Raw genomic sequence first — 60,948 nt, 5'->3', positions numbered from 1 at the left:
ATCTTCCCTATTAAGTTAGGAAATTGCTCTCTCAGTTTAACGTGTCCATCAATCTTGTCTAAAATGGCAGCACTGATTTGGTGGGCTGGAGCTCTGAGGTTATTTTTATTTAATTCAGCAGGAATCACATTAAGGTTTCCCTCACCTCACAGATTCACTCATTTTTCAATCTCGTTTTATTAAACAGCATCCAAAATATCTCATAAATTACTCTCATCAATACTCTTCTGCTAGATCCCTCTGCCTTCACCTAAAGCTGTTGCCAAGAACCATTGCTCTGGGAGCAGGTACAGATGTCTCCTGTTGCGTTGTCTTTAGTATGCCTTGTGTCCCCACTTACAAATCTGTTTATCCTCAACTTCTTTCTGAAAAGGGACTAGGGCAAAATGTGCATATATGTATATAAACCCACACATGGAATGGTATCCACTGTTAAAGTCAGACTCAACTTGGATTGTTTCCTCTACCTTGAGAAACCATCTGTTACCTCAGGGTATTGCTCTGATGTACTAGATTATGCCAAGAGGGGCCCACACACATATGCACCAACACAGTTACATTCAGAGGCTGGATGTCATCTTTAATTAATAATGCCACAGCTTACCATCCTTTCTGTTGCTGCAGCAGATGGTGTGTGTGTGTGTGTGTGTGTGTGTGTGTGTGTGTGTGTGTGCTCGTGCACGCTCCTGAATAGATAAGAGCCAGCAAAATCTCCCAGGCAGGTCTCAGCCAACAACTCTGGTGAGCAGCAACTGGAAGAGCATCTCTATTGAGAAATGGAGGCCAGGCTCTGCCTCCTATGCTCTTAGCTTTCCTTTGAAGGGTTACCTTTCAAGCATTTGGAGAGCAAGGCTAATGTTTGTTCCAGGCCAGATTAAAGGGCTTCTTGGCAAGGATGAGTCCCTTCACCAATTCCCAATACTCATGTCCTCTGACCAGAGGAATATCCTTGGATGAAATACAGACTGCTAGGAAGAGGTGGACAATCTGGACCAGCATCAGTCCCCAGGTCATAGGGCTCAGCACCATAATGGTCCATCCCTGGGCAGAGATCCAGAGCTACTGAGCCATTTATTTACTTCCATCAGACACCAGCAGGATCCATCTGAGGCCTTGGGGTCAGAGAGACAGGGGTGGATTTGGCTGGTGATGCCTCTGGAAGTCATTTCCAACCTCAATCTAAGAGTCTGCCCTCCTGCCAGCTCTATTCTCCAATTCTTCACAGGCCCAGAAAGTCCACAGCTCAGATGTGGCAGGGGAGAGTCAGCCTGATGATGGGTCACAAGGAGGCCATGAGAGACCTGGGCTGAACAAGGTCCACAGCCATGTGCTAGCCTGAAGTCAGCCCTCTCCCCCATGTTCACCACCAGTGCGAGATCTATGAGGCTGATGGGATCTCCACAGCCCAGGCCACAAGTTCTTGGCCTGATACAGAGGGAGCAAACCACTGTCCGATCCCCATCGCTCTGTGCCTTGAGAAGGCAAGGAGCCCGAGTCCCAGGATGGAGAGATCAGCTGTTGGGAAAGCACCGCTGTCCAGGTGAGGCGTCAGGTCGAAAGCTGGGCTTGTTCAGCGGGCTGGGGTAGTAGGTGGTCGTGTATACATTGGTCTGCTGCAATGGGTAGAAGTTGGCTCTGTCGTCAGGAATCAGGTTATTCTTATTCAGGGTCTGTGGAAGATAGAAAGGAATGACGGGAGAGATGGGAAAGGGGGCTAGTCCAGTAGCCAGCTAGTGAGGGGATATTCCAGATCCTATTCCATTACATAACCTTAGGGCCAGGGCAATTACTTATCACCCTGCTCTGTGCTAATGTAAGAGGATTCCCACCTTGAACTCCATGGGTGTGTATTTCTCGTTCTTAGGGGTGCCCCCGCCCTTATAATGCAGGTGGTTGGGGGTGGCAGGATGGACAACTGTGGACTCCTGAGACTGGCGCTGGCAATGCTGGCAAGACAGGTACACCGCCAAGGTCAGAAGCCCAGAGCCGAGGAAACAGGAGACACCTGTGGCCACCAGGTGGATAAGATTGAATCCTGGAAGAGGACAGACAGGTGGTAACAAAGAGCCGCTGTGAGAAAGGTGCAATCTCGACTGCCTCCCTGGAAGGGAAGACAGCAAGAGGAGTGTGGGGCATGAAGAAAAGACAAGGTTTTGAGCCAGCCAAAAGAAACAGGGACATTGGGCCATCTTTCACCAGGGCCTCTCTCACAGGACAACCTGTGGCTTGAGTCAGAGATGGCAATCCAAAGAATGGTTTTCTTAGCTATAGACTGCAGATGGTTCAGCTGGGGGAGCTGGGTGGAATTGCCAAGATCTTCCTGCACACAGTGACAAAGCAGTGAGCCCCCGCCCCCCCCCCCATACACCAGGGTTTGGCTGTCTGAAGTGGAAGTGAGAAGGATCTAGACTTTGGAGTGGGGGTGGAGAAGGGGTAGAAAGACAGCCTCAGCAGAGGCTCTTGTTACCTGCACAGCTGGTAGTTTCCTCCACGCTGGAGGCAGACAGAATGACTGCAGGAAGACAGGTGGAGAGTGTTAGGAGAGGGGGAGAGGGAATGCTCCCTCCTGCTGTGGTCTGCAGGACCCCTGGGTCAGGTGCTGAGTTGCAGATGTGGGCCTGGGGGCCTTTCCTCTCCTAGGCCTATTGGAGACCCCTCTTTTATGAAGGGCCCTTTCTCCATGAAGGACCCAAGCCCAAAGTATGTGTGGGTAAAAGGTGGGACTTTTGTCTGTCATTCTGCACTGGGACCCCAGCCCAGGGACACAAATTTATAAAAGGGAAAGACGTTAGGGGCAGGACGAGTTGGGCGAGAAGCTGCTAACATAAGAACCTACCAGGAATCTCGCTGTATGGGCAGGGGCGGCTCTGGCTGCTGTTGCCAGCACAGTCCCCAGGTCCTGGGAGAAGCTCTTCACAGTGCCGGCTCCGGCTTTGGGTTCCATCCTCAGTACAGACACCCCACTCAGACCACGGTGACCAGCCTTCTGCGGGTGGTAGGGTGAGTGCCTCTGACTCCCTCCCGGGGACCAGAGGCTCCACGATGTTCCCCAGCCCTAGTGGATGCACTCGGTACCTGGGCAGGCTTGTGTGGCACATAATGCCTCCTCCGTGTGGAGCCCCAGACAGATGTCCTCGCCTGGGGAGGGCGCGGGGCTGGTGCAGGAACGCGTGCGTTGATAGTGGCCCCCACCGCACGAGGCAGAGCACTGGGACCACGCCGTCCAGCAGGACCAAGCACCCCGCACTGCAAGTGGACGGCATGAGATCACCCCGTCCCCACTCAACACACCACAATAAGCGGGGCGCCGGGGGAGAGGGGCAGCCTGCAGAGGCCGGGGAAGACCAGTAGGGAGAGGAACGAACTCCTTGGTTTCCAGGAGAAACGCAGGTTCTTTGCCTGGCTAACCCACGAGGGGAGAGAAAACCGTGCGGCAGGCTTAGGAAATGCCCTACCCGACCAGAGTAGCCACCTCCTCCAGGGTCAGGGCAGAGTACTGCGTTGGAGAGCAGGGCTCCGGTGGCCCACGCCTGTAATCCTAGCTGAGATTTGGGGGTTGCGGCCAGAAGGAAAATCCCCGAGACTCTTACCTCCAAGAAACTAAACACTCCCCTCCCCCCCCCAAAACCCCTAGATGTGCAGCTGTGGCTCAGGTGGTAGGTAGGGCACTAGCCTTGAGCTCCAAAGCTCAGGGACATCGCCCGGGCCCTGAGTTCAAGCCTCCAGGATTGGGCAACCCCCTTCCCCCCCCCCAAATAAACCACCCCGGAACCGTTCTGGAGCCCCTGGCAGAGCTGGCAGGCGGATGAGGGGCCGGCTGGGCCCGCGCGCCCGGGCGCAGGGTTACCTGGGCAGGCCTGCGGGTTGCAGTCCTGGTAGTCGGCGGCGTCGCCCACGCAGGGCGAGCCCCCGTTGCGGGGCTCTGGGTTGGTGCACGTTCTCTTGCGGACGCGGAAGCCCAGTTCGCAGTCCCGGGAGCAGGACGACCAGGGACCCCAGGACGCCCAGCCTCCGCTCAGCGAGTGCGGGGAGGCGCTCCCGCTGCGCAGGAGATCCTCCACCAGGCCTGGGGAGGACAGCGCGGAGCTCAGCCAGGCTGTGCGCCAGGAGGCCTGCTCCGCCCGGGATGCCACCTTGGGGATCCCGAACCCCAAGGCCCGCGCAGGGGGGGAGGGGGCGGGTCCCGCGCGGTACCATCGGTGTCGCAGGCTCCCGAGCCATCGGGCGGGCAGGTTCGAGTCTCGGTCCTCCTCTTTCCAAACTGCAGGCCGTGGGGGTCGGGCAGGGGCGCGCGGCAGGTGAAGCGGAAGCGCTGCTCCTGCCGCGCGCCGCCCCGGGTCACGTTCACGGGCAGCCACGGAGTCCACGGCGTGTTGCGCCGCACCTCGGGGCAGCCCTCGGGGTTGCACGTCTTGAACTCCTAGGGGATCGGCGTGGTTTCAGAGCCCCGCGGCCTCCAGGCGGGCCCGCCCGCGCCCCCGCCGCCCAGGCCCCCTCCCCGGACCCTCACCACGCCGCAGCCCGGGCACGAGTCGCCATTCTCACAGGTCCGACGCCTCGACTGCACGCCGCCCCCACAGTTGCTGCTGCACTTGCTCCAGGAGCCCCAGGTGGCCCAGAAGATGGGCACGGGGCATGGCGTGTTTTCATTACAGAACCTGGGCGGGGGCGGGAGGGGATGGCAGGAGAGTCACTCTGGGGAAGGCTGGATCCCCGTCTAGGGGTGCCCGCTCCCCCCAGCCACGCGCTAGCTCACCGCTCCTCCCTGCTCTTGCCCACGCAGATGCGGCCCCCATGGCGGGGCACAGGGTTGCTGCAGCTTCGCTGGCGGACCTGGAAGCCAATCCCACAGGATGTACTGCATGGCGCCCACGGTAACCACGAGGTCCACGCCCCATTCCTGGTGGGGTGGAGGGGACAGAGACAGATGCCCGCTCTGAGCCCTAGCTTCTTCGATCTGCTGTGCATCTGGGCAGGTGGCTTTTGGCATTTTTTCAGGTAGGAGCAGACGGTAACAAACTAGCAGCTCCTAGCCTGGCTATCATCTCAAGCGGACTTGCATATTCATGCTCAAATGAGTACTGAGAGCCTCTTGCATAGGTCAGTCTGTGCCAGGGCGAAGGATGCACTCTTTGCATGAAAAGGGTCCAGGCACCTTGCCAACTTGCCACCTGTCTTTTTCCTTTTCTTTGGTTAACCATTGCTTAACACACAACCTTGTAACCTGCACACGCAAATACTCCTCTCTCTCTTGTGCACTTTGAGTCAAGCATTCAGAATTGAACTCTATAAACTTAGTGGCATAGCTATCTCTAAGATTAATGATTGCATTCCTACCCCTTGAGGTTGTTGTGAGGGTTACATTAGTGAATATAATATGAAACAACAAAAGACGGGTCACAATTATTGCTTGGTATGACCATTGAGCAAGGTGCAAGCACTCTGCACGGCTCTCTCCTTTCATCTTCTCAATCACTCTCACGTCGATACTGTAACCCACAGGTAGAGAAATACAGAATGGTTAGGTGCTCGCCAAGGTCCGGCTTGTAGGCTGTGTAATAGAGGATTGCCCCCATACCATGCTGAAGCTCAGGTCTGGACCACCAGGCTGATTGTAGCCCGTCTTTGGAAGTGATTATCATGCCTGGCTAGGCTTCCTTTCCATTCGTGCATTTCACCAATGCCTTATGAGGCCAAGACTTCTTCCCCAGTGGCATGGAGACTCTCCTAGGGTACATGGTTCCTGCCTCAGTCATTAGCCACTGGTCTAGGCCCCTAGAGGCAGTTTTCCATTTATCTGTTCAACATCTTGGTCATTAGCCACTGGTCTAGGCCCCTAGAAGAGGCAGTTTTCTATTTATCTGTTCAACATCTTGGGGGATGTCCTGTTTCCCCAATTTGCCCCTACATCCTGGGAAGACACCCATCCAAGCCCTGTCCTCACCTACCTGGAGCAGTTGGCTATGTGGATGGCTGGCCCCAGGCACCCCAGGCCCCCACAGCGGGGTCGGGGAGAGTCACAGGATCGGGCTCGGCAGAGGCAAGAGCCTGAGTTGTCTCCATCTAAGTGCTCACACGGTTGCCATGATGACCATGGGCCAAAGCTTCCATCCCGGGTCACATTCCGAACCTGCAGGTCCACATATGGGGCAGGACCCCTGTCATGTGGGGCAGGGACAGTGGTAGAACAAGACTCAGAGGGGGACTTTGGGAGTTTGGATGAGGATTGAAGGGAAGGTTCTGAAGCAGGGAGGGACAAGAAGGGGTCCTCACGGGACAGGCTGTGATGTTCTGCGTCCAAAGGCTCATGTTGGTACTGTCCTTGAGCGTGCTGCAACGCTGCTGCTTCCCATCCCAGCCGCAGTATGGGTCTCGTGCTCCCAGGCATGTCCTGCCAAGATAGAGGTCCAGAGACTTAACCCAGCCCATTGGTTTTCCAGCCTGAGCTTCATCGCAGCAACATACCTGGACATATCCCTCCAAGTATCTCTCCCCATCAAATTGCCCACTCCCATAACTCTCCAGTATCATTTTAAACACTTTACAAGCATGAATAAATGAATGCAGCATCAGGTGGACATGTGCACACCATTATCTCCACATTGTATGGAGGAAACCCAGAGAGCCCAAAGTATCAAACACTCCAGAAACATCACCATAATCAAGAGACTGATCTGCTTTCCCCAAGAATGAGGACTTCATAGTCCTTAATCTGGGGCTACAGGAAATATGAGCTGCAGAAAATTCAAAAAGCTTGTGTTTGTCTGATTCTCTGATTACAGCTGGAGAACACCTTAAAAGTGGGTCTCAGCTGGGCACTGGGGCTCATGCCTATAATCCTAGCTACTTAGTAGGCCGCTATCTGAGGATTGTAGTTTGAAACCAGCCAGGGCTGAAAAGTCTATGAGACTCATATCTCCAATTAACCACACACACACACACACACACACACACACACACACACACACACACACACACACACACACACACACACACACACACCAGAAGTAGAGCTGTAGCTCAAATGATAAAAGTACTAGCCTTGAGCACAAAAGTTTAGGGACAGTGCCTAGACCCTGACCCTAAGTTCAAGAGCTGTGACAGGCACAAAAAAAAAAAAAAAAAAAAGGAGAGGGGGAGATTCTTGACTCTGAGAATTACAAGAAAAGCCTTTAAGAATTCTCTTGCCCCTCCACCCTGAGCAAGAATGGTAGGGTGATTTTTCTTTAAACCTCTCGACAATTCAAAAGGGAGCCAATATGAGTGACTGGTGTTTGTAACCGAGGCTCTTTACTGTATAAAGGAGAAGAGAGGAGAGATTTCTTCTGAGAACACACAAATTATGCTAGGCGGAGCTAGGGCTAGGTTTAGGTTTCTCAACCATGCTTCTCTCACCATCCTGCCTTGCAGCTGGAATCATGTCTGACTTCATACCATAAGTGAATGTGGGTCCATTCTGCAAAACCCAGATCAGATGCGAGGATCCTGGGTACAGTGCAAGGTACACAGTGCAAGCTGTTTGGTAGGGGGAAAAAGCAGAGTCCAGGCTTTCACAGAATAAGGATGCGCTCAGCTGCCAGAAGGAGGTCACGTCCCAGGTCCTTCCTTCCCTGATCTCACAGTTCGTCTCTCTATAGTGGCCAACAAAAGATAATGGTCCACATATCAGTGCATGCTCCGCATGCCCTCACTTCTCATATTCCAGGATTCCTTTCTTCATTTACTTCTTTTGATCTAATCATCTAATGTATCCATTACATTTTGAAATAAGAAATTTTAATTTTCCCTGGCAGGACTTTAAGACAGAAGATTGCAGGATTTGTGTTGCTAAATAAAGAAGAATATCCAAGCCTGGAGCTGGAAGAAGGGACCCTCCAACCCTTTGAGAGCCCCTCTACCCATCCCAGGGGATGCCTGATTGCTTCTACTCTTTCCTCCAGCTTCCACCTCCTTGCTCAGATTTGCTAGAGAGGACATAGAAAGCACAGTGGCACAGGTGTAGAAATATACCTGAGAAAGTGGGGCTGGACTGCCAAGAAGGAGAGCCCATGTCATTATGTGAGCTTGCTGAGAGATTCTCCCCTGGCCAAAAGGGCTTCGGAGGCTGGCAGATAGAGGAACAGACATAACAGTCATGGGGTTTAACTTTGCACCTCTCCAGGATGGAAGTTTTCTTTTCTCTTGAGACTTCAAGATAGTCTCCTGTCAAATGAGATTTTTATTTTCATTGAATTCAACAGGTTGTGGGCTCCAGAGAAAAAAAAATATTTATTTATTTATTTTTGCTGGTTGTGGGACTTGAACTCTGGGCCTGGGCACTGCCCCTGAGCTCTTCAGCTCAAGGCTACCACCCTACCCCTTGAACCACAGGGCTACTTCTGGTTTTCTAGTGATTAATTGAAGAGTGTTTCAGTCTTTAGTGACTTGGCTGGCTTTGAACCGTGATCCTCAGATTTCAGCCTCCTGAGTAGCTAGGATAACAGGCCTGAGCCACCATGCCTGGCTAGAAAAAAAGAATTTCCGTGAGAAGCTTCCCAATCTCTTGAAGTAGCTGAAGAAAACAATGTTGTCCTCTATCCCAGGCTAACTCATGATCTTTTGTCTCTTCCCCAGTACACCTGGACCTGAAGCTTGGCTCTACCTCTTGTTCCCCCACACATTTCTTTTTGCTTTTAGTTTGTTTTTCACTGAGCTAACTTTGCCAAGGTTGGCCTCAAATCATAACCCCTGCCTCTGCCTCCTGCATAGCTGGGACCACATGCATAGCATGTTTTTGAGGAAAAATCTTGCTAATTCCCCACCCCCCCCATGCTTCAACTGAGCAGAAACCAAAGCCCATACCTGCATTTACTTCACCCCAACCTCCAGAAAGGGACATCAAAGTCAAGAGGTAACTCATACAGTATTCATCAACAAATTAACTAGGCAAGAAAGAATTATCTATGACTTCTAACGGATAATAAGAAAAGATACGATTCCATCTATCAGAAACAAGTGTTGGCCAGCAAAGAAAATAGTTAAAGACAGAAAATTTGCATTTGCTTGTAGAAGGAAAGAAGATTCTGGAGGAAGCCAGGATGTTTTGTGCTACTTCCTCCTCATGGCCTCACCAGTTCTAGAGCAGCTGTTCCCAGTCTTCACTGCAAATCAGAATCTCCTGGGCACAAAAAGCTTCCCTATCTCTGGGCCCTTGGAGACTAGAAGAGGCCCAGGTACTAAAATCTTTAAATAGTGCCCACCCTCACCCTTCCATGACTTCAGAGGATCCAAAGCCAAGTGACAAAGTGCCTTGTTTTTCTAATCTGTGAGAGAACAGGAAAAGAAGGAAGAAAATTTCAGAGTGGAGGCTGTCTCCAAACTCCCCTTTCATGCACTCTCATGAGTGTCGTTTAAGTCCCAAAGAAGGAAGGGGAGATCAGATTCTCCTGCCCGGCTCTGTCCCTGTCAGCCTAAGGTGCCTTTGAGACTCCTTATGCTTTCTTGCTGAGACGAACTAAAGAGGGTCACTGTCACCCTAACTCAAGTGCATCACCCCCTAATCTGCCAAAGAGTGAGTCAAAGCTAATGGTACAGGTAGACGAGCTTAAGAAAATGAAAGCCCCAGGTTGAAGAGAGTTACAGTTCACTTTTGATTGCAGAAACCTGAGGCAATTTAGAGTTCTTTTCATAAAAGGAGCCAACAGGCCAATAATATCACCACTTTTTTTTCTTTTCTTTTTTCTGTATTGTCTCACAAAAGTGAGCAGGTTTATTACATGAGCTTGCACGTGGAATGGAGATGCACCGAGAGAAGTGAGTGAGTGGGCAGATTCCAGCTCTCTGAAGCGTCCCTCTCACAATGAGAGCTATTCAGTATGGAAAGGCCATCTTGGGGCTTGAGAGAAAATGGCTGTTACTTAACACTGAGGAAGTACAAGGGTTTGGTTGAGAGGAGACGCCAAATGAGCATGGGCTTTTCTGCTCTTTCAGGGAAGGCAAGAGGATCTGTGAATGAGCTGATGTACAGGACCATCCTGAGGGACAGAGAAAGACGATGATCCATGCACTGAGCATCTGCTTCATGGAACCCAATTCCCTTGGCTCTTCCCTATGTGTGCACTGCTCTTCTCAGGTCAGACTGGAGTCTTGGCTGTGCCCTGTAGTGCTGAGATTTGTCTGAGTGGAAGAAGGCCATTGAAAATAACTCCTTGAAGTCCAGTGGTTCCCCTCTGCTTATCTACTCTCCTTCTCATACAAGCTTTGGAGAGATGGAAGACATAGGTATGAAATGTCTCAGGACACAGTAATACACCAATGGCACACCTCATGCTAGTACAAATTCTTTTTTTTTTTTCTTTTCTGACCAGTCGTGGGGCTTGAACTCAGGGCCTGGGCACTGTCCTTGAACACTTTTTGCTCAAGGCTAGCACTCTGCCATTTGAGCCACAGCACCACTTCTGGCTTTTTCTGTGTATGTGGTTCTGGGGAATTGAATGCAGGGCTTCATACATGCTAGGCAAAAATGCTACCACTAGGCAACACTCCCGGCCAGACAAATTTTTTTTTTTTTTTTGTGGGTCATGGGGCTTGAACTTGGCCTGGGCACTGTCTGAGCTCTTCAGCTCAAGGCTACTGCCCCCCCCTGGGCCTGGGGGGGGGTGTCCCTGAGCTCTTCAGCTCAAGGCTACCACCCTACCTTTGAGCAAAGCCCCACTTCCCATTTTTTCTAGAGGTTCATTGGAGATAAGAGTCTCAGGTCCTTTTGTGCCTGGGCTGGCTTTGATCCTCAAATCTCAGCCTCCTATTCTAGGATTACAGGCGTGAGCCACTGTACCCAGCTCAGACAAATTCTTATATGTTGTGATTGGCAGTCGGCTTCTAGACTTCTGCAATAAATATTGGCTGCACATACCTGCTGTGTCATTTTATTAACCGTGCAGTAATGTGACTTTGCAAGGTTTTCATTGTCCATTCCAAGTTCTTATTCCAAACTCATGAAATAAGAAAGGGTGGAAATATCAGAATACAACCAACTTCATGACACCTTACTCCATGGTAGGAGTGAACTGGACACACCTCTATAGAACTGTGTTGGAAACCATCTGCCCATGTCATGACTGCTAGCCGCTGTCCAACTGGTCCTAGTAAAACACCATTCCATGCAGCCCAAGACTTCATTCTGCAGCTTCACAAGCACTTTAGGACTCAAAGTCATGCAATTAAGGTCAAATTCCTCCTTTGGCCTTCTCAGCAGGTCTCCATCTATTTTTCCAAACCCATTTCCTATGCCATGCCAGGAATGACAATAAACACCTGTAATTCCAGCTGTGAGGAGACTGAGGTAGATGGACTGCATGACAGAAGTCAACCTGGTATATAGCAAGACCTTGTTATGAAAAAAATATCTAGTTATTCTCCAGACCTCTTCTGTACTAACCTCTTCCAAGCCAAATAATTAGTCAACCAAAGGCTCAGTCCTGTGCAACAGGCTACTCTGTACCTCAAGCTGGATAAGGCTCCCTGGTGGAATATGAATAATCCTGGCTACTGGGTTTGCCTTTCAGGATTTATAACATCTTTGAGAATGAAGCATATGTGAAATGTTTAATAACAACACAAATGTTAAAGAAGAACACAAGAGATGAGAGAAAAGCTGTCAGCAGCTACTAGCCCCATGATTCATTGCCAGGCAGTGCTATCTGCATTCAGTGTAACAGATCCTGAGACTCCACAGAACCCAAAAGGCTAGGCTGCTCCTCAGTGTGATTGGAGAGGGTTTTTTTTTTAAGGGAATAAAGGCATCAGCTACTGCTTATGATTTGCTAGACTGGACATGTCACAATACTATCCTCACTCCTTACAAACTCTACATAAATTAAATACCATTTGTTCCACCAGCTTGCCCCTATTTTCCTGTTAAGAGAACTGAAGCTCAAAAAGGTTAAGTAACTTGCTCAAGATAATACAGCTAGGGGATGATGGAATAGAGATGGATCCCAAGGTATGCTTAATTCCATTACAGGAGTCCTTCCATTATATCCTTTGATCTTTCCCCACATGGCAGCTACAGACAGGGTTTCTCTCCTAACCAGACATCCAGAGCTCTGAGTAAGTATCATGGCTTGTTCATCTTGCCTCCTTTTACATCAACAACTCTGCAAAAAGTGTCCTGAATATAGTTGGGTGTGGTAAATATTGGTTCATTGATGGAGCCAGGAGTCCAGGCTGATGGTAGTTTAAGTGCCTGCGCTCTGTCCTGCCCTGCCCCAGCTACCACCGACACATCCATGCAGCCTCCACCCAGCCCGCCTCGCTGCCCAGCTCCCAGCACACTGGCCGAAGAACAGCCCTTTGGCATACTGGATACCATTTGTCTCAGATCTCTCAGACAGATGGCACAGCCAGAAGTCTCTGTGGCGAAGGCTGCAGAAGTCCACATGGCTGTGGCTGTGCCAGCTTTTGATGACTGAGGAGAGGATACAGCCTGGGCAGCGTTTAGGTCTAGGAATCTGGAATACAGTTCCACTTGGCTCTAGTTCCCCTGACTCGTAAATACTGATGCCAAACTGATGATGTCATTTGACACTGTGGCATGGATTCTTGATCTCAGAAGCAATGTGAGGCCAGTGCACCTCCTCCACGTGGCTTCACCACCTGGATTTCTTTGCTTCTAAAAGAGACAAGTTTAGAGCTGTCTCAACGCACACCTGGACAACAAGGAAGGGCTACTGTTTCAAAGAGAATAACTTCTCCTGGAACCGAAGGAGCAGAGTAAATCAAAGAAGCTAGAACGCGCTGAACCATGTGGGGTTGCCATCAACCAACCAGACGCCTCAATGAAGCTAAAGTGATTCTTCCCCCCCACCCCGTGCCCCCGCCGCCTCAGGCAATGCAAGTGCTGCGGGTAAGATCGACTATGAAGAGGAACCCATGGTTCTGAGAGGTTAAATGACTTGTCCAAAGACACACAACTGGAGTCTGTGGCAGGGATGCCACCGTGATTGGCCCTGACAGGACCCACCTGCCAATCGGGCTGGGCGCCGCCCCTGGGGAGGGGGACCTTACCCCTGGCTGCGGTAGGCGGAGCACCTCTCCAGCGGGACGCGCAGGACGCCGTCGCTCAGCCCCACGAAGAGCGCACGCGCGCTGTGCAGGATGCGCAGGCTGCGCAGGGGCTCACGGCGCGCGGGCGGCAGCACGTGCAGCTCCTCCAGGTAGCAGCCGCGGAGGTGACGGCTGGTGGTGGACAGCGCCTTGAGGATAGTGCCGGACTCTAGGGGGCGGGGGAGGGTGGGGGGGCGGACAGAAGGTGGTCTTGAAGCCCCGGAACCTCGAAGCCCCACCCTGCCCCACCCGGCAATCGCCTCCCCACCTGCAGCCCAGGTCGGGCCGGGCCGGCTCACCCGTGCCGATGTAGAGCACGTGGTAGAGCGTGTCCTTGGCCTGCACCAGGTCCACGACCAGGTGTGAGAAGCGCACGCTGTCCTGCGTGACGCAGGGCTCGGGGGTCACCGGCTGCACGGCCTCGCTCATCAGGAACAGGCGCTGCGCGTCCTGCAGGCTGCGCTCCGTGAGGTTCTCGTTGGGGCCGGTCTCGGGCAGGGTGCCGCACTGCGGGGAAGGGGAGCTGGGTCACCCAGCGCCGACCCACCCGCTTGCTCACGGTGACCCAGGTGGCCTGGAGGGGGGCTGCTGACTCTCCAACACCCGCCCCAACATCCCTGCCTGGTCCCCTTCCGTGGAAGGATGCCCCTTCTTTGCAAGTGGCACATAGGCGAGGGACCTAGGGGAACCTGCCAAGGCTGGGGAAAAAAGCAGCAGAAGACAAGAGGTCTGGACTATTTCCAGTAATTCCTCCCTCCCTCCCTCCTTCCTTCCCTCCTCCTTTCAACCTCCCTTTCCCTCCCTCCCTCCCTCCCTCGCTCCCCCGCTCTCTATGTCTGTCTCTCTTTGTGTCTGTTTCTCTCTCTTTCTGTGTGTCTCCTGTCCCCCCCCTCTCCTGTCTTGTGCTGATACTGGAGCTTGAATTTGGGGTCTCCAGCTTTCACTTGACTTTTTCACCCAACATTGGCACTCTACCACTTGAGCCATACCTCCAATTCCAGCATTTTTGCTGGTTAATTGGAGATAAGAGTCCCATGAATTTTCCTGCCCAGGCTGGCTTTGAATTTCAGTTCTCAGATATCAGCCTCCTGGATAGCTAGAATTATAGGTGTGAGCTACCAATACCTAGATTTTATGTGTTTCTTAAGTGCCTTTCTTCACATTGGGCCAACCTGTTTTCTTTCTCCTTATCCCAACCAGCTCGAAGTTCTTATGTCTCCTAATCCAAAACTGTAAGGTAATTATTCACTTATTACTGGGTACTATGATGTTCTAGGCATGTCATCTTCACACATGTATATGAGGTATTACCATATAGTATTATTCTTCGTTGCAGATAAGGAAAAAGAGACTCAAGGAGATTGGGTCACCTGCCACATTCACACAGAGGCAGGCTGGATGTAAGTCAGGACTCTGGACTGTAAAGCCAAGATCTTTCACAGCTCCGGATTACAAGTGCACCTGGAGACCTTCTAGGCATCAGTGCCCTTGCTGGACATGCTGTGAGAAAACTCTGGGCTAAATTCTGGCCAAACGTGCCGTGTCGTGCTCTCCTGGTTCCCTATACTGCATAGAACTGAGGTTTGAACTCTCCACCCTTCCAGAGTGTGGGGTCATATTCATCGATAGGTCAGAGCTGGCATATTAGCTCTCTCACCTACTCTCTTCTTCTCACCCATAGTCTGAGAGATTATCACACTCTCAAGGACCCAAAAAATAGGCCTAGCACAGCAGGCCAGGCCTGGTATTCATGTGTCAAGCAGTAGGGACTCAGCTTGTGGGTGGTAGTCTGGGGGTGGGAGCAGAGGAGGAGAAGCTATACCTGGAAATTGGGGATGGGGTTGGCGATGGGGAGCCAGGTGGCCCTGGGATTCTCCTGGTAACGAAATGGGCCGTTGAAAGCCTGGGAGATGGCACTGAGGTTGAAGGCGCAGACAGCTGAAGCAGCAATGCTGTTTCTGAAAGGCAAGAAGTGGTGGTATGCTGCTCTTCCCTGCTCTGAAACCCACTAACAGGCCTACCCTTCAACTTCAGATCTCCACGAAGGAGATCCCAGCCTCTGTTTTCCGTGGCAGTCAACTGGGATGAGGTGGCAGGATTGCCAAAACATCCTGCTGGCTTCATTCAGGAGTCGTGAAGTTCTGAGTTTGGGCAGGACCACACAGAATCCCTGAGCCTCTCAGAGGGGCTGCTGTGAAAGGGATGCCACCCTTTCATCCAAGGCAGGCTGTTTTACTGTCATTACATTTCCTGTTAATAGAGCCATAATCCAGCTCTGCTTCCTTTCCATCCATCTGGCTCAAGCCTGTCCTGCTCAGCAACCCAAGTGTTTACAGAATGGTAAGCTCCCAAATCTTTCCGTAGCCCCGTACAGGAGGCACAACAATCCCTACTGCAGACATGAAGGATTGAGGGCTCACTGTCAAGGGCATTCCCAAGCCCACCAAGGTTAAGCTCGGGGGAGCTCTGCCATGTCAGGAAAAGGAAAGGAGAGACAGAGGGCCAGGACTTACACGTTAGTGGTGAAGACACCATAGATGAGGTCCTGCTCAGGCAGGTGGAAGGCACTCTGCAGTTCGTTGTAGTAGAAGGGGACCTCGCCGGGGCGGGAACAATTGAGCCGAGCCTTCATGAAAGTAGTCCACGTGTCCTCCAGCAGGAAGCGGCCTCCCACATCATTCTTGCACACTCGGGCCACCCGAGAATACACAGTGCGCCCACAGTCATGCTCTACCGCATTCTCCCGCAAGAAGAAGTAGGCAAACAGCCCAATGTCATAGGCTGCCACGAAGTTTGGCTCTTGAGATGAAGTTGCAGAAGAGGAGCAAGGTGTGTGTCAGGCCAGCAGGGAAGAATAGAGGTGAGTCAGAAGAATTTGACTGAGTTCTCAAATGTGCATCCTGACCACTCCCAGCTTGACTGCCCAGGGGCTCCAACCCTGTTCCTACCTCTACTACACAGTGCAGGAATAGTAATAGTTAATGTGCATTACTATGTGCCAGATACAATCATAAGTATTTGAGTCCTCACTTAATCCTCACTCCAATGTATGAGGTATGCACTAGAATTGACACCACATTACAGATGAAAACATCGTAGCACAGAGAGGTTAACACTTACTCAAAAGGTCACAAAGTTAGGTAGTAAAGAGATAAGGGTTCTCCAAAGGGGTGTGGGGAAGAGAGGCAGAGCATTCATAACACTGCTCCCCTAATCTTCTCCATAACCACTTTTTCAACCAATCTCTACCTTGTTTTCCCCAAATATCTCGCCCTCCATATGTTCTGGGCATCTGATTTCACCTGGGACTCACCTAACATGCTCTGTTTCACCAGATACTTGTCTACCCTGCCTGCTTTCTTGACTGAACAAGCCTCAGCCCCATGCATAGGAACAGTGTCAGGGCGTCAGAAGGAAGGGAGCCCCACCCTGGGCTGTATCGACTTACCATTGAGCCACTTGGAGTTATACTGGGCAGTGCGGAGTGGTGGCCCACTGCCCAGGCTACGGTAGATGGCAGGGTCCCGACCTGAGAAGTCGATGACTGTGGCTGCATAAAGCTCCCCCTGGGAGGAGATGACAGCTGTGGAGTTGTGTCTCGGGTCATAAGGACAGCGAGCCACACCATTGATCTTCTCGATGGTCCGGCTGAGGTTCCCCACCTGGGGATGATGGGAGAAGAGAATGCTGTTTCATCCCTGATTTGTTTCCTGTAGTCCTCTTCCTCCCCCCCTCCCCCAGTACTCTCCCTATTGCTCGTGCACTGAGGGAGCCACCAACATGGAGGGTGAAATCCTATACCAACAGATGGACCCTCCAAGTTAAAATAAAATACAGAAGACCCCAAATCTCAAATTCCAGGTGAAGAATAGTGTTGTTTTAAAAAAAAAAAAAAGTGCATCCCGAACATATTAAGATAACATTTACTGGCTGGACACTGGTGGCTCATGCCTGAAATCTCACTCAGAAGGCTGAGATCTGAGGATCAGGGTTTGAAGCCAGCCCCAGAAAGGAAAATCTGTGACTTTTTTTTATTTTGCCAGTCCTAGGGCCTGGGAACTTCGACCTTGGACACTTTTTGCTCAAGGCTAGCACTCTGCTACCTGAGCCACAGCGCCACTTCTAGCTTTTTCTGAGTATGTGGTACCGAAGACTCGAACGCAGGGCTTTGTACATGCTAGTTGTGCACTCTACCACTAGGCTATGCTCTCGCCCCCATGGCAATGACTCTTAGCCCTAATGAACCAACAGAAAGCCAGAAGTGGAAGCATAACTTTAGGCAGAGCACCAATCTGGACCAAAAAAGCCAACCAAGAGTGTGAGCCCCTAGTTAAAGCCCCAGAAACAGCACACACACACACATACACACACACACACACAGATACCATTTACTGTTCACCTGAAATTCAAAGTCAACTTGGCATCCTTTATGGAAATTTTTCCTTTTTTTTTATATATATTTTTTATTGTAATTAATAGAAGGGTTACATGATATTTGCCAGATAAATGGTGCCTTAATTCCCACACATTGATACCCTTTCACATGTCATGGTCCCCATTTCCCTTCCCTCCTCCCCCACCCCTCATCTTGTTTTTCCCTGTTCCCTATCCAATTTCAGATAACCAAATACAATTATATCCGATATATCAGATAACAAAGTGAGATAGTGTAACAATATGAGATAACCAAGGGGTTTTTCTTTTTTTAAGTCACATTTGTCAGTCCCACTCCAACAGGCAAGAGACCTCCTCTTGTGTCCCCTCCAGCTCACCTGCCCATTTGCCTACTGACCTGTCTGCTGGAGCACATTGGGGAAAAGGCATTAGTGCCACACATAAACACTTTCCGTCCGGCAACAATCAACACGCGCACGTAGTTCTGACACTCTTCCTGAAGAGGAAGAAAAGAGAGACACACAACTGTAGGTAAAGTGCTGGAGTCTTTCCTCTATAGCACCATGATATCCACACCAATAAATATCCTACAACACCCCTTCTCAGATCTCTGGGGGCAGTATCCCTGTTCTTCCTTCACCTGTACATGGAGTCCCAGCTCACCTAGGCCACACCACTGAGGCAGGTGACCTCATACTCCCCTAACCCACACCCACAAGCCTCATTCGGACTGCACCAGCACCTCCAGGGTCTCATACCTCAGTCTTCCCTTTGCTCTGGCACGACCGACGTGTATCCTCATTGGAGGCCCATTCTGTGGCCTGTGGGAGAAACAGACATCACACAGCTTTTTCCTGCCATTTCCCTCTAAGACAGGATGTGGGTGGCTCCTGGGGTGTACAGGATGCTAGGAAAGGGCCAGCGAAGACTGCAGGGTATGGTTTCTGCTGACTATATCAGAGAACCAGGAAGGCTTGCCAGATGCTTCACCCCAGAGACTTTATCAAGAAGATGCTCTTTCGGTCCAGTGCTTTGGTCTGTCTGCTTGGGGCCAAAGACCCCAAGTACCAACTCTCACACAAGCTCTATCACCCCACATGGCTATTCTAGAGAGCTGCAGGTGGCCACGAAAGACCTTTAATACTACCCCTGGTCCATTGTGGGGCGGGCAGGAAATGTGCAGACATTAAAGTCAGATGCCCCCAAATGAGTACATGCTGGAGAAGGGTGTCTCCGAAGACTATATTTTTGAAAACCTTCGACATAAGAGATTTTGGCCAGGTCCCAGTAGTTTGTGTCTGTAACCCCAGCTATTTGGGAATCTGAGACCCCAATGACTGTGGTTTGAGACCAGCTTAGAAATGTCCACAAGACCCCATCTCAACCCATAGTGGGGCACATTGTTGTGTATTATCTGTTATCTAAGCTATGTGGGAAGATGAGATTGAGAGGATCAGGGATGCAGGCCAGCCTAGGCAGAAACGTGCTCAACATTCCATCTCCATACAGAGAAGCTGCATGCCATGGTGCTGGCCTCTGACCCCCATGGTAGTGGGAAGCCTCAAGTAGGCAGATACTTAGGCATATACCTGTGCAGGAAGTGAGACCTTATTCTAAAATAACCAGTAGAAACAGGTCTGGAGGCATGGCTCAGTGATATCTCACCAGCCTAGCTAGTGTGAGGCCCTGAGTTCAAACCTCAAAACTGCCACAAAAGAAAAAATGAAAATGGGAGATTTAATCTTCCCATTACAACACTGCCAAGTGTTTTTCTCCTCCTCTTAATCTCTGAGGAAACTAGGCATGAGTGGCCAGCATACAAGTTCATGGGAGAGCAGGGGGCAAAGGCTATATGATTTTATTCTCCATTCACCCTAGAGGTGAGGACTTCCCTTTCCCTCAGTAGCTTCCCTGCCCCATGCCATCTCTGCTTCCCTTGTAGTATCTGAGGCTGTAGGTGTCGAGTGTTTGGGATGCAGATTCCCGGGCCCAGGGCATTAGGAGACAGCTGTTTGCCATGCCGGTTTCCTATCCCTTCGATCTATATTCTAATCTTCTGAGTAGCTCAGAAGGAAGCAATGTCCACTGCTCTGCTGTGGCTTTTTCTATATGTCCGGGTAATATACATAACTGTGGGCCTTTAACCTTTTGTGGGAAATGAGGCCTGGAACAAGCAGCTCTCCCATCCCCACAGACAAAAACACACCTGTTTTGAATTTCTAAAAAGCTGCTCCCAGCGGTGCAGATGCTGCTAGCACAGGGGTAGAGGGAAGCTGACCCCTGCAGACTCTGGGTTCAGGAGCTGCAGAATAGCTTTGGTCAGACCTCCCTTGAGTGGATGGGTTCATCCTGCCCTGCTAGCTTGGGGCTCATGGCCCTGCTTCTCCTCAGCCTTAGAGAAAGGAAGATGACCTATGGCATCTGGCAGATTTTATCTGGACAGAAATGTCTCAGAACTGCTCAGAAATGAGTGAGCAGTGTCATACTAACCAGAGGGAATCTTAAGAATCCTCATAACCTTTGGGGGTGGCCAAGAGCAATGACACACATACTCTGTCCTTTCTCATCCCCAGCCTCCAGATAGTGGCTGGCTGCAAGACTCTTCCAGGCCATGGGATCCCTGAGCACAGGTCCCTGACACATGGAAGGGCAACTGTTTTTTGTTTTTTTTTTGGCCAGTCCTAGGCTTGAGCTCAGGGCCTGAGCAATGTCCTTGGACTTTCTCAAGGCTAGAGCTCTACCACTTGAGCCACTTCTGGCTTTTTTCTATGTATGTGGTACCAAGGAATCGAACCCGGGTCTTCATGCATGCTAGGCAAGCACTTTAACCACTAGGCCAAACTCCCGGCCCCAGGGCAACTGTTTTATAAGGGATAGGAATCCCTTGGGAGTGGCAGGTTGCATGCTGTAAAAAATCATGTGGAGCACAAGAATAGGACGGCATGACAACTTCTATCTTTAATCTTTGAAACAGCCAGTAAAACAGACAGCCTTCCTCTCAGTATAAAGATGAGGAATCAGCAGACCACCACTCCCTCTTCCCTGCAATCCTAGCTACTTAGAAGAGTGAGCTCTGGTTTGAAGACAGCTAGCAGAAAAGTCCGTGAGATCTTACCTCCAATTAACCACCGAAAAGTCAGATGTGGAGCTGTGGTTCAAGTGCTGGAGTGCTAACCCTGAGCTAAAAAAAAAAAAAAACCTATGGGGCTGGGAATTTGGCCTAGTGGTAGAGTGCTTGCCTAGCATGCACAAAGACCCAGGTTCGATTCCTTGGTACCACATATTTAGAAAAAGCTGGAAGTGGTGCTAAGGCTCAAGTGGTAGAGCTCTAGCCTTGAGAAAAATCCAAGGACAGTGCTCAGGCCCTGAGCTTAAGCCCAGGACTGGCAAAAAACAAACAAACAAAAAACCCCTAAAGAACAGCACCCAGGCCCTGAATACACACACACACACACACACACACACACACACACACACACACACACACACACACACGAAAATAAAATTGATTGCTTGTCATTGGTGTCTCATGCCTATAATCCAAGCTACTCGGGTAGTTGAAATCTGAGAATCTCAGTTCTAAGTTAGCCTAACCAGGCTATTTTAATTGGTTAGACTAATGAATTGGTTATCTTCAGTTAGCCACCAAAAAGCCAGAAGTAGAGCTATAGCTCAAGTGATAGAGTGCAGGCTAAGAAAAAAAAAAAAAGCTCAGGGACAGAGCCCAGAGCCCAAACCCTGAGTTCAAGACCCAGGATTGGCACTACATACATACATACATACATACATACATACATACATACATACATACATACACACACATGAATAAATAAGCAAATAAAATTAAGAAATCTAAGCCCAAAGAGACTAAGCAATTTACCCAAGGTTACTGGGCTAGTAAGCAACAACCCTTGGAGGCAAACCTAGACCACCGACACAAGCACTCTGCAGCATCTTGCAGCCTGTCAGAGAGAACAGATTCTCTGAACTACAATTAACACCATATGGCCCCCAAAGGGTATGGGTATTTATAATGATAACAGCACAGAATGGGCTTTTGGGACTCATTTGATTTGAAAAATTATTTTTGTCATGGTAATGATGCAGAGTTTTTCAAAATCTATGAAAAAACAAAACCAAAAAACCTAGAAATCTATTCTTTCCAGTACCTAACTCCTTTCTTTAGGACAACTACTTACTCTTTGAACAGTGTTCACTGCTTCCTTTTAATCTAGTGTCTCAAAAGTAGGTACACATCTCAGACCTCATCTTCTGACTCAGAAAGATGAAGATTTTTCCCATGTGCCTTTCTTCATTCAACCAATCTAAAGTACACTCACATTTCCCTTTTTCCTGTCTTCCCATTATACTAATCTCATAGTTCTAAACTAAAGTTAATATCAGTGTCTACATGATTGTAAATATGCAAAACTTGTTCTCTGCTACCAACCAGTACCCCAGATTTCACTGAATGTAAGTTACCATCAAGTTGCAATATGAGCCACAAAGAAACAAAAGATTTTGTTAAATACTTTTCTTATCTATGTATTTTTATGTAAAGTTATTAAAAGTGCTCTTGTGTGGACATATTTTTATGACATGTAGATCTTGTACATTAAAAAAAAGGTAAGCAAAATTAAGTATCTTTAACCTTCTTTAAATTCAGTGTTCGTCACCTCAGAAGCGCTTTCCAATTCAGAGTGGTTGGTGCCTGCTTTTGGGCTTGTTTGTTTTTTAGAATATCTTTTTTTAACTTCCCAAGAGTCAGACAGGCAGGATTCCCCCCCACCCGACCACCCCTTTTTGGGTGCCAGTTTGAATTCAAGGTCTGGACATTGTCCCTGAGCTTCTTTGGCTCAAAGCAAGCTCTCTACTACTTGAGCTACAACCCCATTTGCAGCATTTTTAGTAGTTTACTGAAGATATGAGTCTCATGGACTTCCTTGCCCAGGCTGGCTTCAAGCAGTAATCCTCAGATCTCAGCCTTCTTGATAGGTAACAAATCTGAGTTACCAGCACCTGGCAGGCAAGATTCTGTTCTTTTCTTTCTTTTTTTTTTGTGGGGGGGGGGTAGGAGAGTGGGTGGGGTGGGGAAGAATTTTTTTTTTTTTTGCCAGTCCTGGGCTTAAGGCCTGAGCACTGTCCTTGGACTTTCTCAAGGTTAGAGCTCTACCACTTGAGCCTCAGCACCACTTCCAGCTTTTTTCTATTCATGTGGTACCAAGGAATGGAACCCAGGTCTTCGTGCATGGTAGGCAAGCACTCTACCACTAGGCCAAACTCCCAGCCCGGTTTGTTTTTTTTTTTTTTGGTCAGTCATGGGGCTGGAACTCTGGGTCTGGGTGCTGTCACTGAACTCTTCAGCTCAAGGCTACTGCCCTACCCCTTGAGCCACAGCACCACTTCCAGGATTCTTAAAGAGGGAGCCACTCTAGTCTTCAGGACTTTCTTCCAAGCCAATGATCCCATTCTTCATGTTTGGATACAAGCACTTTGATCTTACCTGACTATTACCACAGAAGGTGTTCTGACTAAAATTATTGTTCCTTCTTTATCTGATGCTACAGTAACTAAAAGGTCAAGGAGTTGCTTTTATCCAGTGTCACACCTGCCCAAACCATGACAACTTCATCAGGGCCAAAGTTAGGCCAGTGGTGACTAAAAGATGTTTTCAGTGGTAAATTATCTAGTTTCAGATTCATTAAACTGTGTAAATGAAGCAAGGAGGTGGCGGCTCACACCTATAATCCTAGCTACTCAAGAGGCTGAGCTATGAAGACCACCATTAGAAGTCACCAGGGGGAGGGGGGGCAGGAAAGTCTGTGAGATTCTTACCTACAATAAACTACTCAGAAAAAGCGGGAAGTGGTGCTGTGACTCAGGTGGTAGAGAGCTAGCCTTGAGCACAAAGAGGTTCAAGGATAGTGTTCAGGCCCTGAGTTCAAGCCCCAGGGGCTGGCAAAAATAAAAAAAAATATGCAAATAGTCATCTGAGAATCAAAACTCATATAATCTGATGAAATTCCCTTTCTTGGACAACTTTCTATTTTCTTGGTACTAAATAATTGTCGTGCTTATTTTTTTCATTTGTGTGTTTTGTGTGTACCCATCACTGATTCCAAATTTCATAAAGCTCATACAAATCCATTCAATGTCATCTTCTAATTATATACATGAATAATTCAAATTACCTATTTTTATTTGTATCCTCATCCACCAACCACCATCCTTCTGTGTCAGTGGACCAGATGCTCTTGGTGCCTTCTGTTGCCTATTAACTAGGACTTACCTTCTATTTTCCATCTTTCTTGATTTTCTGGCTAATTTTAGCAGAGTACATTTCTAGTATCTTCCTATGAAAGTGAGCATAGTAAATCAATTTGTGTGTTTAAACTCAGGGCCAGGACATTGTCCCTTAGCTTTTTTGCTCAAGGCTGATACTCTACCACTTGAGCTATAGCCCCCATTTCTGACTTCTTGGTGTTAACTGGAGATAATAGTCTAAAAGGCTTTACTAACTTGGATGGCTTTGAACCATAATCCTCAGATCTAAGCCTCCTGAGTAGTTAGGATTACAGGTGTGAGCCACTGGCTTCCAGATGGATCAATTTTTTATTACATAGCTAATTTTCTCTATTTGATCATTTTGGTATAGAATTATAGGTTGAAAGTAATCTTTACTTAGATTTTTAATTTTTTAATTTTATTCAAGAACATATATTATTGCAGTATGTTTCACTGGAATAATATTATGATACATGATATTCTATAGATCTGGAATTCTATATTCTTTGGGGATTGCAATTCTGTACCCCATTTTGCAATTGCAGCACATCTCTAATTGTCCTATTCATTTTTCTTTTTTCTTTTTTCCAAACATTCAACACTAAGAACCTTTTTTGCGTTCTACAGTTTTTATTATTTTTTCATCTCAGTATGCCATTGTGGCATTTTAGCATTCAAAATTTACTATTGCTGGCATAGAGTTCAGCACATTCCCACAAATGCAGTGGATTTTACCATGACTATACTAACATATAACATGAAATGATGAATATAGTGCAGATAATATAGTAATATAAAGTTTTATATAAGATTAAGATAATGTAATGTCATGAAATTAAGACATTACTATATTATTAAATTATGTATAACATAATTATCATTATTAAAAATAGTAATATAAAACTAAGTCATATAAAACTATGCTCTCCACCTTCCTTTTTAAAGAACTGAATCTGTATTAATCCTCACTTGGGCCCCTTCCCTGGCAACCAATGGGTTATGGGATGTCCCTAGGATTTGAGCCACCTCCCAGCAGCCTCTGCCCTCTGTGGCCTAAAGTTTAGCTCTTTCCACTCACCACTCTACAATAATTAGGCCTGAGAGAATGGCAAGCAGGTGTCAAGGTGAAAGTATATTTTAGAAGATTGTAGCCTTGGTTTTTAGATACTTATAATCCTAAATGCATTGTTTGTATCAGTCTTGTAGAAGAAAGGGAGGCAGGACTCCCTGCCCAAGCCTACAAGCTCTTGGTGGGGCTGGATATCTGGCAGCAGTGACACAGCAGGCTCTGTAGTGGGGTTCTACTGGGGTCCAGACACCCCAGCCTCTCCATGGACAGGTTTCAAGTTTTCTTTGAGTTGCCTGTCTTCAAAATAGTGCTGTTATTCCATAACTTCCATTTTCATGGGGCCACAAAGGTCTGAGGGGACCTCAGCAGCAGGGGTGTCGGTAGCTGCCAGCATCTTGTCCTGGGACTCTGTGCCTTCACCTGCAAGGCGCAGTAGCAGCTCCTGCAGCAAATTCTTCTCCCTCTTCTCCAGGGACAGCTGGCAGACACAGTTTATCCAGGACTTCCATCTGTTCTTGATAGGAAACAATGTTCTCTTCAGTGGCAGTCATGTGTTCTGACAACTGGCTGCATCAAAGTTGGAGGTTATCCACTTGCCTCTGGGTAGTCCACCATGTCGGGCAGGTTATCAGTGAAGCAGATTTGCAGCTTCTTGTTGGGCACCTGTATGTCCTGCTTCCTCTTCCCAAACAGACCATAGATCCAGCTCTCAGAGGAAAGGGCCTGGTGCTCCAGCTTTCTCTGGTACTGGGCTGTCTGCCAGGCTTCTCAGGCACCCCCAGCGGGCCTGCTACTCCTGCAGTTGCCGGCTGAGCTTCACTTTCTTTGATTCAGCAATGGATAGTGCTTCTAGATAAAGATGGTTTGTGGGTTGTTTATGTCCTCTGGGACAGTCACGTGCTGGGGGAGGGGTTGCCTCCTCACCCTTCTTTTCTTCTTTGCTCAGGGAACACCAGGAAGCTTGGCTGGGTACACAGCTGCTCATTCTCCTGTCTTGTTGCCTCCAGGCACTTCAGAGTGTCCTGTGACTTTTCACTCTCCATCTGGGCCCCCAATTCACTCTGCACTTACTCCTGTTTCAGCTGCTCCAGCACTGGGTCTGCCTTGGTAGGTGCTGCTGTAAGGCCTCCCTCCCTGAGGTCAGCTGCTGGCTGAAGGAGACACGCTGTTCACAGATGGTTCTAAGCTCCTGCTGATCTCATTCCTCAGCCTTCTCCACAGCCACTGCTGCTGCTCCAGGTTCTGGAGACTGAGTCTCTGGTTTTCCTGTACCTAGATATGAAGTTGCTCCTGCAACTAGAAGGCCTGGACCTGCAGCTGCTGCTCATTTAACCCGAGGTGGCCCTGCAGGGATCTGTGGAGGTTGCAGCTCTGCCAGCTGCTTTCTCAGTTCCACCTGCTTGCTCTCTAGCTCCAGCACCTGCCTCGTCCCTTGCTCTTTCTCTTCTCTCAGTTGGCTCATCTGCTCTAAGAGCCGCTGGACCTTCTCTTGCCACCTGGAGCTCTCCACCCTCAGGTCCTCCACAGAGTTGTCTCTCTCCAACTGTAATGTCACCAACTCTTTCATATTGTCTAGTTGTCTTTCCAACTCAGTCCACTCCACTAATGCTTGTCGCAACCTGCAAATTTTGATTGTCAGGGAGCCTTCTGTGTCAGAAGTTCTTCCAGCCTCCCGGTGTTCTCATCCTCAGGTTCATCATAGCTTCTGGCCTTTTCCTGGAGCTGCAGCTTCATGATATTCAGGCCTTTCCTGAGTTGTAGGTTGCTCTTGTTGGTCTCATTCTGCATGGTGGAGACGGCAGACAGTGTCATCTCTGGCTCTGCGACCCATTGCTGTGAAGCCGGCAGGCAGCTTTCAAGACCTTGGTGCTCCAGTTCTCTTTCATTGGCCACCTGCTGCATGTGAGCCAGGAAGATTGTAAATTGAATTTTTCTGAAGCCAACATCTGTATTGATAGCTTGCGGAGCTCCAGCTTGGTTTTCAGTATTTCCTGCACACAGGCCATCTTCTCATTCTCTTTTTCCTATTGCTCCTGCAGGTCTTTCTTTTCCTGCTTCAGTTGTTCAATCTCACTCCACAGCTGTTGGTTTTGTATTCTGCTGGAGCCCAGGGCAAGCACTAGATGTTGGTAGCACCCTTCCAGGTCCTCAGTGTTATTGGGACCTTTGCCACTCTAGATCCTGGCAGCTCTGACTGTACCCAGTGGACAGGGAGGCTCATTGTCTGCGTAGTCTTTGGTCGCATCCTCAGTTGAATTATAGTCTGCAGCAGTGTTTGTCTTGGGGTTACCTGCCTTTTTAATGTTTTTTCTTGGAGTCTGCAGTGGTACTCCAGGACAGTTCTGCTTAGGTATTCTTGCAGTAGTTTCTTTCCTTAGCTAATTTTCTTTCTTTCTTTTTTAAATCTTGTTTGCTCAGACATCCTATCACTGGGACAGGGAAGGTAGGGAGGAGGCACATACCTAGGCTCTGAAACTACCTCTGTTCTCACAATCACCACTAACTCTGACTACTTCTTACTATCTCTCCTAAATCACCTTGATTCTCTTTAATCACCATGGATCAACTCTACCTCTCTCAACTGCTGGGAGTGGTATAAACCAATAGAGAATACCAGTGCTACTAAGCAGCATGGAATGTGGGTGTGGCCTTGGTTCTTAATTCCTATTGGTTAGGCTGCAGCATGGAAAAATTAGGAGGCGTGGCCATAATCTTGTGATGCAGGCAGAATGGGTGAAGGTTCAATGACAGTTGTACCTGCAGCCCCTTCCCTATCCAGCCTCACCCACATAAGGGACGGCTAGGGACCAACTCTACCTGGGTGCTGCACAACTCTACTAGACTGTGTATGACCATGACCTCTATCACACATTTACTTCAAAGAGCAATCAGGAGAGATTACTCCCAGGCCACTGCTGCAGACTTTCATGACCAGCATTGGAGGTATCAGATCCCAGAATTTAGGTGGTGAAAAAAGAAGGAACAACAATGCAGCATGGTATAGTCCCTTTGCTCATTTCATAACCTAGCGCCAAATATTTGTGTCTTAGAAGTCCCTCCATCAGAGGTAATTGGGATTGAACTAATTCATGTCCTGTATCACCTGTATCACTTGGTTCTCTGGAGTTCAGCCCATCCTTGCTCTAATCCTTTGCTGCATATGGGAAAGCATCTTCTTGTGGCTCTCAGTATGGCTCTCAATATGGCTACCTAGAAATCAGGGAAGTAGTTGGACAATTCCCCTCACAAAAGACATCCAGATACTGATTTCTTCCTTTCTCTACCAAATTACTTTCATTTCAAAATTCTAGATAGCAGGATGGCCTTGCTGTCTTCCCAATACTTCCTATTAGTTCCCAAGGCTAGAAGTTACAGTAGGATAGTCAGTCCAAAAACTGAATCACTGTCCAGATCTGCCAATGTCTTTACAACTGCAATGGGTCTGCTTCCTGGCTATGCTTTCCATACAACCTGGGAGGACAATGAGCAGCAAGACTAGACCAGAGGACATAGTACCAGGCAGTGATGCTATGACATGCTAGTCTCTGGTCTCATTATGGCATTTAGATTTCTCAACCAGAGAACATAGGGCCTCGGTACTGTCCCTGAGCTTTTTTGCTCAAAGCTAATGCTCTGCCACTTGAGGTATGGCTCCACCATCACCTCTTTTGGTGCCTCATTGGAAATAAGAATATTGGACTTTCCTGCCAGGACTGGCTTTGAATCTTCATCCTCAGATCTTAGCCTCCTGAGTAGCTACGGGCATGAGCCACTGGCACCTGGCTTTTACTTAGAATTTTGAGAGCATTTATTCATCTATGGTTTTCTTCTATGGTTGCTCTGAAGAATTCTCATATGATACATATTTTATAGCAGCTTTTTTTTTTTTTGCCAGTCCTGGGCATGGGCTCAGGGCACTGTCCTTGGGTTCTTTTTCTCAAGGCTAGAGCTCTACCACTTGAGCCTCAGCACCATTTCTGGCTTTGTGCATGCTAGGCAAACACTCTACCACTAGCCCAAACTCCTGGCCCCTGTAGCAGTTTTTTTGTTGTTGCTTGATTTTGTTTTTAAGTTTCTGGAAGTCTTTTAGGATCTTCTGTTTATGAACTGAACTTTACACTGCTGTTTATTATCTTTTGAGAATTAAGTTAGCCTTTTCAATTTGAAGATTCATTTTGGCAAATTTTCTTATGCTATTTCATCCTTAATTTTTTTTCCACCGGTTTGCCTTTCTCTCTGTTTGTGTGTGTGTGTGTGTGTGTGTGTGTGTGCACGCACACTCACATGCGCATGTGTAACTTTCACAAATCCAATTCACTGTAGGCATTTGTGTGTCAATCTTCTAGTTTTCTGTTCATTCTCTCTTATTTTTCATTTCCTACTTCTGTTTTAATTTCTAGTACATTTTTTTCTTCAACTCAACCTTTTAATTCTATAATTCAATTATTTTTCCGGTTGCATTTTCAATTTTCCTATTTTAAATTAATTGGTTATAGACAAAATGCTTTCACATTCTAGGAGATACTAATATTTGTAGTTCAATTTTAAAACATTTTCTTATATTGCTTACATTATCTGTTTCTTATAGCTTCTTTCATTTCTTCATTTGCTTATTGGTCTTCACTTTTATTTCTTTCCTCAAATGTCTGATGATTACTGACTATTCATACATATTTAAACATAAGTCATTGACTCTTTCCCACTGAAAGGAACCAGGGCTTCTTGAAGAAATGGCTAACTCCAGCAAATAGCTGGGCCAGCAAATGCACAATTCCACAATATCCCACACTCTAATTTCTGAGCCCATCTTAGGCTTCAGCTGGCTTCTGTAAGGCATTCTGCTCTACTAAGTCAGGATGATCCCTTCACCTATTTTCTGTTTCCAAGAAGGCACTGAATCTCTTCTCCACTGATGTCTCCTGTTTCATGCTGCGTATGGGTATGTGTCTGTTAAAATTTCTCACTGTACTTTTTTTTTTTTGCCAGTCCTAGGGCTTGAACTAAGACTAGAACTTTACCACTTGAGTCACAGCACCACTTCTGGCTTTATCTGTGTATGTGGTACCAAGGAATCGAACCCAGGACTTTGTGCATGCTAGGCGAGTACTCTACTACTGGGCCATACTCCCAACCAGCACATCTGAGCACTGAGTTCACCATTCAGCAGAGTTTAAACTCCCAACAAGTCTTAGAGAATGAGAGATAAGCTGGAAGAGAACTCAAGAATCACCTCAATGACTACCTGGGTCCCAACAAAACCCATCATGGCATCCTGAGGTCATCAGTTTGTTGCAATTGCCCTACATCCACATCATCCCATAGAGCTACTCTGACAAAGATTACTTATGAGCTCCTAATTGCCAGATCCAAGATAGCTCATCATGTTGGCCTCTCACCCCCTGACACAATGTCACTGATCATTAGCCTCCATTTCAAAATTTCCCAAGACCAATTGATTGGGTTACTCTGGTAACAACATCACAAGTGAGCTGATTTAAGCTGATTTAATTCTCCTACTCATCCCCCACATCTCCAATCCCTCCTCCACCTTAACACATACTGCTGCTGTTTCACGCTGCCCCTCCTTCTCATGATTTCAATTTTCCTTAAGGAATAGCAGATTACATCAATTGTTTAATAGAGGTCAGGTACTTAGAATCCCTTTAATGGATACCAGTTTGCATAAACTATTTGCATTTAGATTTTACTTTAAGGAATGTTAATTATTTAAACTATCAATAAAGCATAGGGTTTTAAGTTTGCTTCAGTCATACCCTGGGAACCAAGTAGAGGGCTCAATTGGCTCTCTAATGAAACCTTAAAACCCATGTGTATCCTTACCCTTGTCAGGGCAGTCCTTGGTTGCTTGTCAGTTGCTTATAACTGGACTGAAAGCTTAGAGCAGGGGCTTCCCCAGTGAAGGCAATGGAAGGATCCTTACTGACATGACACTTTTGTGGTCAAAAATCATAAGCTATAGTTTTCTCTCCAGGCCAGAGAGCAGACACACGTAACCACTCTGAGGATCAGAGGCCAGGGTCTCCAGTCTTGTTGAGAGGGCATTGGAGGGCCTGTTCCAACCTCTTGTTTGTTTTCTTCCCTTTGTGGCCAGCTAGTAAGCCCTTTCTATGAGTAGGAATGTGGATGCAAAGTTTATTTCTTTTTTCTCTTGCTTCTCTTAGGAGAATCCAGGCTGAACTTTGAGATAAGTCCCTAAGTGACATCCTGGGGAAGGTGGTAAACCCAGTTCCTATTCCTTTTAAGGCTGTTTTTCAGAAAATGGCCCTGAAGCTGAACCTCTGCTCCAAACACCCAGGAGAAATGAAGCCAGAATCCAAGAGGCAGCAGTGTTTTTCAGAGCCTGATGATTCTGTTCCATAGCTATCAGTGGCCAGACTAGTACCATTACCATCCTAATTCACAGTATCCAGCTCTGCCAGTCTGAAACTCAGCTTCATTTCTGTGGTTCAAATACTGATAATTTCTCCTTTAGGGTTGCAACTCACCCTATACTCACACTGAGGGTCACCTCACACAGAAATGGCATGCCTGAAGATGTGTGATGTTGTGGGCCTGTGTAACCTGCTACCTGAAGATCCCTTCCTATCTTCACCCCACGGCTATGCCTTCCTGTATCTCTCCCCAGGACTTGCCTGGACAACTTCAATAATCTCCTAACTAGCTTCTCTACCCTTCGTCTCTTTCTCGACCCAGATGATCAGTCAAGTCTGTTTATGCCACTTCCCTGCTCGAGTCACTAATGGATCCCCACTGCTCTTCAGAATAAATCCCCCTCCTCATTTCAGCAATGAAGAACCTCAGGAGTCCTCTCTGTCTCTTCCAGACCTCATCTCCCACCTTTACTCCACTGCCACTCTTTGATCCTGACCCTCAATGCTGTGTGCTATTTTACACCTCTCTTATCCCCTTCACTACCAGCAAACACACCCTTTGAATTCCAGTTCAAAGGCAGCTCCTCTGGGAAGCCATTGCAGACCCTGCTGGGCCCAGGGGGTTCCTTCTGCATCCAGGCCATGGCTCCCACAGCACTGCCATTATTTTTGTGCATTCTCAGCTACTTTATGTTGCCAGAAGATCTTTATTGACAGAGTTTGGGAATCAAATAAAAATCAAATGCTTGGTGCTAAGAGAAGACCCCCCTCCCCCATCTTGACCTCTTGCCTCCTCTCCCCCCAACCTAACTTTGAACCTTGTCTAGGTTTGGTTTCTATAGATTCCACTTTGAAACTAGGTTCAGGACTGGCTACTGGCCACTTGCAATGACCAAACCAGCAAGCCAAAGAATGTTGCCTCTGGGAACTTGCCCTGGATTTCCAGTCTAGGCCCCAGGAACATGTCACATGGTCCAACCTCTAGAAAAGGGAATTATATATGATCCTGAAGCCAAGGGATAAACTTCACTTTTAGAGCTAAAATGTCTACTACCATAACCTAATACCAAAGATTTGGCTCTTAGTGAATATTCCCTAAATGTTTATTGAAAGGATGATTAGACAGACAGATAAGCAGATTGGCTGGTAAAAGTATGGACTGAAGGATAAATGTATTTTCTTACAACTTTCCCTCGGTCATCCTGATGCCTCCCTTTCCACAGAAATAACTTTATACCACTCTCCAATAGCCATCCATGAGTTGCAGTGGCCCCTGACAGTGTAGACTATGGTTGGAAAAATGGAGACCAAAATGCCACACCAGCTCACTCCTCCTTAACTGCCCACTGTGGTGAAACTCAATGCCAGACAGTCCAGTGCTTGATAACCTCTCAAATTCTAATTAGATTGTATGCACCATTTATCACTTTTCCTGGAGGTGAGAGCCTGTCCTTCCTTTACCCCCAGCCCCAAGCTCAGTTCTGATGCCCAAGTTAGTGCTCAGTGAGTGCTCTATCAATGGGAGATGAAGCATTTTAAATATAATAAGTGAAGCTCTTCTGTCACTGAGGAAGAGATGACTGTCCTTTGGAATATGCAGCCTCTTTGAAGAGATGGTTTGGCATCTGTTTCTCAATCTGGGATAACTGTTCTGGATCAGGGAGTCCCATTAAAAGTCTCTCAGAGCACTTAGGGAATTATGCTTGGGGAGTCTTTCTTGGCAGCAGATAATAAATCAATCACAGTTCATTGGAAATGAATTAGAATAGAATCACGTAGGCCAACCTAAGAAAAGAACCAGGGACACCCTTTCCAGAGAGGCCTAAACTCAGAGAGCCTCCTGTGGACTTAGAATGAACAACAGTCCCAGTTTTCTCAGTACAATCCCACTTTTAACTCAGAAATTTGTGCATCTCATAGACAAACATGAACAGGTGAAATTTGTACAGTCAAACAGAGACAGTTGTTCATTCTGATCTGGTGCTCATTCTCACACCAGTAGCCTCACTGCATAATGCAATAACACTGTGCAGCATCCCTAAGTGTCTGTGGGTCACACCCCCACTTCCAAGTGTCTCTCCAACAGAGACTTTGATAAAAGAGGAAAGAGCAGATGTCAATCCTAGGGGCTGAATTCTGAATATCTCTTCTCAGGTTACCACCCTTCCCACCACCCCACCAGCTTCCAAATACAGAAAATTTCAGGAAAGGAAGGGAAGAAAAGCAAATGTACCTGAAGGAGGGAGACATTGGCAAGGCTGAGTCTGAAGAGGTAGTTCCTGAGAAAAGAGAAAAGAAATTATAAGACACACTAGGTTTGTAGGCAGGACCCCACAAAGCAGTCTCTGGTTCAGGAATCATGGGGTGCCAGGACTACGTTGACTGTAGAGGGGCCTACCTAGGGTAGGCCAGTGTCCAGGGAGAATTTGCCTCTTGTTAGTGTATTAAAATGTATTGTAGCTCTAGCAATAGATACAGAAAAACTCCATTTTATAGTTGAGGAAACAGGTGGGGTCAATGGCCTAGGTCAAGGAGATAGTGAATAAAAAGTTGGGATCAAACCTCATATTTGTCCACCCCCAAGCCCTGTGCTGTATCTGCTCCTAGCTAACCCAGCAAACAGGTTTGACTCCACTGTTAAATGAACGTTACAGGAGGTCCTTGTTTTGATTAAGCTCTGTACTAGGCTCCAGCAGACCGGACTGATAATCAAAATAGAATCCGCCATGCTGAAGTTTCCAAAACTTAGCCTAGTGGTAGAGTGCTTGCCTAGCATGCACGAAAACCCAGGTTCAATTCCTCGGTACCACATACATAGGAAAAAGCCAGAAATGGTGCTGTGGCTCAAGTGGTAGAGCTCTAGCCTTGAGACAGCCCAAGGACAGTGCCCAGGCCCTGAGTTAAAGGCCCAGGACTGGCAAAAAGAATCAGGAAAGGAGGGAAGAGTCAAATTTTCCAGACTAGTTTCAACTGGCACAATAGTAAAGTTCCCTCTGTCTAGATCCTGACACCAAAAGCAAGTATTGCTGTCACCTAATGTTAACCACAGTTAGTTTTCTATTGTTCTAGCTTTCTGTCTTCACTCTACAAGAAGAACTCTAAAATGGCCAATCTGTTTTTTGTTGTTTCTGCTTTTTTTCTTAAGCTATTCTTTGTCTATAAAATAAATGTTTTTGACTCAGCCTATCAGAACGTGTGTGTGTGTGTGTGTGTGTGTGTGTGTGTGTGTGTGTGTGTGTGTGTGTATTAGCACTGTGGTTTAAACTCAGGACTTGGAAACTGTCCCTTAGCTTTTCCCCTTAAGCCTGATGCTCTACCACTTGAGCTACACCTCCACTTCTGGTGTAGCTCAAATGGAAGTAACAGTCTCGCAGAGTTTCCTGGCTTAGAACTTGGATCTTCTTTTGAGATCTGGGATGACAGGTAGGAGCCACTGGTACCTAACTCAGAACACTTATTTTGTTTCATGGAATAAAGTGTTGCAAAATTCTAGAATAAAAAAATAAAAAACAAAACAAAACAAAACAAAAAAACAAAGCCAGGGCCAGGAGTTTGGCCTAGTGGTAGAGTGCTTGCCTAGCATGCACGAAGACCCAGGTTTGATTCCTTGGTACCACATACATAGAATAAAGGCGGGAAGTGGTGCTGAGGCTCAAGTAGTAGAGCTCTAGCCTTGAGAAAAAGAACCCAAGGACAGTGCTCAGACCCTGAGCCCAAGCCCAGGACTGGCCAAAAAAAAAAAAAAAAAAGCCCATTAATATCTGAAAAATAAACTGCTGTAAATTTCTCCTTGACCTCTTCCTTCCCAGCCTTGGAGCCTACTTCTGTTCAAGTGAAATCCTAGGAGCTCTTTCTTACAGGGAGCACCACATCTTACCACACCTTACCACACAGGCACCCAGAGTCCTGTTTGCTTTCTTATCTCTTGTAGTCAATGACTCATACTACATCTCACCTTTCCATGGGTCTGTTCCTGGACCATCCACCTTGTCTCCTAAAGTCCAGTTGCCCCATTCCTTTGCCTCACAACCCCTCTAGCCTCTGTGATATGATCACACATCTTCCTCAAACACTTTTTATCCAGCAGCTGGCTGCTCAGAAGCTTTAAATAATAATTATTAATGCTGATTTAATATCAGGGGCCAGTGGCTCATGGTTGTAATCCTAGCTACTCAAGAAGCTGAGATCTGAGGATCAAGGTTCAAAGCCAACCTGGGTAGTAAAGTCCATGAGACTCTTATCTCCAATTAACTACAAAAGAATAAATAAATAAGCTGGAATCAGAGCTGTGGGTCAAGTGCTAGAGCACTAGCCTTGAGTGAAAAAGTCAAGGAACAGCACCTAGATCCTGAATTCAAGTCCTGAGACAGACACTGAATTCTCAGTCACTGAGGATCAGTCATTTCTTTCTTTCTTTCTTTCTTTCTTTCTTTCTTTCTTTCTTTCTTTCTTTCTTTCTTTCTTTCTTTCTTTTTGGATCAGGCATTTCTAAAACTTTGTGGACTTTAGAGCCAGAGGGCCACCCACAGGGTCTCAGAACTCAAGGAGTCATTGAGAGTGACATATCCACTGGGTCAGAGTGCTACAGAAAAGTGATTTTTAAGCTCAAGATACAGACCCAATGACAGATAGGCAGAACTCCAGCTCAACCACTCACTAGGGCTGTCTATGGATCTCAGTGTCCACATCTGGAAAATGGAGAACCAGTTGATGCCTGGCTTTCTTATTTCACTGGCTCATGAAGACACTTTAAAAATCTTTACCAGCCAGGTGAGGTGGCTCACATCTGTAATCCTTGCTACTCAGGATGCTGAGAACTGAGGATCGTGGTTCAAAGCCAGCTTGGGCACTAAAGTCTGTGAAACTCTTATCTCTAATTAACCACTAGAAAACCAGAAGTGGTGCTGTGGCTCAAGGGGTAGGGCAGTAGCCTTGAGCTGAAGAGCTCAGGGACAGTGCCCAGGCCCAGAGTTCAAGCCCCATAACTGACAAAAAAAAAAGTCTTTATTGTCAGGTACCAGTGGCTCACACTTGTAAGCCTACCTACTCAAGAGGTTAAGATTTGAGGATTACAGTTAAAAACCAACCTGGGGGGCCGGGATTTTGGCCTAATGGTAGAGTGCTTGCTTAGTATGCACGAAGACCTGGGTTCGATTCCTCGGTACCACATACATAGAAAAAAGCTGGAAGTGGTGCTAAGGCTCAAGTGGTAGAGCTCTAGCCTTGAGAAAGTCCAAGGACAGTGCTCAGGCCCTGAGCTCAAGCCCAGGATTGGAAAAAAAACACAAACAAACAAACAAAAAAAACCAACCAACCTGGGCAGAAAAAAAAAATCACGTAGACTTTTATCTCCAATTAACAATCAAGTGTCTTAAGTGGTAGAGAGCCAACTTTTAGTGAGAAAGCTAAGAGCAACAAGGTGCTGAGTTTCAAACCCTGGTATCAGCACACACACACACACACACACACACACACACACACACACACACACACACAGAGTAAAAGTATTAATGACAAACAGATGTAAAAATCTTGGTTCCTCCAAAAGACCTGCTTTTTTTTTTTTTTCCTCCCCTTTACCCTCTCCTCTTTCTCTTCTTTAAGCCATTCCTCCTTGGGTTCCAGAACTTTTTAGGAATAATTACTTAAGAAAGTTCTGGCTCACCTTCGCTGTGCTGATAAATGAGGAGAAGGTTGTGGAGTGGGCCAGAATGGGAAGGAGTGGTGCTGCAGAAGAAAGCCAGGGGCTGGAACTGGACACCTCAGACTGGGAGATCCTCTCCCAGTTCTGGCCGCTGGCCCAGGCCTCACTCAGCTTCTCTGCTGTCCTGGGGCTGGGTAGCCTCACAGATGACCTTGGCTCCAGGCCTCAAGCTGTTCCTTTCCCAGGCCCCTCTCCAGCTCCTTGGCAGGGCTTCCCTGCGCCACACTCCTGGACTGGGGACAGATGGGCTCCAGCTTATGGCTCTGCCCCAGCTGTGCGCTCAGGTAACACTGGCATCTGCTCACAGCTTTAACAAATTAGGGGAAACATTCCATCACCCAGTTCATCTTTATCCCATCAAAAATCATTCATCACAGCATCCCAGCTGACTCTTCTGAGAGCAGAGAAACCTCTCCAGCTCAACTCATTCTCTATCCTGTAGGGAACAAAGCAGGGTTATAAATTAATTTTTAAAAAGTAAAGGAAAGATATCCCTAGCCTGAATTCCTGAGGTTCATGGGGGTTTGAGAGGAGAGGGAAAAAGTGTCAGGTAAAGAAGGGAGATGGAAAATACAAGGAAAAACCTAAGCATAAGGAGCCAGCCCAGGGTGGACTTTTTCTCCATCCAGGCTCAAAGAAACAGAAAAAGGTATGCTTCCAGTTGTGGCAGGGAAGCTTTCAAACACACCCACCCACAAAAATCACCCTTTACATAGTGTGACCAAAGTGCAACTGCAGGCAGGGGACTTAACCTCTGTTAGCTCAGTTCCCTGGTTCCTAAAATAGGGGCCCTCACAGAACACTTCCTAACATAGTGGCTGGATGGTTTTCTGCAGGCACAGTTTATGACATGTACTAGATTATGTGTTGCACAAATGCTTTGCAACATGTATTAGCTGATTTACCACATAAAAGTACACAAAATAAGAAGAGTGCCGGCACATGGCAGGTGCAGAATGAAAGACAGCTTTCAGAATGTTTCCACAAGGTTCAGAGGAGTCTCCAGATGCTACTCTTTGGGTCTGAAAAGTGCATATGCAAACGTGAAATCCCAGCTGGGCGGAAGGGTAGCATGAATGTCAGCTTCTGAATCATAATGTGGCACTACAGTCATATAAAATGATACCCAGGCGAAGGATACATGGGATCTCTATTATTTCTTATAACTGAATGTAAACTCATGTTAAAAGAAACAGGAAAAATGATTACTTTCTTGATCAGAAATTAAGGCCCATAGTCTTATGTGCCTGCATATGTGGAAACTATAAGGGAAGGCTTCCCCAACCTGTGTTTCAATAGTCTATGTAAGAGGATCCATCTAAGGGAACTAGGGCACACCCCAGTAGGGGGCCTATTGGTGTGAGTGGGGTAAGCCTTACTTCTCATCGCATACTCCATGTGTGAGTGAGTGTGTGTGTGTGTGTGTGTGTGTGTGTGTGTGTGTGTGTGTGTGCTGGTCCTGGAGTCTGGGCATTGACCCTGAGCGCTTTTTTTTTTGTGGGTCATGGGGCTTAAACTCTGGGCCTGGGCACTGTCCCTGAGCTCTTCAACTTAAGGCTAGTTAGCACTCTACCACTTGAGCCACAGCACCACTTATGGATTTCTGGTGGTTTATTAGAGATAAGAGTCTATCAGGTTGGCTCTGAATGGTGATCCTCGGATCTCAGTCTCCTGAGTGCTAGGATTACAGGTGTGAGCCACCAGCACCTGGCTAATCCTGAGCTTTTTTTAAGACTAGTACTCTAACACTTGAGCCACAGATCCACTTCCAGCTCTGCCCCCACCCCCCCACCCCAACTTTGTTGTAGTTAATTGGAGATAAAAGTCTCATGGGCTTTCCTGCTTAGTCTGGCTTCAAGCTGAGATCCTCACCAGTACCCAACCTGGATATTATCTTGTGACATTTGCATGTAATACCTTAACACATAATGCTGGTGTAAAAATCATTTTTAACTGTTTTTAAGTGAAAAGAAAATACATTCAGCCTCGGTTTTGCATCAGCCCTGTGAAGTTGGCTTCACTAAGACTGTAATCCAGACTTTATAGATGAGGAAATTGAGCCTGAAAGTTCAAGCTCCCCCTAGAATAAGAACCTAGATCATTTGATCTCAGTTCAGAGTTTATTCGTGTCTTGCCACCTTTTCATACAACAGATGAAGAGGCAAAGACACAAAAAGACCAGGGGGCAAGTATGATGAGCTAGAGTAACCTAGAAGTGAACAACCCAATGGCTCCTGCCTCTAGGCCCGCTGAACCGTACAGATATCTGGCGCCGAGAGTAAGGAATTCAGAGCCTATAACACAGACTGGGATTAGGGGGCCTGGGTTTACTCCCATGCCTGTGCCATCTGGCTCTATGATTTGGGGGAAGGTCTTTTCCCCTCTCAAGGTCTCCTTTGGATCAAACTAGCCATTCTCAAAGTTGGAGAGGTCTATTCCCAGAGTTTCTGACTATGGAGTCAGAAAACTGATTTTGAGGCTAGGGAATTTCCATTCCCAACCAGCTCCCAGTTGCTGCAGGAGTTGCTGGCTCAGGAGCAGAATGAAACCTATGTAATAGGCCATCTCTAAGCTCCTTCTCCACCAGGGTCTGCAGTTATTCCATTTGTGAGAAATTAGCTCCTCTTACTCCACCCCAAAGTCTCTTGGGTCTCCCTAGGGAGCTTTATCTCTTGAATACCACAGGTGAACAATGGGGCTCAGGGGAGCAGGCCACAGAGATGCCCTTCATAAAAGAAGCACGTGGCTTGGGCCAGCACCCCAGCTGCAGGCTGCCAGCTGGCCAGCAGGGGGCTCCGGGGCACCTTCTCTTTGAGAGCTTCCAGAAAATTTGCCAGCTGGGCAGGTCCTGCCATAGAGGAGGGACAGGGGCAAAAGGTAACGAGCAGACATCTCTGCTCTCACTACTGCCAACCCCTGAAGAATGTAACTGGCTGAAATCAGGAGCTCTTAGGGAGTCATCTCCCTACCTCCAGCCCTGTACAATACCTCCATGAGGGACAAACATTTACATACAAGAAACAGTCTGGCAGAGGGGACCAGGACTCAGGATAAGAGTCTGTCCACAGTGCCTTCATCCAAAACAATATTCCCTCCATCCAATTCCACCCCCTTCAACTTCCATCCAAGTCTCTCCTGCACCTCATTACCTGGCTCCCACGATGAGCTGGTTCCTGGAGGGATCCAGAGCAAGCTGGGAGAAATCTCGGGCTCCAGGGTAGGTGAAGTTAGACACCCATGGCTTCAGATCTGGTAGAAGAGAAGGAAACCCTTTGGTTACTGTTGGACCAGAGTTCCCAGCTGCACTTGCCCACCTTGGAGCAGCCAGCTGTGTGGCCTTGGCTGGGAGAGGGGAGTACTGTTTCTGAGATTGGAAGAAGATTTTACACTACACACAGGGGAACTTTGAATCATTCTTGACTTTCCTCCAGATCTCCAGCAGCCATATCAGTACACATCCTGTCTGTTTTATCTCCAAGTCATTTCCCAAATCTATTCCCCATCCACTATAATGCACCCTCATCTCTTGTCCTGGATTGGTTCCAACAGATTCCCAACCTGCCCCACCCACTCCTGCCCACTCCAGTCCCCTGTCACAAGGCCACTAGAACAATCTTTCTAGCATGCAAATGTGGCTATGCCACTCTGAAGCTTTAGATCCCTTCCCAGCTCCCTAGGAAAAGATCCAAGTCCTCTCATCTTTGGGTTTCTAGCCTTGCTGTCCTCCCAAGCTGTCTGCCTAGCAATTATTTGACTAAATAAAAGAACCATCCTTACATGCCCTTGAACTCTATGCTCCAGCCACACCAAACTAGAACATAGTTCCCAAACCCATCTCACAGAGCCTGCAAACCTTTGTGCCTCCATACAATAGCACTGTCCCTGCCACCCCCATTCCCTGACCCCCACAAACAGGATGTAGGGCTTCCATAGCTTTCTGCTTTACTGGCATCAGAGTTCCACCACAATATGCATCTGGCCAATGGTTTGTCTTGAAGACCAAGAAAGATCTTTCTTTGTTTCTTCCCTTCCATCCCTCTTCCTTTCTTCTCTCCTTCCATCCCTTCCTCCCTCCCTCTACTCCCTTCCTTCCTTCCTTCCTTCCTTCCTTCCTTCCTTCTTCCTTCCTTCCTTCCTTCCTTGTCAGTTGTGGGGCTTGAACTCAGGGCCTGGGCAATATCCCTGAACTTTTTCTTCTCAAGACTACCACGTTGAACTACCATACCACTTCCAGTTCTCTGGTGCTTAATTGGAGATACATGTCCCATGGACTTTCCTGCTCAGGCTGGCTTCAAATCACAGTCCTCAGATGTCAGCCTTCTGAGTAGCTAGGATTACAGATGTGAGCCATCTGGGCCTGGTAGAAAAATCTTTCTTCTTGGATCTCTAGGTTCAGCCTTGCAACTAGCAATATTTGGATGCATGCATGAATAATTCTTAATTTCTTTTGCCAGGAGAATCAGGTCTTCGGGTAAGATTCTATACAAGTAAAAGGGATGGATTCTGGGAGGTTCCCTGTCTTTAAAAAGGTTCTTCCAGCCAAAGCCTGTCAAAAGGACTGAGTGGGCAGAAAGTGGACCTTGCAGCTCACTGGATGAAGCCGGAGTAAACTGAAACTGTGCTGGCTGACTCCTTGTTCCTTCCCATGGGAGATTCACTTTTCCACCATGGTGCACAGCTCCTTAACAGATTTTGCTCCATCCATGACTCTCAGCCAGGAGGGAATTAGCACCAGTAAGGATGGAGCTGTAAAGCGAGGAACCCTTACACTGATGGGATAAAGAAGATGAAAGGTGAAGCGCTGTACTATCTCCCTTCAGTACATTAGTGACTCACTTACATAAGGCTCAGAAGAGAGAGGGAGAGGGAGAGAGAGAGAGAGAGGGAAATCCAAGGGAAATAAATCATTGCTCATTATCCCTCCACTACAGAGTAAAAGCAGCCCTTCATTTCTGCACGACAGGCAAACATTTAATCGCTCCCTGGAGAACTGGAAGATTTTTTTTTTTGAATTGCATGTTTTTCAGAAAATTGTGATGTGCATGATTAAAAAAAAGAATAAATTCTGCAGCAAAATGGAACAAACTCCTTGGGCCCACTCCTGCTCCCAGCAGGTGACAAGGGGTTGGCAAGAATTGTGATATCACCTTAATGGTATTTGGGTTTGTAAGTATAATGAATGGATCTAAAACTGAGTGAGTTGTATTTTTTCTTTTTTTGCTGACATCAGCCCCACTCTTGGAAATCATGGGAGGTTGTTGGACAAGGACTCTCCTTCCCTGGAAAGGCCTGGATTCTAACCTCTGCACATTCTCCTTTTCCTTCTGTTCTGCTGAGTGGTATGTCACTGGCACTCTGCATGGGCTCAGCCTATTCCCCTGTGTGTGGTCCCCATGAGAGCAGATGCTTCCAACAGCAGCAAACAGGCCGTGCTTCAGCTCCCCCATCCTTGCAGACAAGGGCATTCCACATGTGGGCAGCTGAATGGGAGAGCAGTGCACATGGCCTGACCTGTCCATCTCCATTCAGGGCCTTTATCTCAGGGAAGATGACAATGGAAGCGGAGGGTGGGAGACCCTTGCAGTTCTGCTCCTCTCTTCCAGCCCCAAAGGAATGCACATGGGTAAGTGGCGAAGGGCAAGGAGAGAGGTGGCTGGGCACAGTGCCTCGGTGCCTGGGGAGCCTTGGGAAGGGAGCCAACTTCCTCTTATTAAACAGGCAAAGGGGACCGGAGGGAAGGCTGTCTTTAAAACACCAAGCACGTCCTGAGATCTGTGTGCAGCAAAAGCTTTGGACAGCGACTTTAAGAGAAAAATGACATTCTCCATGACGCGCCTGTGATTTTAATTATAGTCAATTCAATTACCCACTTTGTGGATTAACCACTGCTGGTATTAACTCCAGGCTGGTTTCTCCCTGCTGTCGAGAAAGGGCAAGCTGTGGCAAACAACAATATGAAGGCTGAGAAGAAACCCAGGTGGCCCCCTTCAAAGAAACCCCAGGAGAAGATTGAACCTTACAAAACACAAAACCTCCCATCAGCTTTTGCAACTGGCAGCTGCTCTAGCATATTTAGGGGTTGTTCACAGATCTGTCAGGTGGCAGAAGAGAGGGAAGCTCACAGCTACAAGGTGGGAGGCCTGCACATTAGTCAGAAATGCAGCATGTTGTCGGAGGGAGTCTTGGAAGCCAGGTGGTTGGATGTGCTAGAGTAGGGCCGATTCTCTAGAACATGGTACCAGTCCCTCATCTGAGGAAACCATGTCACTGCTGTATGTATGTTCAGCAGTACCAGAAATGTAGAGGGACCAGGGAAACAGTTCAGGTTTGTGACATGTTGGGCCAGGAATGAAAGGCATAGCCTTTGGGAAATAAATATAGATGCCTGAGCACCCACAGAAATGTTTGCTTACCTCTGGGGCCCAATGGCACTTTCTCTTGGCTGGCACCAAGCAGGGATTAGAGAAAGTTGCTGATTCCTGGACATTGGTGCTTCACACCTGCCATCCTAGCTCCTCAAGAGACTGACATCTAAAGGTCATGGTTCAAAGCCAGCCTGAGCAAGAAACTCTTGTGAGACTTTTATCTCCAGTGAACCACCACCAACAGCAGTGGCTGTGGCTCAAGTGGTAGAGCGCTAAGCTAAGGGACAACATGCAGGCCCCAAGTTCATGCCCCAGTACACACACACACACACACACACGCACGCACGCATGCATGCACAAAAGATGATATCAGTATGCTTCCTCAGCAATTCACAAGTATACACACACACACACATCGGTAAATAGAAAGGAAAAGTCAAAGCTGTAGGGACGGAGAAGGGTTGGCAGGTTCCTTCGTTTTGTAAGCAGGTGGGTGGGATATCATGTTCATCTGAAGATCACAGATGATCTCATGAGACCCAGGCACTGAGACCCCATGTCCCACCTTGCTTGTCCTTCCCCTAGTCCATGTGTCCTCTTACAAACCAGCTTACAAGAAGGGGAAGGTAAAAAGGATTCCTCTGACTCAGAGGGGCCAATCACACGGCAAACCCTCCAAGAGGAAACGCCCCTAAGGAGCTGTCCCCTCAATCTGAACCCACCCTAGCAATTCTGCTCCTCTGTTTCTCCAGTAGGGAAAGCCCTGTGGGGACAGCCACCAGCACTCCAAGAGCCATCAGAAGTCTGAGGGTGTTCCTGCATTTTGTACGCTTAGGAGATTGCTAATTTCCTCTAATCCACTTAAGCCTTCAAAGCTAGGGGATCCCAGCTCAAATAAGGCAGCAGCAAGAAGATATCTGGAAACCTTCTTCCTAGAGATGGGAGCCAGCCCACAGCTGGGAGCCCACACTCCCAGAACTCCCTTAGTCTCCATCCTAGCAGTCCCACCCCTTATCCATGTGGCTCTTTAAGTTCCCCAGCCAGCCTTGGACTTGATGATTGATTTTCTGCTCTGGTTTCCATCTTGTCTGATCCTGCTGGCCATGGGCCACCCATAGGACAGGGCTTTGTGCTTTCCTACGCAGGGCCCAGTGGGACAGAGACCATGTGATTGCCTTACAGTGAGCAGCAACATTTGGAGACTGTCCTTGAGACCTGATTCTGAACAGTCTCTCCAGCATCCAAGGCTTGTGAAAGGGGGAGACAATTCTGCGTCCCTGTGCACCTCCCCCGCCAGGTTGTTCTGAGGAAGGAGTAGCCCCAGTCGTAATCAGACTCAAGAACCCAGGATTCTGGAAATGACATCTGCAGATGGCAGTATGCATGGTGGCATGTGAAATGTGAATATGTTTGTGAGACAAGTAGAGACCCTCAAATTGGTTAATAGGTCATGGGAGAACATTCGGGACTCTCTAGAATTTGCATTTTATTTTATTTTTTGGATTATCATCAAATATATATACTAATTTTAGACTCATGGAGAATTTATGGGCCCTTTGGAATATGTCCAGAGATTTACAAATTCCAGTTTGAGAAATACTTTTACGAAACACTCCCATGCTCTCCCTCTACACAAAGGGGAATAATGAGTCATCCAGAGTCCCGTTCACGGGGGGCTCCCAGGACTCTACAGCCAGGCATTCCTGCAGCAGATTTAGGGCAAGATAGAAGCCTTCTAGGGATCTCCAGGGACTTCTTAAGGCATGAGTCCTCTTGCTTCTTCCCTGAAAGAAGCCAAGAAATGGAGCTTGGCCTTCCAGAACAGATAGAACTGAGACCACCAACCAATCCTGACCACTCCAACGCAAGGTATCCACTAATTCATTCTCTAGAAAGGCAACCCCCTCTCCCCATACATACAGATGCAGGACCTGAATAAATGATGCTGATCTATGATCTGTTCTTAAAATAAGCTATTGTTAGAGGGGGAAGAGTCTCAGGGCTTCTAACATCCAGGCAGACCCTACCCAAGTCTGGTCTGAGTCCTTCAGGACAACCAAATGGGCTGTTCTCACCTTCGAAGGCCACAACGGGATGTTCCTGCCGAGTGCACAGCTGCTGGTCACTGGTGGACTCACTGGAGACATCTTGGGAGTTGCAGAGTTGGGACACCAGCAGGGTGAGGCTGTGCAGGAACAGTGAGATAGCCAAGGGTCCTGGGACCACCATGATGGCCCCCTTCTGCAGTCCTAACTCCTGGAGGCAAGCTGGGAGGAAGACCTGCAATGCAGAACTCAGTCTTACTAAGTGTTCCCTCCATCATGGCTCATATCTCCATTTCCTCATGACTGTCGGTGGCCCTACGGGGTTTAAAAGATACATTTGTATTGCATCTATGTTACTCAGAGTTTACTCTGCCCTAGTAATGCAAAGTTATAGATCATATCTTGAAAGCTAATTTCCCTTGTAATGGTCTTCTGAGCAAAACTGACAAATTACAGAGCCTTTTCTATTATGATCCCAAATGCTTTAAAATGTGTTTCAGTGATAAAGGTGGGATATCCACTTAATAACTAGATCTGGGGCCATGGGGAATCATCCGCAGAAAGAAAAACTTGGACCTAAGTCCAACTTAGACCTTACAAGGAAGAATGCCAATTGGATAAAAGGTTAAATGTTAAGAATAAGAAAATTTAGGCAGAATTCTTCATACCATGGAATGGAAAACTATGGCTCGAAAACTAGAAATTGGGCCAGGAATTTGGCTTAGTGGTACAGTGCTTGCCTAGCATGCATGAAGGCCTGGGTTCAATTCCTTGGTACTGCATACATAGAAAAAAGCCGGAAGTGGTGCTGAGGCTCAGGTGGTAGAGTTCTCGCCTTGAGAAAAAGAGCCCAAGGACAGTGCTCAGGCCCTGAGCGCAAGCCCAGGACTGACCAAAAAAAAACAAAACAAAACAAAACCTAGAAGTCATGGAAGAAAAGACTGATGAATTTGACTACATTGAAAGCACACTTCTGTGTGCCCACCCCACTCAAAAGAACACCAAAAGGAATCAAAATCCAAATATAAACTTGAAACAAATACTTGCAATTCATATCACCAACAAGGGACTAATATTCCTAAACACATAAGAACTGTTAGGAGTTAGTCTGAGGCCAGCTGAGGAAAAAGTTAGTAAAACTATCTCACCAACAAGCTGGGTGTGATAGTACATGTCTATAACCTAGTCACTCGGGAGGTAGAGGTAGGAGGATCTTGGTTCAAGGCCAGACAGGGCAAAATTGAGAGACTTATCTGAAAAACAAAGAAGCCCTATCTGAACAGAACAAAAGTACTTAGGGTTGCAGCTCAAGTGATAATGGGTTTGCCTAGCAGGCATGAGATCTGAGTTCAATTACTGGTACTGCCAAAAAAAAAAAAAAATAAGCCAGGAAAAGTAAAGGCCAGCAGTCCAGTAGAAATGGGTAAAGGACAGAGAAACAAGCATTGCTTTAAATACTTTGATATTTATTCTCACCCCTACCAAGAATGACGCAAATTTACATTTAGACTGGGATCCTATTTATCATTTACTAAGTTAGCAAAACTTCAAGGCAGACAGCACATTCTTCCAATACTAGGGCTTGAACCCGTGGCCTCATATCTTCCCTCAGCTTTCTTGCTCCTAGCTGGTGCTCTACCACTTGTGACACACTTGTGTCCAGTATTTGCTGGTTAATTGGAGATGGAGTCTCCCAGACTTCTCTGCTCAGGCGGGCTTTAAACTGTGTTCCTCCAGCTCTCAGACTCGTGACTATCTAGGATTACAGGCAGGAGCCACCAGCATGCACACAAAACAACATACTTTTGGTGGCTGTGGGGAGAAGGGCCTTGTCCTATACTACTAGAATGAGCAAAATGTCACAAGCTCTGTGGAGAGGAAGATGGAGGACCCTAGCAAAACTAATTACACATTCATTACCCTTTGATCCAGTAGCCTAATTCTGGGAGTGGGGTTATAGACTAGCGTCAATTTATAAACTACACAACTGCATTGTAAGGTAATGTACAAACCTGGATGTCTATTTTAAAACCCTATGATGATTTAACAGAGCAATTGTTATATGCACTGAATTGAATAACCAAGCTCTGGGGTTCTGGGAAATGTAGCACAGCAGTACAGCCTTTGCTTCACATGTAAAAGGCCTGGGATTCTATCCACAAACAGAAGAGAGAAGGAGGAAGGGAGGGAGGGAGGGAGAGAGGAAGAGAGAGAGAGAACAAAATATTTAGACTTGTATTTTACATGTTGTTTTTCAATTCATTTCTCTAGTAATTTAGTTTTATTGAATTCTACGTAAGTATCCATCTGCAACAGACTGTAAATTGAAACATCAAACCTGTTCCTCTGCTACAGATAGCCAAGAAGCAAAAATAGACCACAGAGGCTCCTGCACGGTGCACAACGACTTGCGTATGAGGTTTCTCACCACGAAATTCTTTGAAATAGCAGAAGGACAACTAAACAAAACACGCAAACATCTAGAAATGGGAGGCTGCTTAAAACAAGTGAGGGCATTTTTCTCTGTCATGGAACACTATGCAGCTGTGGAAAGGAATGTTATTTTTTCTGCTTCTATAAAGTGAAAGATAGCATAGATCAGGGACTTCTGTTATCCGCTGGAGCAGGTGAGGGGGTTCCAAAGCCCCTGGACAAGTGAGAGCCAGGGGATAAGCACAGGGCTTCTCCTCCCCCTGAGACCTAAGTCTTCTTCCCTCTTTCCACCCTACCCAGACCTTTCTAGGTCTGGAAACCGACAGCACCATGATTTCCTTCCTGCCTGTTTCCTCTCCCGTGGGAATGGAATGATACCCCATCACTAAATTGCTGCTGGCCTTTGAAGAACTGACACACAGACAACAGCGGACACAGCCAGCCTACACTCGCCAAAAAATTCCATTTTGAATCTCTTGGTCTGCAGGCACAGGCAAGCATGAGCATTTTTAGCCCTTCTAGAAGGGCCTGGCCATACCTCTTTGGCAGAGACCCTCTGGGAGGCAAGATGGATCCAAACTTCTCCCACACTGCCTCTGGAGTTTCTCTCCATATTAGGTTTGGGCTTCCTGCTGCTGGACTGCAAAGTGAGGGAAGGAGGGACTTGGCTCTGATGTCCATTCCTTGGTGCTTACCTCTCCCCTGTCACTCGCTTGCAAACCTCCTCCCCCCACAAAGCCATAGGGGTGGGAAAGAGGCATTAAGGAGCAGGCCTGGCCTCTGAGCCAGAGAACATGAGGTCAAAACAATTTCTGCCTGTCTTAGTTTCCCTACCATTAATTTCACCGGCAATTAGAAGTTAGTTCCTTTAAAACAGTGGCTTACGGTAGTAAGCTAAGAACACTGGGGTGGCACTAGGGGATTCCTTCTTGCCCCTTGATCCTGAGCCTTCTATACTACCTTCCTCTACTCTCTGGCTCCATTTCTGCCAGGTGGATTGGACAGTGTGCAGGGCTTCCCTCACTCCCTGAGTCTTGCCAATGGAAGGAGAGAAGAGATGAGTGGGAGCCTGTCCCATTCCTGTTTCTACACTGGCCCCTCACTCCTGCCTTTGAAGCTAGGGTGATACCCCTCCCTGGTTACCAGCCCAAAGTGCTGCACATGATCCTGCATGGTTCCCAAACCCCTTCCCACAACTCCGAATATACTTTCTTTATTAAGTTGCCTTCACATTTCCCAATCTGAGGGTGTCATTGGTTTCTTAAGGGTTCTCTGACTGAAAGAACACCTTATTAGTGAGACCGGCAGTATGTAAACATCCCGCAAGGCTTTCTTCATCAGTCCTCGTGGGCATCTCAGATAGGATGACAATGCTAAGTCATCCAGGTAGGATTGTCACTCTCCAGGACTCAGGCCTGTGCTCTATGTGGTCAGATCCTGATCCCCAGGAGCCTGAATCAGGGGTACAACCCAGGTCCCTTCTCCTCTTCCAGGCCTTAGAATAGAAAGCTCTTCATTACTACAGCAGAAGTCCTATTCCCATTATGGATTTTATGTAAATATGTTCTCCACGTCCTTCTTGAATCAATAATTGCTAGATTAATATCAATGCATACACCTGGGTCGCAGCACAGCACAGTTTGTTACAGGGGACAGGAAGAGACAATCAAGATGTGATGGGGGAGGGGTGTAGAGGCAGGGAAGAATGAATGCAGGGCCTGCATCTGGGATCTTCTCTACTCAGATGCCTTTCCTCCAAGGTAGGGAGGAGAGAGGTAGCAAAAGAGGATGGTGGCTGTGTCACCCAGAGACAAGTGACAGCACATCAGGACAGCTGCAGATCAGTGTCCCAGGCCTTGGGCATTGACTCCAAGTGTCCCACAGGGGCTCCTGCACAGGCCTTTTCCTCTCTTGGCATAGAAGCTGGTAGGTCCTGAGAGGGTACTAAGCAGTGTCTGAGAAGCAGGACAGCAAATAAGAGCTGGAGTTTGGGATGCCAATGGCCAGGGCAGAGGCTGATGAGCCAAGGCTTCCAAGATGGCACATTTCAGCGGGCAGAGCAAAGTTGCCACAAGAAAAATGAAAGAGTGGTGGTGAACACTGCAAAATCTGACCTTTACAGAGGAGTTCTAGATACTCTTGAAGTATCCCCATTCTCTCCCTTTCATCCACAGCCAAAGGTATAAGTCCCAGCACACAGAGATCTTCAACCCAGCCAAAGCCACTTGTGCTGGGGCAGTCCTGCAACCAACACAGACCAACCGGGAGCTCTTTCATAGCAATTTGGCCCCAAGAGTCAAGTCTGTCTTTGCAGATGAACCTAAAACGTATGAGACTGGGGTATGATTGGTCATCTTCCACTGTCCTTATGGGTGAGGACAACCTAAAGATCGAGACCAATAACAGATGGGAAGTCGAAGCTCAAAGAATGCCCACAGTTCATCAGTTCCAGCCTTGTCCTGAGGTCTGACTCCATCTTATGTCCATGAACTGCCCCGCTCCAGATTCCACTTGGCTGGAGCCACCTGTCTAGAGGGCTGAGAAGGTTCTGAACATGGAAAGTTGCCTCTGCCCCTCAATAATCTAGTCTGTGCTGGAAAGGAGGAAGGCCAGGACAGACATCAGCAGGTAATGCTGTGGACAACTCCTAGTCTGACACAAGCCAGGTGACCTCAACAGGTGGCCGATGAGGAGAGTGATGGAATCATCCATAGGCATGCAAGAAGGACATCTCTCCTTCTTACCTGGTCCAAGATAGGGTGAGTGGTATCCTGTGAACTGCTTGCCTTTGTTTGGTATTCTTTACTCTTGTGCTAAGCATAGTGCTACAAGACAGGTGGAAGCTGTGATGTTGACACAGGATGAGCCCTGCTCCACCAAACCCCAGACTCCTTCCCTAGGTCTGAACCTGGGACACACCCTATCAATTTGTTATTTATTTATTTATTCTTAGACTAAGGATTAAACCCGGGGCCTCATGTGAGCCATGAGCCCTACCCTAACCCTGACATTTTTGTTTCTCTGGTTTCTCTGTCTTTAATATGGAGAAAATATTACTCATCTCTTAGGGTTGTTTCATGGATGACTAAATATATTATTTTGCTAGAGGTTTGGCTCAGCTATAGAGCACTTACTTAGTAAGTGCATGGACCATGAGGTCCTGAGCTCAAACCCCAGTACTGACAATAAATAAATAAATTCCTCAAATGGTTTAGAACAACACCCTCTGATCTAAAGTGCCAACTATTATTATTAGATATTTATTACAGATCAGATGTTTAATCCCTTATTTTTGCCAAATACCATTACTATCCAAATACAGTTTGGCTTCTTATACTTAAAAGCAAATATTTCTAAGACAAATAGGAATTTCTCTTTCTAGTACATGTATGTAGTCTGATGCTGAAACAGTTTCAGAATTTCTCCACCAGCCGAGATCGGAGGCCATCCAAGTTTCCTTAGGTTTGTGGAGTCTCCTGGAAAGCCCTGGGCTTGGGAGGCTGCTGTATTGGGTGCAAATCTTGGATTCTTCATTCAGTCGTAAGACTAACAAGTCCTTGTCTTAGAGAGAAGGCCTTGAAGCACCTAGAACTAAGGCTATCACAGACCAGGCCTTCTGTGAACACATTTGTACAGGTTGATGGGTATGAACGATGCATTCCGCTGGCTTCTGTTTATATTCAGCTGTTTCCATGAAACTTCACTAAGTGCCTGCTGATCACCTACCAAGTGCCAGGCCTTGCATAGATAGGGACGTGTGGGTGAGGGAGTCTCACAAGACAAAAGCCTGGTCTCTATCTCAAACATATTACAGCCTAATGGAGGACAGGAGATACGTTCCTGAATGGCAGCGATAGTGACCCCGCCCTGGGGGTTGTGAATGGGGAAGGGGGCACAGTAAGCCAGTCTTACCCTGTCTCTGGGCTGCTTGTCACTGACATGGTGGCAGGGTGCTCTAGGAGCGGGGGAAGGGAGGAGAGGCACCACCTGACTCTTGCTATTTTGGGAAACCCTGAGCCAGGAGAAAAGCATTTTCCTAACCCTTCAGCCAGAGCTTCTCTTGCATTTGCTCACACTGCTGCTCCAATTCCCTGTGGGTCCTTGCTATGGGGTCACTCTAAAAGTGCCTGGAGGCGTGTGAAGGCTTGTGCCTGTATGGGAGAGAGCTCACACCCACACCAGGCACCATTCTCTGGAACTTCTCCAGGGCTTATTTTCCCAGCACAGACAGTAGGCAGATTAGATGTAACCACAGAGGGGATAAATCTCAGAGTGATGGTGAGGGAGGGTGAGAGAAGGGCAGAAGGCCAGGGCCAGAGTGGTCCGGAGGCCCCCAGGGACAGGGACCTTGCTGGGACAGAGATAAAGGAGAAGGGAATGAAGAGTCTGTATGTGTTAATGTCAAATCCCCCACAAAGCCCAAACTGCCTCCCTCCAGAATATTCTTCTTGTATCACTGTGCCCTCCCCTGCTTGCTGGAGAGCCAAATGTTCAGATGATCATCAGAGAACCATCAATTCATCTGTCACTTTGTTCAATAGGAGGAAAAGCAATGGGTCCCAGCTCTCTTACAGTTTCCCAAAATATAGGTAGCACATCATCAGGGAGAAGATGCTAAGAGTGTCTTATAAGGTATAAGGTACCTTGGGATAACAGAAAAGGTTGTCCACGGGAGCTGCCACGGTGACATCTGTCAAGCAAGGCTTGGAAGGAAATGAAGTAGAGCTCTCCCAGCCATTGATGCCAAGAGCACTCCAGACGGAGGGGACAGCATGGGCAAAGACTTGGCTCTAGACATTCTCAGCTAAGATGTTGAGATGCAGACAGAGAGATGTGCAGAAAGAGAAGAGTCTGGAAAAGAAGATGGAGGCCAGATCAAATCTAAATCCCCAAGAGGCTTTCTTCTGCTCACAGAAGGACTTGGCAATAGGCTGGGACTATCCAGTTAGTTCTTTGAAAAATCAAGTGACAGTGAGTGGGTGGGTGGGAGGAGGGATTTAACACAGGGTATATGTCATGGGCAAGTCTCAGTATTGGAATCAAGGACAGCCCAGTCTTGCATCTGGAACACAGCACATAGAGCATCCTTATGGTAATCACACCAGTTTCACTGCAGGGCTGGGCCCCAGGTAGAGGCAGAAAGAAAGAAACTGGAAACCCAGAATAGAGGGCATGTGAATGATAGAGCTACATCCAGGCAGAAACACTAAGACCTCTGAAATTGCTGCTGACAAGGAAGGTAGCAGGCAAGCCCCTTTTCATTTTGATTGAGAAAAAAAAAAAAAAGATGTGTGACTGGGTACCAGTGACTCATACCTGTAAACCAAGGTTTCAGACCAGCCCAGTTCTTGAGACCTCATCCCAACGGAAAAAGCTGGGCAAAGTGGTTCATGTCTGTCATCCAAGCTAAATGGGAGGGTAAATAGGGTCAAAGTCCAAAGTCCAGACCAGCTTGGGTGAAAAGCAAGACCCTAACTCAAAAGTTGGCAATGCAAAAGCAAGCAGTAGAGCATGAAACTCTAAGTTAATTCCCCAGTACCGTTTTTTTTGTTTTGTTTTGTTTTGTTTTTAAGTATAATGAGAAAGCATAATTACTGACCCTAAAGCTAAAAATGGCTGGAATAGATTGAGCATGTGCCAGGCACTGTGGACACACTTGGTCTGCTAAGTCTCTTGGCAACTTGGCAAGAAAGCTGAAAGATAGCCTTAAAATCAGCATTCTCATTTAACCAGTGGGAAAGAGAGGTCATTAGATCAGAGGAACTGGCCCAAGGTCCCCACATGGGTTAACAATGCAGCTGAGCTATGACCTGGAGACTTTGGGTTGCAAATGCCTGCTTGGCCAGTGCTGCACTCACCATCCTTCCTGGAGGACTCACTGGCCCAGACCTGCGGGCACATTCCATGGCACTGGCTCCACACCCTCCAAGCTGTTTGCAGAGTCTAATTTAGTTTCCTGAGTTGGCTTTTTTTCCCCCCAAGGAGAGCACTTTCTAGCTATAAATTATTAAGCTGACTTCCTGCTGCAAATCAGCCTCCTGTGAGTTGGGCCGCAGAAGCCCGTTTTCCAGGTCCTGGATGGCTCTGGAGAAATAAATTCCAGGGGTTCCAGATGGACAGGGCAGAGTCAAGAGCTGGAGTCACCTACTGACAGCTGCCTGGCAGCTTCTCCCAGCCTGGGTCTGACAGCCGGGGGTGAGCATTAGTGAGGAAGCAAAGATTCTTTCTCTGGCCCCCACCTCAGGGGAAGGGGTTCAGGCTGGTCCATCTCCAAACCCCTCCCTCCTTGCTTCCTTTCAAAGTCTCTACTTGGCTATCTGCCTGGGAAAGGGGGAGAAAAAGAGAAGGAAAAGAAAATGAGAGGAAACAAAGGGGAAAACAAGAGCAGGAAAGAATGTTTCCAGCTACAATTTGGCTGATGAAGTCATGGGGTGGGGTGCCCCTTCACCCCCAGTCTCAGCCCAGGTCACCAGATACACAGCAGTAGGCTGCTCTGTGGAGGCAGAGACACCTTCCTGCCACCCAAGGCTCACCACCTTGGGAGGCTGAGCCCAGCCAAACTCCGGACAAAGATAAGATTGTGATGCAGATTCCTCCCAGTGCTCTCAATACAGCAGATTCCACACAGATTTTCTTCCTTTCTTCCCAGTTAAACTGGTCTGAGGAAGACACAGCGCCCAGAGGACAGATGGGGACCAGATGCAGGGGCAGAGGGCAAGGGCTGAGTGGGGATAGCCTGGAAACACTTTTGAGGTCTGGAACCTTTTGAGGGTTAAGGGAAGCCTCCCCTTCTTACTGTGCGCTTTCCTAGAGTAAGCTCATTACTTGCCTCTGTATTTTTTAGTCCCAACTCTGTGGCTGTGTATGTGTTCTCTCTTCCATGCAGTTTTCCACCTCCAAATCATGCATTTTGTCTCATCAAGGTTGGGAAGTTCTTCTAAAGTTCTATGCTCATCCCTCCAACTGCAACTAAACCCATAAGAAGATAAAAGGAAAACAGGATCACAAAAGTTTAACAAGAGGGCCCATTTGGTCCAATCATGAATGTGTACTCTGCAGATGAGGAGACTGAGGCTTGGGAGAGAACATCCAGCTCAAGCCTGGATAGGGGAGATAGTGGCAAAACCAAGACTAGGTAATAAAACATGAACAGCTACATTACTATATACCAGGCAGGCTCTGTACTTGAATATATTCCCTAATCCACACTTAACCTTTGTGGGTTAAGCACATACTAATTTATCTCTATCCATGGATGGGAACACTGAACCAAACCAAACAAAGAAATTGAAAAAGTCAAATCTGTAGAAGCTACATCTATACCCTGGTAGCTGGGGATCTAGGATCTGGCCCGATACCTGGTCTTAGCTCATCATACAGGACTTAGCCATTCAGAAACAGTGTGTGTGTGTGTGTGTGTGTGTGTGTGTGTGTGTGTGTGTGTGTGTGTGTGTGAGTCCCAGTGCATGCCTGCACACATTCCAGTACTGGGATGCAAACCCAGACCCTGGGAATAACCCTATACTCTACACCCCTACTTCCAGTTTTTTGTTGGTTACTTGGAGATAAGAGCCTTATGACTCCTGTCTGAGCTTCTTCAAACCGTTATCCTCAGATTTCCGCATCCTGAAATGGCTGGGATTATAAGCATGAGCCAGGGGCAGCCAGCTAGAAATGCCACTTTTTAACACAGCCTTAAGAGAAGAGTTCAGGCCATTGCAGGGAAACCTCCCAAGCACCATCTGCAATCACAGTCACTGTGGATGCAGTCTGGCCTATCCCTTTGAATATAGTGAGTCAACTAGCAAGAGCATACAGCCATGCCCACTGACTGGGAAAAGCAAGTGTGAACGTCTTGAGGGCAGATTGATAGAGGAGTGTAAGTCTGTGGAGGAAGTGGGCCAAACTCCCAGGGAAAGAGCCTACCACAGGAAAGAGATGGCTGAATGTCCTCACTAGATCCCTGCTTCATGGAACTGTAGTGTGCCTTCAAGAAATAACGTGCCTTGCCCCCATCAGCAGGGTCCATGATGGTAGCACTCAGGTAATATGATAATGAGTAGGGTTTTATTTCCTGATTCTCCAATATTCTGTAATATTTTATTGTTTTTGTAAGGAAAGAGAAAACAAAGGAGACTGGCCTCTTTTAATTACTCAAATTAAATGCTAAGGATGTTGCCAAACACATATCCCGCTTATCTATTCATTAGCACAGCCTCATGTCCCCTCCCCATGGGCAGGCATGCTGTGAAAACATTTTACTATCAGATATTCTGTGGCTGGCTTTATAAAAAGGAAACTACATTTGAAAACATGCCTATAGCTCAAAAGCAGATGCATAAGCCAGAAAAAAAAATGTCTAGATTTTCTTCATTTTTTTTTTCTACCACAGGCTCGCTTAGCACAAAGCTTTGCAGGGAAGGTCAATTACTCCACATTCTCCTGAGCATGGTTCTTCTATATCTACATAGTTTATCACTGAAGAGAAGGATAGTGGTGGTCGCATAACAATGTGAATGTGCTGAATGTTGCTAGAGCATGCCCTCGGTGGTGGTTAAAATAAACTGGTGGAAATGTAAGATAGTATGGCTAACTATGGAAAACTACCATGGCAGTTCCTCAAATGTTAGTGTGTATGTGTGTGTGTGTGTGTGTGTGTGTGTGTGTGTGTGAGAGAGAGAGAGAGAGAGAGAGAGAGAGAGAGAGAGAGAGAGAGAGAGAGAGAGAGAGAGAGAGAAACTGGGGTTTGAATTCTGGGTCTTGTGCTATCACTTGGCTTCTTTTTGTTTTATTTTGTTTTTGTCAGTCATGGGGCTTGAACCCTGGGCCTGAGCACTGTCCCTGAGCTTTTCAGCTCAAGGCTACCACCCTACCCCTTGAGCCACAGCACCACTTTTGGGTTTCTAGTGGTTAATTAGAGATAAGAGTCTCACAGACATTAGTGCCCAGACTGGCTTTGAACTTCAATCCTCAGATCTCAGCCTCCTGAGTAGCTGGGTGTGAGCCACCTCACCTGCCAGCAGCACTTGGCTTTTTTGCTAAAGGTTGGTACTCTTACCCCTTGAATTATACAAACATTTCCCACCCCTTGACTAATTGGAAATAAGAGTCTCATGGACTTCCCTGCTCCAGCCGACTTTAAATCAAGACTCTCGGGCGTGAGCCATTGCTGCTCACCTTCAAATATTAAATATTTGCTCTACCACTTGATCTAGCAATTCTACTTTTGGGGTTATCTATTTAAAAGGATTGAAAAGCACACTGTGGAGGAGGTAGTTGTGCTCCCTTTAGCTGTTTGCCTGGGTAACATATTCAAAAGCGATATTAGTCACAATGACCAAAAGTGGATGCAACCTAAGTGTCCATCAATGAATGAATTAATAAACAAAATGTGGTACATATCAGCAACAAGAGGAATATTATTCAGCCTTCTAAAGGATGGGAATGATGACACGTTACAACATGAAAAAACATGAGACTCTATGTGAAGAGAAAAACAAGGCAGTTATAGACACATGAAGAAATGCTCAACATCTCTGGTCATAAAAGAAATGCAAATCAAAACAACTCTAAGATTCCACCTCACTCCAGTTAGAATGGCCAGGATCAAGAAAACTAATAACAACAGATGCTGGAAGGGATGTGGCCAGGAGGGATCACTATTACACTGTTGGTGGGAGTGCAAACTCTTTCATCCACTATGGAAAGCAGTGTGGCAGTTCCTCAAAAGACTAAACATAGAGCTCCCCTATGACCCAGAAATTCCACTACTTGGCATTTACCCAATCATCCAGAAACAAGGACATTCTAAATCCACCCAGCACAACAATGTTCATTGCAGCACTATTTACCATAGCAAAGATATGGAACCAACCTAGATGTCCCTCACTTGATGAGTGGATCAACAAGATGTGGTATTTGTACACAATGGAATTCTATGCTGCTGTCAGAAAGAATGACATCGCCCCATTTGTAAGGAAATGGAAAGACTTAGAAAAAATCATATTAAGTGAAGTAAGCCAGACTCAAAGGAACATAGGCTCAATGGTTTTCCTCATTTGTCATAATCAGTAGAAACCTTGGGCTCTCCTAGCAGAGATTTGCAATAGAGCAAAACCTAGATACATAAGGCCATATAGTATGAGGCTAAATGAAAGGACCTCTAGGATATAGAAACTAAAGCCATATAATGAGTGATTGTTGTCCTTAATGTACTATGTTATTTCTCATCTCTTTTGCTGTCCCTTGGTTATCTCATATTATTACAATATCTCACTTTGTTATCTGATATATTGGATATATTTGTATTTGGTTATTTGAAATTGGATAGGGAAGGGGGAAAACAAGATGAGGGTTGGGGGTGGGAGGGAGAGAAATGGGGACCAAGATATGAGAAAGGGTATCAATGTATGTGAATTAATGCACCTTCTGTCTGGCGAATATAATGTAACCCTTCTATTAATTACAATAAAATATATGAAGAAAAAGAAAAACAAGGCAGTTATAAAAAGATAAATATATGATTCCATTTAAATGAAGTAGACAGAACAGTCAAATTGTTTTCAGGAGCAGAGGGGAAAGGGGAATTACTGTGTCATGGTAGAGAGTTTGAGCTGTACAAGATGAAAGAGTTCTGGAGATGGTGCTTGCAATAAGAACACAGCAACGTGAACCACCTGAATTCCACTGAACCCTATACTTACAAATAGTTAAGATGGTAAATTTTATGTTACTGCAATTTTTTTAAAGTTTCTAAAAATAGATCCTAAATTTTATGCTATTAATTTTTTAAAAAATGTTCCTAAAATAGTTCCCCAAATATCTAGAATGAGGTCCCTGGAAGAGTATTGATAACACCCCCAGATGAGCACCTTCTCTTGCTCATCCCTCACTCTAAAACCTGCTGATAGCATCTCCCTGTCCTCCAGGGCACATTTACTCCTGACCAGTGAATGAAGCAAATTCCTCTACTGTCCAAGTCTGTCATGGGACAATCAGTACTTGAATGTCCCAGGGAACAGCTAAACTGGCAACCATCACTATCCATAGGAAGAAAGAGCATCTAATGTCCATAACTTCAAGGTGAATAAGGCAAAAGAGATGAGCTTAGGCATGAAGCCAGATTGCCCGATGGACAAAGAGGCTGTCTACTGCATGTGGTTCTTGTTGCTGCTGTAGCAACCACAGAACTGGTGGCTTACAGCAACTTACATTTGCTCTTTAGTAGTTCCATGGGTCCATCTTAGGCCTCACAGGGCTAAAATCAAAATATTGGCAGGCTATGCTCTGATCTGGAGGCTCTGGGATAGAATCCATTTCCTGGCCTTTTCTAAGTCCAGAAGGCCACCCACATTGCATTTCCAAATCCAGAAGATCCTATCTCTCTAACTATTCTTCTATGGTATTGCTATGTCTATCCCTGGACCACAGCCAGAAAGGTTGTCCATTTTCAAAGACCCTCCCAGAAAATTTAGGAAAGCTTCCCTGCCTCTAGGTCTCTAGCTGAATCACATCTGCATCTCTTACCCCCCAGTAAAGTGATCACAGGCTTCAAAGATAGACATCAAAGGACCCTTCAGTTGCCATTATTTCTCCCTGCCACATTCTCCATAGGTTCTCTTATCTGGTCATTAGCTGAGGCAAACACATTTCAGAGACTCATTTACCCTGAATTCTGAGGAGGAACAAGATCTGTTAAATGTCCCCAGAAAATCAGGGCCACACAATGTCAGGAGGAAAATGAGGCTATTGTAGAAGGAACTATTATCAGGAACCATGGATATGCAACCCAAGGGGGATGGACCAGATATACAGAAACAATCAAACAGGGTAACAGTATCTGTCTCATGAGATGTACAGTCCCAAGGTGTGAAGAGAAGGCTATGTGAATGTCTGCACAAGAGAACTGTACTCTAATAAAAAAAAATCATGAACAATCACATAAAAGTTTTACAAAGTGTGATCACTATTCACTTCCCAAATGGAATTTCCAAAGTGTTCTTCAAGTAACAAGTTCTACTGTGTTCTTAAAATAGGATTTACACCCGATTTTTCAGTAACACGTAAAGGGATGCTTGTAAATCTATGGAAATGAAGTGAGACCAGTAACATCTGCTGATTGCCTTCTGTGCTATGGGTGTCATATGCAGACAGAAGAAAACACCCAGTAGAGAGATAGGCTCAGGCTACACCTTTGGGCATACAAGTGCATGCACGCATGCACACACACACACACACACACACCACCACCACCACCACCACCACCACCACCACCACCACTGCTGCCACCATCATCCAATTTAATCCTTACAACCACTTTACCCTCATATCACACATATAAAACCACCGCTGGAGAACAGAGGGACAAGTACAGTAGAGAAGCATGAAGTTGGGCTGGCTGCAAGATTCCTAATTTTAGGAATCAAGGAATTAGTGTTTGTGTTGATGGAAGCTGCTCCCTCCAACATGAATATAGAATGCAGAGCAGAGAATGCATGGACAGTTCTTTTCCTAGTGGATCATTTCTAGGTTGATACTCAAGGTTTGTTGTTGTTGTTGTTGTTGTTGTTGTTTTTAAATTAGCAACAAAGCCTTTCATTCTGAAGTCATTAGAGATATGACTCAAGAAAAGAAAGGAAAGGACCACTGATTTTCTGTCTCTCTGGGAGCTGAAGCAGATGAAGGAGGAGAAAGAAACACAGAATGTCAAAAGGGCTTTGGCAGTGTTTCACTTCCCCCGCCAAGTGATCGTCTGGAAATAGTACACAGGCTTCAGAGCAGGTAAGATAGAAGAAAATGCCATTAAATCATATTCCATACTTATACTGACTTTCTGTCACTATATTGACTAATTCCTCTTAACTTTCTTTCCTGCCAATTTCCAAAATATATGGTTCTCAAAGGCTTAATTCTTTTGTTTCCTCTTCTGTCACCATGCCACTTTTGAGCAGTCTCAGAAATCCCTGACTCCAAACCTTCCACTTCCACCCAGCAACTCCTCCGATCTCCAGCCGGTCTTTCTGGACTTCAACCCACATGACCACAACCCTCTCAAATACCATGCCTTGCTAGCACTGCCTGCCCCAAATGCACCCTGCCATATTCCTGAACAGGTTTCCCTTACCTTCCCCATATCTGTCAATGATCCTACAATTTTCCCTTCTAGGCTATCTGACTC

At 46.9% G+C, this 60,948-nt stretch overlaps 1 protein-coding gene across 1 annotated transcript; it reads right to left on the bottom strand.

Moving 5' to 3' along the window:
- Positions 1-301: 301 nt before the first annotated feature.
- Sema5b (semaphorin 5B) lies at positions 302-45,541 on the bottom strand. The gene is made up of 21 exons (XM_090345357.1): positions 45,369-45,541; positions 40,078-40,177; positions 33,458-33,503; positions 18,237-18,299; positions 17,876-17,974; positions 16,532-16,745; positions 15,597-15,882; positions 14,906-15,041; positions 13,383-13,590; positions 13,045-13,252; positions 6,274-6,391; positions 5,949-6,130; positions 4,757-4,900; positions 4,511-4,658; positions 4,195-4,420; positions 3,848-4,066; positions 3,076-3,246; positions 2,837-2,986; positions 2,468-2,512; positions 1,830-2,035; positions 302-1,670 (listed from the first exon to the last, which is right to left on the bottom strand). Exons 1-21 carry the CDS (start codon positions 45,520-45,522, stop codon positions 1,512-1,514), a joined length of 3,282 nt encoding a protein of 1,093 aa, XP_090201483.1. The 5' UTR covers positions 45,523-45,541; the 3' UTR covers positions 302-1,511.
- Between the last annotated feature and the right edge of the window lie 15,407 nt (positions 45,542-60,948).

The sequence above is a fragment of the Megascapheus bottae genome, chromosome 1 (assembly GCF_031878675.1).
Source record: "Megascapheus bottae isolate mThoBot1 chromosome 1, mThoBot2.hap1, whole genome shotgun sequence".
In the NCBI taxonomy this organism is placed as follows: domain Eukaryota; kingdom Metazoa; phylum Chordata; class Mammalia; order Rodentia; family Geomyidae; genus Megascapheus; species Megascapheus bottae.
This window is presented reverse-complemented; position numbering and strand designations above follow the sequence as displayed.

Coding starts and splice junctions, on each gene's coding strand:
- Sema5b (XM_090345357.1), bottom strand. CDS start 45,522: ATGGTGGTCCCAGGACCCTTGGCTATCTCACTGTTCCTGCACAGCCTC. Junction 17,975..18,236: donor AGAGCAAAGGGAAGACTGAG/GTATGAGACCCT, acceptor CTTCCTCTTCAG/GAAGAGTGTCAGAACTACGT. Junction 3,247..3,847: donor CAACCCGCAGGCCTGCCCAG/GTAACCCTGCGC, acceptor GTCCACTTGCAG/TGCGGGGTGCTTGGTCCTGC.